Genomic DNA, 72,089 nt, shown 5'->3' with positions numbered 1-72,089 from the left:
TTTGCATTTTAGGGCCACACCTGTGGCATATGAAATTTCTTAGCCTAGGGGTCAAATCTGAGCTGTAGCCACTGGCCTATGCCACAGCCACAATGAGGAAGGATCCAATCTGCATCTGTGACCTACACTAGAGCTCCTGGCAACACTGTATCCTTAAACCACTGATAAAGGCCAGGGATTGAACCTGCATTCTCATAGATACTAGTCGGGTTTGTTACTGCTGAGCCACAATGTGAACGCCAGGTCTTTCTGTTCTTAAAAGTCATATTCTTTAAATGCTAGAGCTGCATTGGAGACTGTACAGGGCTGTGGGCTATCTCTTAGAACTGAAACTCTGTAAGAAATTTTGCCTCCTTACTGTTACCATTGCCCACTCTTTCCTTCCCATGTGGTTTGGCAACAAAAATATTTGGCATCAATCATTCTGAAAATAAAATAGAAATTCCATTTCAACTTTGAGGATGATGTTACCCATTATATTATAGCTTCTATAATATTAATGATAGGATATTTGACATTACATGAGAAATTAGTAGTAAGGCTGTCATATAAGTATTGTTTTCTGTTAATTTTTTTGTCTTTTATGATATTTAGGGCCACACCCAAAGCATATGGAGGTTCCTAGGCTAGGGGTCTAATTGGAGCTGCAGCTGCCAGCCTATGCCAGAGCCACAGCAACACAGGATCCAAGCCACTTCTGTGACCTACACCACAGCTCATGGCAACACCAGATCCTTAACCCACTGAGAGAGGATGGGAATCAAACCAACAACCTCATGGTTCCTAGTCAGATTTGTTTCCACTGTGCCATGATGGGAACTCATTGTTTTATTATTACATAGATTAAAACCTCATTCTCATTACCCTCCCTGTAATATCCTTTGAATTTTTGATCCAGGATTACTATTTCCTTCAGCAATAAAATATTTAGTCTTTGTCTATCCAACTAAGTATATTCTTTTCCTTTGCAGGTTGAGAAATGTTTCCTCAGATTTCAGACCTTTTCTCTCTTCTCAGTATTGCTCTGATGACATCTTTAAATGTCACAACCTTTCTACTCTTACTATTTCTGGAATTTAGAAAAAAAAATGCTTTCTAGGTTTATACCTATGTTCCTCCTTATGGATGCCTGAGACCTCTTTCCATCTGTTAGCTCATTCTAAGTGGGAGATGATCCACAATCACTAGCACTAAGGCAGTCCAGAACTTCAGCCATTTAAATATTCTGGAACAGTTAGAAGCAGAAATCAAATGCTATTTATAACAAGTACATATAGAAAAAAATTAAATGAACAAATTTAAAATCAAAAGACTATACTCTGTGACTTGAGCAAGAGACTTTTTCCTGTTTTTCATGTCCTTCTCTGGGTCATTCCTTAGCATTTTATTGTGGGAGTATTAAGTTCTATATTTACATATCAAATAACTCCCTAAATGATCAATAGCATTTGAATTACATTGCTCCTATATTGGTATTATTTATATAGCCTCAAAGATTCCACTTTTTTATCTAAAACACCAGGATGAAGGACAGATTTAGAGGATGAATGTTCAGTGAGAAAATACAAAGAATGAACAAATAAAATACTATTGACTAGCTATGACAAGACTATTCACTTTTATTTCACAGTTTTGTGTTGGAGAAAAATGACCCTGGCTGGGATCATCAAAAATGATGATTGGAAAATGAGACACATGAACACAGGGAGATCTTGACAAGGCTCTTTACTTCTGCAGAAGTGTGTGGGTACTCAAAAAGCACATCCCAAAGAGGGAAGACCACTCCCACTTATCCCTAATGGAGGTCATATACCTGTCCTCTTCCCATTGGTCAGGTCAGGACACATATTCTTGTCAGTTGGCTAATTTGAAACAATTTATTACAGGGAGACTAGGGAAAGAAGGGGATGGAGGAGGGTGTCTCAGATGAAGCAGGAACAAAATAAAGTAACCAAGACTGCCTTTGATAGAAAAGACATACATTAATTCTCACTATTTTCCCCCTTCATTTCTTTATCAAATATTCTTTTCTTCAAACTCTTTGAGCATAGTTTGACTTTTATGTACTATTGCATCTCTCAGAAGCATATTGGCTTGGTGGGTCCCAGTTGTTTTGTCAGGGTGGTTTTATTAATATTTGAATAAGTACCCTGGCACAAGGAATTATACAACATCCAACTAGGACAGGGACACTAACTACACAATTAGAGGGGTGAGGATTGAAGCTATTAGTCCCTTCCATTTCAAAACCAATTTTATAAGTGGTCTATGAAGGGGTCATTAATACCAGAATTTTCTGAAAGTTTATCTGCTAAGGTCACTAGTCTGTTGTAGGGTCGTGGTGATGGTGCCATCTAGGGCAGTGTTATTGGGAATGAATGTACAACACTGGATACCAATCATTACACAGATCCCACCCTCTTCTGTTGGCATCATGTCTAAAGCAAGTCTATTTTCCCAAGTCATTTTACAAGTTGGCCCTAGTTTTTGGCTATTCCTTTAATGGTATTTCTAGTGTAATTAACAAATCTTTGTTGATTTTAATAGATATATTTTACCCAATCAATGTTTTTGTTAATGGTTGACCACCAAAAGATAACAAATTAGAACCCAGCAGCTACCTGATTTCTAGCCATAAATTTGTTTGGAACACCCTGTGGAACACCTATTGAGTCAATATAGACCTGGGGGTCAAAGGATACCCCTCTGGGGATAATATCTCATTCCCTCATGATTGGCTGAGTTTGAGATTGGGGCCTAAATGCCAGGGTGAAAGGGATGGCCAGTTGCATGAAAGTATAGGTGTCACTATTTTTCTGGAATGGTACCCATTATTAGACTCCCACAATACCACCAGACATCTGTCTGGGACACTTGGAACTATGATATTTTGTAGGAGGTGATGTAGGACCAGCTTTCATTGCACCTAGTCAGGTTGCCTAATAAAGTCACCTTTTCCTCTTGTTGTTTTAGACACAAGGAGAAGTTGATGTTTTCATTTGGCTGCTAAAGAGTTTTCAGGGGCTGACCTGAAGAAATTTTTACCTGAGGGAATAATAGTGACAAAGTCCAACTGAACTCATCAATTCAAGTCATTTTGTCCTGGGAGAGGGTCCATCATACATTCAAAACCCTTTGGGTCTGACAACTATCTCAGAAGAAAGGGAACTACTTGGTCCTCTGGTTTCCCTGTGACACAAGCATAACAGCTGCCTTTGTGTAGTGTGACCACAGAATACTTTATCCATTTTAATCAGGTATTTGCGTCCCTGTACCCTGTTTTTATACTCACAGTCAGTCTTCCTCCAAAGGTGAGTTTTCTGTTTTCTTTAGTTAATAGGGCAGTGGCAGATACTGACTGTATGTGCTCAGGCCATACTCTGGTGACAGAGTCCAAGAGGCAGGAAAGGAAGGCCACCAACTGGTGGCCTCCCTATGTTCCTGTGTGAGGATGCCTAGAGCCATTCCCCAGCCCATGCTTACAAATAAATAAAAAGGTTTTTCAAAGGATGGTAGAAGCAGAAGAGGGCATCTGTCAGCACCCCTCTTAAATTCCTATATTGTGGTACCTCTTCCTGGCTCCATAGTAGGGGATTGGGGCATTTCTCTATAAGCTTGGAAATTGTCCTTTATATCATGTCTTTTTTAGTATGCATAGTCCCCTTGTTGCGGGTTCTGGGGCATCTGATCTTCATCCAAAAATAGATCACTGAGATAAACTTTAGAAACAAACTTAGATTTTTCTTTTAGAAGCTCAGTTAAACTTTGAAGCAATATAACATAATAAAAAAGATCTATCTAGGAAGTAAGTCTTAGTGACACTGACCACAATTAAAATAATTAGATTAACAGATTTAGCAAGTGTTCATTGAAACACATCTCTTCTTCTCTAAAATTACTCTCATTTTTATCAAATATTAGGCAAACCAAGACTAATTTATTTGCCAATTAAATATGGAGAACCTTGGCCTGATGATTTATGTAAATATAATTGATCATATATGGCTTTCTAAAAATTGGCTTTGTTAGAACTTTATAAGGAATCTCAGACCAAGCTTTTAAAAGGCATCTCAGGGCTAGGAAAGTCATGTCAAGGGCTTGTCTTGGAGATTTTTATTTTAAACTTCTTGGTGAATTCCTTCCCTTTTGAAAATCCAAATACCTTTAGGTTTCTACAGGCTACATAAAATGTGGCCTTCCTAATTTATCTGATAAAGTTTCTGGGAACCTGAGAGTTTCCATTTTCTGAAGAAATCAGGTAGCGAAGACAGAAATGTTTCAATACTGCTTACAAAGGTATAATTTACCAAATTGCTTGTTGGGGAGAATTTCTTTAAACCTGGAAAACACAGATGAAAAGTCAGTATTATTTTAAATATAAACCATAAAATTTTAACCATATTCACCAGTTCACACAGTTCAATGTAACCAATCATTTTTGTTTAAATGCTTATGAATACATCAGATTTTCTTTTAGAAATTTTAAATATCTTACCCAGCTCATCATTAAGGTCTCCAAGTCAGAAACTTGTATTTCTTTAAAAATTCTTTTTATAGATCTTTTTTTTCCACTGATGATGGGAATATTTATTTATTTATTTATTTTTATTTACCCAATACATTTTTTTTTCTACTGTATGGCATGGTGACACAGTAACACATACATGTATACATTATTTTTTTCTTATATTATCATGGTCTATCATAACAGACTAGACATAGTTTCCAGTGCTACACAGCAGGATCTCATTGCTAATCCATTCCAAAGGCAATAGTTTGCATCTATCAACCACAAGCTTCCAATCCAACCTACTTCCTCCCCTCCCCTTGGCAAGCACAATTCTATTCTCCAAGTCTATGATATTCTTTTCTGTGGAAATGTTCATTTGTGCCATATATTAGATTCCAGATATGTGAAATCATATTGTATTTGTCTTTCTCTTTCTGACATACTTTACTCAGTATGAACTGTCTAGTTCCATCCATGTTGCTGCAAATGGCATTACTTTGTTCTTTTTTATGGCTGAATAGTATTCCATTGTGTATATATACCACATCTTCCTAATCCAATCATCTGTCAATGGACATTTGGGTTGTTTTCATGTCTTGGCTTTTGTGAATAGGAGATTCAATGAGCATTCAGGTGCATGTGTATTTTTAAGGAAATATTTGTCTGGATATATGTCCAAGAGTGGGATCACTGGATCAGTTGGTAGTTCTATGTGTAGATTTCTAACGTATCTCCATACTGATCTCCATGGTTGTACCAGCTTATATTCACACCAAAAGTGTAGGAGGGTTCTCTTTTCTTCACACCCTTTCCATTAACTGTTATTTGTGGACTTAATAATATGGGCATTCTATCTGGTGTGAGGTGGTATCACATGGTAGTTTTGATTTGCATTTCTCTAATAATCAGGAATTTTGAATATTTTTTCTATTGCTTGTTGTCCATATGTATATCTTCCATGGAGAAATGACTATTCGTGTCTTTGGCCCATTTTTAATTGGGTTGTTGGCTTTTTTTGCTGTTGAGATGTATAAGCTGTTTGTGTATTTTAGAGTAAAGCCCTTGTCAGTTATCTTTGAAACTATTATCAAAACTCTTACCAAAGAGGTTATAGATGGAACAAAACTTCACATAATAAAAGCCATTTATGATAAAACCACAGCAAATATAACACTCAATGGAGAAAAGCTGAGAACCTTCCTACTAAAATCTGGAAAAATGCAGGGATGCCCACTGTCACTGCTGCTATTCAACATAGTATTGGAAGTCCTAGTCACAACAATCAGACAAACAAAAGAAATAAGGTCATCCAAACAGGAAGAGAAGAGAGAAAACTATCACTGTATGCAGATGACATGATACTCTACATAGAAAACCCCAAATACTCAACACAAAAACTGCTTGAAAGGATCAATAAATTCAGCAAAGTAGCAGGATATAAGATTAACATTCAGAAATCAGTTGCACTTCTGTATACTAACAATGAAACTTTAGAAAAGAAATACAAAAACACAATTACTTTTAAAATTGCACCCCAAAATATCAAATACCTGGGAATGCACCTGACTAAGGAGGTAAAGGACTTACATGCTGAGAACTATAAAACATTAATCAAGTCAATTAAAGAAGATGTAAAGAAATGCAAAGATATTACAGGATCCTGGTTTGGAAAAATTAATATTGTAGAAATGGAAATACTACCCAAAGCAATCTATAGATTCAATGCAATCCCTATCAAATCATCCATGACATTTTTCACAGAACTAGAACAAACAATCCAAAAAATTTATATGGAACCACAAAAGACCCAGAATTGCCACAGCAATCTTGAGGAACAAAACTCAAGCAGGAGGCATAACTCTCCCAGACTGCAGGCAATATTACAAAGCCACAGTCATCAAGACGTGTGGTACTGGTACCAAAACAGACATACAGACCAATGAAACAGAATGACAAACCAGAAACAAACCCAGACACCTATGGTCAGTTAATCTTAAACAAAGGAGGCAAGAATATAAAATGGGAAAAAGACAGTCTATTCAGCAAATATTGATGGGAAACCTGGACATCTACATGCCAATCAAAGAATCTAGAACACCCCCTCACACCATTAATGAAAATAAACTCTAAATGGCTTAAAGACTTAGATATAAGACAAGACAACATTAAACTCCAGGAAGAGAACATAGGCTAATCATTCTCTGACATCAACCTTACAAATGTTTTCTCAGGTCAGTCTCCCAAAGCAACAGAATTAAAAGCAAAAAATAAATAAATGGGACCTAATCAAACTGACAAGCTTTTGCACAGCAAAAGAAACCAAAAAGAAAAAAAACAAAATACGCCTTATTCAATGGGAGAATATATATCTTTTTGAAGAGGAAATTTTTTGCAAAGATATTGGAGTAAAGTCATTAACTTAACAGTGACAAAAGACTTAAAACACATTTTAAATCTGATCATAATGAAAATTGACAATGAAACTTGTTTACTGTTGTGACATATAACATTTTGAAATAACTAGAAAAAAAAAGAATTAGAACATTGTACCAGTACATCTCCAAATTTCAGAAACTGTAAAAGTTCTAGATTATCTATATTAAAAAAATCTATTTATCTGTATAATCTGAGATTTATCTCTCATTTGATAATGCTCTCTATGTATTTTAACATTCTAAATAATTTTAATAAATTTAATTTTTTTGAATGCCTCAACTGTCCCGTGAAACATTCTAAATTTGGCTGAGTTAAAAATACTTTAATTAGAATTTGTCAGTGTTTATAAATAAATCATTTTTGTTTAATTTGGTCAGATAGAATCATAGGTCGCTGTGGAGAATTCTTTTTCCTTAACCAAAGTTACAAGAGATCTCAAAAGCAAATACAGCAGATCACTTAAAAAACATTATATAATCTATTATCAAAGTAGCATTCCAAGGACAATTTGTTTTTTTTTTTCAAAGAAAAGCCAAGTTCAAGTTTTGCACCAGCTTATTTTAAAATCGATTTACTCCATTAAACTTATTCTAAACTTAGTTCTGACAATGTATACCCCTTCTCTCAATGTCTACTTCCCAAAAACCTTCCAGTACTTTCTGTATCCATTAGTTTGTCCTCTATTTTCCATTTAAAAGAAGTTAGAAGACTTACTCTTCTTTCCCCTTAATAAAATAGAATTCCATTCCTCACTCCTTCTCACATAAACACTTTCTCCCTCTTTTAGTAAGTTCTCTAATGATTTATCTTTCCAATCCTCTATATATTTTAAAAATTATTTTTGGAGAAATATTTGGCCAACTTTTAGTTACAAAATGAAGTTTGAGCATGCCCTTTCCTAAAGGGTTGGTGGAATCTATTTCACCATATATTTTCATCCAAGCTCTGAGTCTTCCCAAAAATTTAGTTGGTCCTTCCCCTTTACCTTGCTGTACTTCAAATGCCGTAGACATATTTTGGTCCAAGGTATGACACCTCTAATTCCCTGAATTATGAGATTTCTCAAGTCCATCATATGCCTGCAGTGGACAGCATTGTTATTTTCCCACCTGGTGTCCTCATAGGGAAATATAGTTTCCTCCCTAACTTCCCCTGGCTTTGGAAGGTAGGTTCACTCCCACGAGGCCATGGATGCCCTTTGAGTCATCCCTTCTTCCCCAGAAAATAGAATGCTCAAAATAGACATTAATTTGGAACATGTACAGACTTGTGGTCCAAGGAACTGATTCACTTGATCTGTTACCCCATATGGGTCCTCCAGAAATGACTTCAATTCCCTCTTGAAATTTCAGACCTCAATTCTGGTTAAAGGGACATTTACATATCCTATCCACCACCACCCCCCCCGACCTAAGGGAAACTCCCATAGTGGGAATAGCTGTTAAGCTCTTCTTGTCTGTCCCCAGGGGTAGCAATGTGAAACAGAAATTTTTGAATACCTCCCTGACATTATTTTAGTCCTCACCTAAGTCTGAAATAAGGCCCTGTCATATCTTTTGGTTTTATTGAGGTGGCGGGCTTTGACTTGTTGGGCCATGGCAGTGCACTTCTGCCTGCACAGTGAGCCCTGCATCCCTCCCTTTCCTATGCTGACTCTGCCAGTGTCACCTGTGCACTCCCACCTGCAGGGGGGCTCTACACTCCCCTCCTGTGCTTCCCTGGCTGCAACAGTGGCAACAACTGTGGTGGGAGGGGGCCAGCACCAATTTGGGGATTGCATGGTGAATGTTCTTCGTTTTCCTCCTCATTTTGAATGAGCAGCTGACAGACCTAATCCTTGTCCAATTTTTCCCACTGCTCCTCAAACACGATCTCCAATGTGATCTCAAGGAAAAAAATAAAGAAGCAAAATATTCCTCCTTGTCCTCAAATTGCTATTTAAGGTTATGAATCTGCAGAACTGCCTCTCAGTTCTCAGGGTTTAGAAATTTCTCATCATTACAATTTTCCAAAGCACAGTTATCAGTTGTTTCACTTGGTCAACTATTTGTAAAAATTTTACACCCACAAATATTTAGTTTTTTTTTTTTAACTTCTCCTGGGTTTCTGTTGGAAGATGCTCTTGTTACTTTTGTATTCATAAATAGAAACCTGTGTATACTGGGATAGAACACGGTGCCTTTGCAGAATTGGTGTGAAATACTTGTGTATTTATTAAATAAAAAAAAAAAGAGTTCTGGGATAAGGCATGGCATCAATCCATAAAGACGGGTACTGTTTGGGGACTAGAGCAACAGAACATGTTTATTAAAGTGTAACAAATTTTATGTATAAATATGCAAACATATATAATTAATACTCAATGTGCTTTTCTTCTCTCAGAACTTGAGCTTGATATGCCATAACTTTAAAATTAAAAGAACAATTTATATAGATTAAAGGATTTTTTCTATTTTCATTTTTGGAAAAGAAAGGATGGCAGGTCTCATTACTCTGAAGGAATGTAGCATTGGGAATGAAGCTTCGGGAAAATATGGAATTAGTTCATGAGGACCCTTCAGAGACAGTCTATAAAAAGTAGTTTGCCCCTCCATAAACTATTATATCCTACCTATTTTTGTGTGTAGTCACACCCCTTGGAAAGAAGTTGATTGAAATCAGACTAAGATCAGTGTCATAGTCTCTCTAGTGAGAGACTAAACAACCTAGTGATAAAATAAACATCCTTTGTATTTAGAAACCAAACTCAAGGCTGTAACAACAAGAAGTTTTATCCTGGAGTTACTGCTTTAGTACAGTGGATTAAGGATCCTGAATTGTCTCTGAAATGAATTAAGTCACTGCTGAGTTTCAGCGGCTTCCATTCCTGCATCCCTGGCACTTGACATCCATATTGCCCAGGTGGAGCCAAAAAACAAAAAAGAATCTTTATCCCAGAGTTAATCATAGGTAAAAAAAAAAAAAAAAAAAAAAAAAAGGTCTACAAAGTTTCTATTTTCTCAAAAGGGGTATAAATATAGATGCTCTATCTACATATAGACAGAGACATTAAATTATAAAGTATGTTAACTCCAGCATGAGTTATATTCATTCTGTTTCTCTTAACAAGGAAAAATGGTAGTAGAGGATTTTGTACTGTTATCTTCCATATTAAATATTCAACTATTAATCTGAGATTATACTTGCTTCCAAAAAGTATATTTGGAAACATGCAAACTGGAAAATTCGAACCCCTCTCTTATTTATATTTATTTTTCTCTCAATGTTTTTATATGATATATGAATTTGCAAAAATAAAAAAAATCTAAGTTAGCTTTATACTTAGTGTCACTCAATAATATTTATTAAGCATCTACTAGGTGACTGACAGAGGTCTACCTCAAACACAAACAAATAAACATAATACATGACCTTAAAGGAACTACAAACTTGTGGGGGAACACAGAGAAAATAAGAGTCAAGACATAAATTTTAAGATCTAGCTTGTGATCATTGATGTTAAGTATATAACCTGATTGAGAATTAGAGAATAACTGAGGGAATGAGTAAAGAAAGTCATAAGAGAAAACATGTCTAAGGAGGTGGGAATTCTTCTGAAAGTGGATAAAATGAGATGATCCATCCAAGTTAAAAATCTGGAAAAGAGGATTCCAAGAGCGAGCAGAAGAAGATAAATTTAAAAACCTGAACAGTGAAAGGCTCAAATTATTCAAAAGATTGGTTAAATAGGAGAGAGAGGTAGAGACAGAGAAATATAGAGAGAGGCCATAGCCCTGTGAAAAGAGGAATGGGGCAAGAAATGTACTGGTGACATAGGCAGTAACAGCACTGTTTTGACTAATCCTGATTCCATAATTAAAAGAGGTCATTGGCTGCTGTTTCCTCAAAAGACTTGAATGAATCTGGATGGTAAGAACTCATGGTCCTTGTAAGAAAGAATTGCTCAAAGCATATAAGTTAATATCAGAGGAGGATTTCTCTTCATCCAGTTTCCTCATGGTGTATTTCACCTCTATTTCTAAGGGTATAGATAAAGGGATTTAACATAGGTGAGTTGATGGGCTCAGAAACAGCCATTGCCTTGTCTATGGGGTACATGGCCGCAGACCTGAGGTACAAGAATATGCATGGCACAAAGAACATGACAATCACTGTGAGGTGGGAGCCACAGGTGGAGAGGGCTATATACCACCCTTCAGATCTTCAGGACTTCAGAGAGCAGAGGATGATCATATAGGAGGTGATGAGGATAAGAAAGATGGCCACATATATCAACCCAATATTGAGGATGACTAAGAAGCACAGGAGGTGAATGTCCATGCAGGTCAGTTTCAAAAGTGCAAACAGATCACATATAAAGTCCTCTATGATATTGGGACCACAGAAAAGTATTTCACACATGAAGAGAAACTGTATTATTGTGTGTATACCTACCTCCCCCACACACAGCCCTGAAGCCCTTGCCAGCAAAAGGCAGAACACCCAAGGCCTCATGATGGGCATATAGTACAGGGGCTTAGAGATGACCACCTAGTGGTCTTAAGCCATCAAGATGACAAAGATAATCCTCATGCCACCAAAATTGCTCAGTGCAAATCTGGGCCATGCACCCTTTCAAGATAGATGCAGTGCTCTCAGACAGGTAATCCACAATGATCATGGAGGAAATTACATAAGAGAAAGTGATATCCAAAAGGGACAAGGAGGGAAGCTCCCATTGTGGCTCAGCATGTTAAGAACCCAACTAGTATACATGAGGATTTGGGTTCAATCCCTTGCCTCACCCTGTTGGCTAAGGGAGGGAAATTTGGTGTACATAACTAACATGTATGGATTTTGACATCAGAACACCTGGATTTCATCATTTACCTTTCAGGGATATAATTAACTAGAAGTTGTTTATTCTATCTAAATCACAGTTGCTTTTTTTAGAGTCATTGTACTAAACATATTAAGTTCCTAGCATTATAGTTTAAATTTTAATAATCAACTTTATATATATTAAAATGTGATTTAAAATGTGAACTTATAGTTAAAATTCTTATTAAATAATATAATATCCTGACATATTCTTTATGTCTCATGAAAATTGGCCACATACACCCCCTTTTAATTCCAGATATGAGGTCCCTTGAGTACACATACCTAGCAAGATTGAAGTTAAATTGAGAATAGGTAATAAAAGCTATCCCCTTAAAGAGACCTAGATAAATTTTTTATTTTTCACATTACAATTACTTCTTCTGAGCACCTATAGTCTGCCAGACGAGCTCTCTGTGCCTCAGTTTCATAGTCCATAAATTGGGAAATTAATATTATATACCTGAAAGTATTGTTGTAAAGATTGAATGATTTTATAAATGTAAAGGCTTAGATAAGCATCCTTATTTCTTTGTCTGGCATAAGGAGAACACTACTTACAACAAACTATTTTAAAACAGATCTCCTGCCTTTGGATCATGTGATTACATGTGCATCTATTAAATGCTTAGTTGGGTCACAAGATATCAGTTTAATAAGTCCTCAAAACTTGAATTGACTTTAAAAGAAAAATCTTCCAAACTTATTTTCTAATTTACAATTCTAACCAAAAGTAGAACAGTTAAAATAAAAATAATTTATTTTTATAAATTATAAAAATAAAACATGGCCCTTGGAAAATTGTTTATATACATAGAGTGATGCTAAGTTTAAAATCAAATTAAGTATTTTGTAATGAGTATGGAGTTTGGTTGAGGAATATGACAAATTTTCAAATATAGACAGTTGTAGTGGTTATAAAACACTGAATGTATTGTCACTGAATCATACTTAAAAATGGTCAAAATTATGAGTGTTATGTTGTATTTTTTTACCACAGAAAAATAATCTGAAGCCAAAACTAATAATAGTGAAATAATGTCAAACAACCTCTCCCAACCATAACCACTGATTCTCAATGACCCTTTATTAACAGTCTATAAATGTTACTTAGATATGGATGTATGTAGGTATATGTACAATCATTTATGGCTATGGATATGTAGAGTCAATTTACTCTATGTAAAATTATGTAACATATAATAATGCTCTTGAAATTCTAATTACAGTTTCTGTGGACACTATTTGTCAGTATATATGAATTTTCCTTTATTTTAATTGCTGCATATCATTCTATATTAAGGTTAAAACATAATTCCTTTTACCAATGCATTTTTTTTTGTGTGTGTCTTTTTTTTGTTGTTGTTCTTGCTATTTCTTGGGCTGCTCCCACGGCATATGGAGGTTCCCAGGCTAGGGGTTGAATCGGAGCTGTAGCCACCGGCCCACGCCAGAGCCACAGCAACGCGGGATCCGAGCCGCGTCTGCAACCTACACCACAGCTCACGGCAACGCCTGATCGTTAACCCACTGAGCAAGAGCAGGGACCGAACCCGCAACCTCATGGTTCCCAGTTGGATTCGTTAACCACTGCGCCACGACGGGAACTCCAAATTCTTTTCTTTTTTTTTTTTTTTTTTTTTTTTTTTTTTTTTGGTCTTTTTGCCTTTTCTAGGGCCGCTCCTGCGGCATATGGAGGTTCCCAGGCTAGGGGTCCAATCGGAGCTATAGTCACCGGCCTACACCAGAGCCATAGCAACGCAGGATCCGAGCTGCGTCTGCTCACAGCAATGCTCGATCCTTAACCCACTGAGCAAGGGCAGGGATCAAACCCGCAACCTCATGGTTCCTAGTCAGATTCGTTAACCACTGCGCCATGACGGGAACTCCAACCAATGCATTTTTGCTTGAAATTTCTTTTATTTCTAATACTATGCTTTACACACAGGATCACAATGAACATCAGTCTCAGACTTCTTCACTTATTTCTATGGGAGAAATACATATCATTACCAAGATAAAATATACATGTATGTTTAAATTTGACAGATTCTATGGCTTGCTCTCAAAATCCTGAAGCATCTTTTATTCCCATAAATAGTATATTAAAGAGTACTTTTCTCAAAAGCCTTACCAACAATAAATACTCTCGACCTTAAATATATATATATATATATATACACACATATATATATATATATTTTTGCCATTTCTTGGGCCACTCCCATGGCATATGGAGGTTCCCAGGCTAGGGGTCTAATCGGAGCTGCAGCTGCCTGCCTACACCAGAGCCACAGCAACACAGGATCCGAACCGTGTCTGCAACCTACACCATAGCTCACGGCAATGCCGGATCATTAACCCACTGAGCAAGGGGAGGGATTGAACCCGCAACCTCATGGTTCCTAGTCGGATTCGTTAACCACTGCACCACGACGGGAACTCCCCTAAATATATTTTTCAAAAATGAGTTGAAGAATCATCTCATTTTAATTTGCATTCACTCAATCATTCATTCATAGAATTTCATTGATAACATAAATAATGAAGTTTGGCTTCCAGAGTTGAGTTAAAGCAATGGAATATCTATATAGAGATATATGATCTGTACACATATACCAATCTAACAATAATAATAAAGATTTAGTATAGACTATATACCAGATATTTCGCTAATACATTAAACATGTTTCTCATTTACTCCTCATAATTAGCTATGCTGAAACACATTTTATGGTTGAAATTAATTTGCAAGAATATACAGTTAGGAAATGATAAAGCCTGGATATGAATCCAAGGAGCCAACTCTACAGATGATACGTGTTTCTAGTGTCTGAATTTCTTATGGAGCTAAGTGACTTATTCAGGAAATATCTGGATAACTTGAAGTTGAGAGTAGTGTATTTAAGGAGAGTGTCTTTATTATCATTTGTAAGGAGCATCAGTGCCCTATATTCCTCCAAAATATGTTACCAGAGCAAGGCATAATTGACAGACAATGTGCCTAAATAGGGGCCTCTTTTTTTCTTCCTTATTTTTTTTTCTCCAATAAATTATTTTTTTTCTACTGCACAGCAGTATCTGGACAAAAATTTCCTGATAATGAAGGGCTTTTAAAGGGTTGTTTCTGTCTGTAAGTCTTCCCAAATCACTGTGCTTTCCTTGAAAGCTGAGTAGGAATGGAGTTATCTATAGTAGCACATTTTTTAGGATGGAAATTGCTATACCATTGTAGGTAAAATAATAATGCTTTCTAGGGATGCTTCCAGAGGGAAGGGCTTAATTCCTGAATAACTTTTCTTATCACTTAAGCAAGAACACCAATACCACCCTTGTAGGTAGAACTGCTCCCACAAATAAATGTCTGCATTTTTATATATCTACATAATGTATATTTAATCCAAATTTTTAGTTTCATTAATTAGAATTATTAACTTATCAAGACAAAACACCACATAATATTTCTTAAAGGTGATTAATAAAAACGACAATTAAATGTAGTTCATACATGAGGCATTCAGAAATATATATATAATAGACATACTATTAAACAATTATATATCTTACTAATATAATATATACACAGAAAATTGCTTGAAAAAAGGAAAACATAAAATCTGTCTTAAACTATTCTATATATACAAGCTACTCCTATTACCCCTTTTCCTAAGACATGTACTGAAACACTATTTTTATATGCTAATTCCATGATATGATAGAGATCAAAGGTATAAACTTAAGTTTTGATAATGCTAAAAGAGATTAAAGTAAATTAAGCTAAAACTGTTGATAGGTCAAGGTTCTCCATTCTGAGGCTAAAATTTGTTTATCAGACAAAACAGATGAATTACTGACAGTTTTGAAATATATTTGTGCATGAATAGTGATTCAATGATTTCAAAATAGTAACTTAAATTAATAAGACCATGTTTAATAATCAAATAAGTTCTTAAAATCACCTCCAAAACTCAGTCTCATATTATCTCTGTGACTTCTAATAATCTAATGTTCCCTGTAAGTAGAAGGCAGAGATAATGCCTTCTAGGATCCTGTCAGTTGTATCCAAAGATCTGGCTCCAACCAGGGTTTACTAATAAAACTTTTATCTACAAAAGAGCTAAGAATCAAGACACATTAGAATTTCAACTTCACAAACCCAAGCATGGAGGCAAGTAAATCAGGACCTGCACTGACAGCAAATCACCCAATCATTTAAGGGGGAACTATTTTTTGATAGGACTGGACTTTCTAATGATTTTGAAGAAAGATTTGAATCAAATGTTCTAAGTGTTCAAGCATTGTAGATGACAGAGGAATTCAAATTTCATCTAAATAAAATGCTTGCCAAAATGGCAGACTTTACAAACTATTTATAAAAACCATTCAAGGAACTGTGTCTGTCCTTTAGCTGTATTTGCATTTTATTTGCAAACACTTTCTAATTCACATCTTATAAGAGCCATCATTACTTACATTGTTGTCCTCTGGAAAATAGACCTGGAATAAAATCAGGCGGAGTGCCATTTTCAAATGGCACAGGATTTCAAAATTCGTAGACTTGCAGCATTTCAGCTGAATCCCTTTAAGGCTGTGTATCTACTGACTGAGACATGAATCACTACCAGATAATTTCCATACAACCCTGCAATGATCTACTTCTCCCAGGAGCAGAGCTTAACTGGAGCCAGATCAAGATGATGCTTCACAAACACACAAAAAAATGGTATTAACAACTCAATTATTTGCTCCACAACTAAGCTCTTCTCCTCAATGGAAGCATGGCCACGAAATGATTCATCTGCCTGAAGATACAAATGAAGAAAAGTCAATATAACTTGTTCTTGGACACCTACCTAGTATCAGTACTGAATTTTTCTATCACCTAATCTAGTGTCTCTACATGTTTTAAGATTAGTATTCAAACTTTGTAATACCTAACAGCTGGATAGTTGCCATTATAAAGGATTTAAAAATGACCCTTAGCTAGAAAAACATAAGATTGAAAATTTTCCTCAGAGCATAATAATTAATATTCTCAAATGATATGTTTTAAATTTTGAAATATTCAAAATTATAGTCTTCATTCTTTTTCTACAATTAATAGTTAAAAATCAATACCCTTTACTTACAATACACTTCATAAATTATAATTGGTTCATTAACCCATTTGTCCATATACTCTGGGAAGTTTCCTGAGAAGGAAGAACCTCTCAATTTCACTGAAAATTATCCTTACAGGTTATGGGCCAAGCTCTGTGCTTGGATTAGCTCTACTAATATTCTAATAATATAATATTTAGACATATAAATATAATATTTAGACATATAAATATAATATTTAGACATGAGTAAGGATAGTGTTCCTCAATATTTTTTAACTATTGCCCCTCAAAAGTGCTTTTTTAGACATTTTGTTCCCTTAATCACTTGCATCTCTAAAACAGTAATACTATAAATTTACTATTTGATTTTATATATATATATATTCTGTGCATTATACAGCAAACAGTAATAAACATTCATCTCCCAAGAAACATTCATCTTCCATGTTTAGTTACTTTTCAGAAATATTTTCCCATCAAATATATATATTTAATAAAACTAAATATTAAAAATAATAATATTGAAAGTGGATAATGTGATTACATTTTGAACAAACTGAAATTCTAGCTGTACTTCAAGCAACTACACAAATCTATATCAAACACTTCTCTCCTGCATCACCTTCTTCTAAATTGTTTTTCCTCATACTCATTAATAACAAATTTATATTTTTCTATTATTTGTTTACTTGCTTATTAGCCATCCATTCCTCATTTGAATTTAATTTCCACAAAAATACAACCTTTTTTATATAATTTAATGTTTTACACTCAGGTTCCATTGCTTTGTTTCCACTGTAAAGACTGAACAGTATTTTTTGGATAAGTTCAATAAGTAAAAAATTTCCTTAAGTAAATTGACCATGGAGCCATTTTTTAATTTTTTTTAGTAGTAAGTATTAACACTTCTAGACAATAATGGGAAAAACCATATGTAAATAGGATCTCTTTATGTCTCAAGGTGATAGTCGCATGCTCAGAATATCAATCTCTTCAGTGACTGAGTTGCTTATTTTTCCTCCAACTCCCTCTTTCATCTAAGTATCACTTCCTTTGAAATTCAGCCATTTGAATTTCACTACTTGAGCCAAATTACATTTCACTTTTCCTAAGGCCTATGAAGGGTACTACATCTGCACAAATGAGATCATTAAATTGTTTTTCCATGACACAAGAGGAATCAAGAGACTGCAAATGGCCTGGGAAATGGAGATCAAGGAAGAGCTGAAGAGAAGAAAGGCCTCCCCCTTAAAAAAAAAGAAAAAAAAAAAGAAAAAATAAGGGAAGAATGCCTAAGTAACAATCTTTACAATGTGGCCAATAGTCAGATCTGGGTTTTGGTGTGTTCACATCATACTATCAAGGAGTATTTTGAAGTGGAAAGAGTAGAGGAAATAAGAATCTAAGAGATTGGATAATATTACTTAATTTCATTGAGTCTTATTTTCTTTTTCTATGAAATTGAGTTAAAAACCTATATATATATAGCTACATTAAGAGAGTTAAAGAATGTAAAGAACCTACCAAAATATATGCATCATAATTGACCTTCAACCATAGTTATTTTATTCCCCTCATCTAATGCCTACTTTTTCACTAAATTAAACATGCAGATTAAATAAATGTATCCTTATTCAACATCAAAACATTATATATTTTATTGATTTTAGGAGAAATACTCTTACTCCCCCTATATGTTTTTGTTTTTTAAGAATCAGAAATAATAAGATGGCAATTTTTCCTCAGGAGACATTCTTATCGATGAGTGCAAAGGAACATCTTAACAAGCTTTAACTTTACTCACAAACTAGCAAACTTCATCCACTTAAAATGCCATATGGCCTTACATTTTTTCTTCTTCAGCTCTTATAGTTTTTAATTTTGCTATTGACTATTTATAATCTATGCCTCATTAATTTTCTCACCCCTCCACTGAGCCCTTGGTACAGCCCCTGAAACACAATCATTGACTGTAGTTGCCCATTTAAAATCCTTCACTTGGTATTAGAGTAGAAATAACATTTACACAATACTCTTCTTATTGCTAACCCTGATTTATTCTAATCTTCTATTGAATGGTCATAAAACAAAACAATCCCTATATCATTCTGCCCTGAGTCTGTTGAAATGTTTAGTTCTCATATGCAGTTGCAAACTTCATATTTTTAAAGGATGAAGTTTAGATTATATCATCTTCCAGGCTTTAAATGTGTGGGGAAGCTTCTTATTCTTATGAACTGCAGAGAGCCATGCACAACTCAGTAAATAGGGTCGCCACAGTGCCATGCTTGAAAAGTACTGTATATTCAAATTATAGAAGAAATAGTGACAGATTAACAGTGAGTTTTATAAAGGGACATCTGTGAGACATAATAAGATTTGGAGTACAGTTGTGAGAGATTTGTTATATAAAGAAAGATGTAATAATGTAGAATGACTTGATGTTCTCCATGTGCATACAGGAGCATTGAAGATATCACCCAGTTTCTGAAAGTTTACTTTATCCACTTCACATTTAAAAAAAGCAAGTACTTGTTTTCACTAATGAAAAGAAAATCCAAAGGGGATTTTTGCATATATATATATATGTATATACACTAATGTTAGTCTTTTGCAAAAGTGAGGTGACATAACTCAAACATTCAAAGAGAGGAACAAAATTTTAGTGCTAAAATATATTTCTATATGTGAAAGAATGGTGCAACAAATTTAATACCATCTTCTACAAAGATAAAGTGAATTATTAAGATAGTAGATAATATTCTTATGTCTAGATATAAAAATAAAAAACTATGTTTCCTTTGAAAGAAAGTAAGACTGTACTTTAAAAAACTGAGTAGGAAGTTTATAGCTGAAACTTTTGAAAGGAATCTGCATTCTAGTTTTACTCAAAAACTTTATGGAAGAAGCACATATGATGTAAGGCAAGTAAGTTAGTGAAACTGTCTTGACTTAAGAACATTTTTCTGTAAAATAAGAATAATAACAGCAGGAAACTTCTACCAAACATACAAAGAGGAATTATACCCACACACCTTAAACCTTTCCAAAAGGTTGAAGAACGAACACTCCTAAAGATATCCTATGATGACACCATCACCATAGTACTAAAACCATACAAAGATACCACCAAAAAAGAAAACTATAGGCCAATAACTTTGATGAATAGAGACACAAAAATTGTCAACAAAATTTTAGCCAACTGAATGCAACAACATACAAAAACATCATACGCCACAACCAAGTGGGATTTACCCCAGGTGTACCAGATAGGTTAAACATAAGCAAATCAATCAACATCATACACCACATTAACAAAAAAAGTCAAAAACCACATGATCATCTCAATAGATGCAGAAAAAGCATTTAACAAAGTACAAAATCCATTCATGATAAATATTCTTACCAAAGTGTATATAGAAGGAACATATCTTAATATAATAAAAGCCTTTTAGGAAAAAATCAGCACCAACTATAATACTCTATAAAAAGCTGAAAGCCTTCCACTAATATCTGAAATAAGAAAGGATGCCCACTCTCACCACTGTTATTCAACACAGTATTGGAAGTCCTAGCCACAGGAATCAGACAAACAAAAGAAATAAAAACTATCCAAATAGGAAGAGAAGAGGTAAAACTGTCACTGTATGCAGATGACATGATAATATATATATAGAAAATCCTAAAGACTCAACCTAAAAATTAATTGAACTGATCAATAAATTCAGCAATGCAGCAGGATATAAGATTAACATTCAGAAATCAGTCACATTTCTGTATACTAACAATGAAATATTAGAAAAGGAATACAGAAATTCAATACCCTTTAAAACTATGCCCTGAAAAAAATCAAATACATGGGAATACACCTGAACAAGGAGGTAAAAGACTTGTATGCAGAGAACTATAAAACACTAATCAAGGCAATTAAAGTGAATTCAAAGGATTGGAAAGATATTCCATGCTGCTAGGTTAGAACAATTAATACTGAAAAAAATGGTCATTTTTCTACCCAAAGCAATCTACATATTCAATGCAATCCCTATCAAATTACCCATGACATTTTTCGCAGAACTAGAACAAACAATCCAAAATTGATATGGACCACAAGAGACCCAGAATTCCCAAAGTAATTCTGAGGAACAAAAACCAAGCAGGAGGCATAATTCTCCCAGACTTCAGGCAAAATTACAAAGCCACATCATCAAAACAGTGTGGTAGTGGTACCAAGACAGACATAAAGACCAATAGAACAGCATAGAGAAGGCATAAAAAAAAACCAGACAACTATGGGCAATTAATCATTGACAGAGGAGGCAACATCTAGGAACATTTTCTTAAGTTGCAATATAATGTGGAGAAAATTGCAGATACAAATTTGAATTGTATAATTATTTGACCTAATTGTGTGTATGCATGTATCTGACAAAAATATTCCAAGTAATTTTTCATCTAAATTCATAGTATTTTACATGACTCTATCTTTCTTATGTTTTGCTTGTTGGATAAATGATTTAAATCTCAGATTGGTGAGGATGAGAAGTGATCTTATAAATTTGTAAGATCCATTTAAACTTCTGGTCTATGAATATGTTTTCCTGGAGAAACAGATTCTCACCTATGAATTTGTCTGACGCAGCTATGGATAGGGCCCCAGGCATCTGTTAGTTCACCAAGAATGAAGTTGTAAATCAAAAATGCCAAGTAGTTCAGCTGCAATAAATGTCTTTTTTGATTTATAAATAGGACCTTTGCATAAGGCTCTTCACTTGAGCCTTAAAAATGCTACCACATATTCTGTTTATAGGCAAATTCCTTGAAGTTATTTTTTTTGTCTTTTTGTCTTTTTAGGGCTGCACCCATGGCATATGGATGTTCCCAGGCTAGGGGTCTAAACGGAGCTACCCTACTGGCCTATGCCAGAGCCACAGCAACACCAGATCTGAGCTGCATCTGCAACTTACACCGCAGCTCACAGAAACACTGGATCCATAACGCACTGACCAAGACCAAGGATTGAACATGGAACCTCATGGTTCCTAGTTGGATTCATCTCCACTGCACCACAATAGGAACTCCATAATTCCTTGAAGTTTCTTAACTGTGGTTAATTGGACCTCCGGGCTATTTAACCACCATTAGCAGATCATGCCAGCAATCCAATTATTTCACATAACTGAAAAGAAAATGCAAACTTTTTCTATTCATATTTAATCTTGAATTCTACCTTAGGCCTACATGAGGACAACATACTATGATGAGGAAAAAAAACACATCACATTGACCACATCTGAAATCTGGTATTTGATAACAAATGAGCATAATATGGAGTTTATTGACTATTGTGTAAATTAAACACTTAGGTAGGTAACAATCTGATTTAAATTTTTGGCTCTCTCTCTCTCCATATATATATATATATATATATATATATATATATATATATATATAATTTTAAGGCTGCACTTTAAGCATGTAGAATTTCCCATCCATGGGTCAAATCAGAGCCAAGGCTGCCAGTCTATTCCATAGCTACAGCAATTCCACATCATGGTGGTTTATGCCACAGCTTGAAGCAATGCCAAATCTTTAACTCACTACTTAAGGCCAGGGATCAAACCTTTATCTTCACAGACACTCTATTGGGTTCTTAAACCACTGAGCCACCACAGGAGTTCCAATATTTTTTTTTTAATTGATCTACCCTTCATGCTCATCATAACATTGAAATATCATTTTCTGATGTACAGTAGGTTCACATTATAAACTCTATTATAATATTGGCACTGCACACCAAGTTAAAATTACAGTATATCTTCAAAGTAGTTGGTTGTTTCCTTTGCCAATTGTGGAATTAGATGACAAGATAATGATGGAAATAATTCAATGCTTTAATCATCTTCAAAATGGTAAAATGCATTTATTTGTCATTTAAATTTAATCTCAAAATATACCTAAGGAAAAAGAATTAGGAAATAATATTCTCATTTTAAAGTAGAAAATACAACATGGGCAATAGAGCATCATTTTCCAAGGGGAAATAAGAAACTAAATCACTAAATCCTGGGCCGAGTTTCTTATCTTCAAATTGTTGTTTTACAACTCAAGTGTCATGACATTCATACTGCCACCAATTGTAAGGCCTGAAATAATTTTATACTAAAGAACTACTAAAATAATTTTATATTAAAGAAATGAATACCAGTATTTGAAATTACTTTGTAAATAAATAAATTCAATTCAACTGAGGAATATTCCTGTACAGGAACTCATTCACTCACCGTATTCAAATGTGCTTGCATTAATAATAAAAATAAATAAATTGTACATAACTCTGAATTACTCCAGAGAATGCAGTCACTGCAGCAGCATGTGTTATGAAGGAAAACAGTTTAAGAAAGCTGAAGCCACAAGACTGAATGTAGTGTGTTTAAATACTCTAGTATTATAGTGCCAAAATAATATTTGTGATGGTAGATGACAAAGACAGTTTGAATAAGGATTTGAGATTATCTAATAAATTTTAAGTAATGTGGATTTAACTGTCATCCTGTAAATATCTCAAACTTTTTCTCAACCTTGGAATAAAAGCCAGATTTCATAGAATTAGCATGAACTGAAAAGTAAATCATTCTCAAGCTCAAGAAAGATTGAAATCCATTAATTAAGTGGGATCCAATCTCTACTTAAACAGCTGCAGTGCTGGGTATATTTGTTGTTTTGGAGTACTTACACCTATCTAGTCTATCCCTAAGCCCTAGAGTAGCATGGAATGGAAAACTATTCAAGTTTAGATATAAATCAATGACAGCTGTCCATGAAAATAATATTTTTAAGTGGAGATTCAGGAGAAATACCAGAAAAAGACTTTTTCCAGACTATAAATCCAAGGATGGAGTTGTTTATAACCTTATAGTGACAGCAACAGAGGATATCAAACTTGAAGGCTAAACCAGAAAGAAAGCAATGGAAATTGTATGTGGATCTTATCACATTTGATTAGAAACTAATTGAGGTATGGATTGATATTTGATGGCTTCAGAAACTAACAAAAAACAGGTAGCTGCTACATTATTCTTATGGGCACTTTCATGAATTTCAATAGGTAGAGAAACAGTCTCAAAATAACAAAACACTAAACAGCAGAGCTCAGGTGCCAGATTAAGATGGCAGAATAGGACTGGAGCTCAACTTCTTTCCTGAAAACAACAAAATTCACAACAAAAGACTGAGCACTCTTCACCAAAATGGACTGGAAACCTTAAAAAAAAATCTGACTCCAAAAGACAAAGAGGGGCCACATCAAGAGGTAGGAGGGGTGATTACATGATATAAACAACCCCATACCTCCCGGGTGGGAAGCCCCACAGACTGGAAACTAACTGGTTTACAGAGACTCACCTGTAGGAGTTAGAGTTCTGAGCCCCACATCAAACTCCCACGTGTGGGGATCTGGCACTGGGAGAAAGAGCCCCTGGAGCATCTGACATTGAAGGCTAGCAGGGCTTGTGCACTGGAGCTCCATGGGACTGGAGGAAACGGAGACCCCATTCTTAAAGGGCACACACAGACTTTCATGTGCACTGGGTCCCAGGGCAAAGCAAAGTGTCCATAGGAATCTGGATCAAACCTGACTGCAGCTCTTGGAGGACATCCTGGGAAAACATGGGTGAATAGGGTTTGTTGTGAGGGAAGAACATTGGAAGCAAAGCTCTCAGGAATATTCAGCAGCTGTGCCTTTCTCTGGTGGTGGCCATTTTGGGAAAATCTGGCCCCACCCGTCAGCCAGTGCTGAGAAGCCCCAGGGCAAACAACAATCCAGGTGGGATCACAGCCCTGCCCATCAGTAAACAGGCTGCCTAAAGATACCTAAGGCCCACAGCCATCTCTAACCCCATCCAGGGACAAAGCCCCACCCACCAGAGGGATTAGAATCAGCTCCACCTACCAGTGGGCAAACATCAGTCCTTCCCATCAGGAAGCCTACAGCAAGCCCTTGTACCAACTTCAGCCACAAAGGGGGCAGACACCAGAAGTAAGAGAGGCTACAACTCTATTATCTATAAAAAGTCAACACATCAAAAAACTATAAAAATGAAAAGACAGAGAATATAACTCAGATGAGGGAGAAAGGAAAAACCCCAGAAAATTACCTAAGTGATGAGGAGATTCTCAGCCTCTAAGAAAAAGACTTTAGACTGTTGATGCTGAAGATGATGTAAGACATTGGAAATAAACTGGAGGCAAAGATGGATAACTTACAGGAAACAGTGAGCAAACAGATACAAGATATAAAACTTAAACAAGAAGAGATGAAAAATACAATAACTGAAATAAAAATTCACTAGAAGCAGCTAACAGCAGAATACAGGAGGCGGAAGAACAAATAAGTGAGGTGGAGGACAGATTAGATGAAATTACCAATGTGGAAGAGAAAAGAGAAAAAAGATTGAAAATAAATGAAGAGAGTCTCAGAGAACTTTGGGACAACATTAAATTCACCAACATCCGTATTATAGGGGTGCCAGCAGGAGAAGAGAGAGAGAAGGGGACAGAAAAAAACATTCCAAGAGATAGCCAAAAATTTCCCTAACATGGGAAAGGAACCACACACTCAAATCCAGCAAGCACAACTAGTACCATATAAAATAAACCCAAGGAGGAACACCCCAAGACATATATTAATCAAACTAACCAAAATTAAAGTCAAAGAGAAAATCTTGAAAGCAGCTAGGGAGAAGAAACAAATAACAAACAAGGGAACCCCAATAAGGTTATCAGCAGATTTTTCAGCAGAAACTCTGCAGGCCAGAAGGAAATGGCATGATATACTTAACGTGATGAAAGGAAAAAACCTCCAACCTCTTGGAATGAGAGCCTTTACCCAGGAAGGCTCTCATTCCGATTTAAAGGAGAAATCAAAACCTTCACAGGTAAGCAAAAGCTGAGAGAATTCAGCAACACTAAACCAACCTTACAACAAATACTAAAGTATCTTTTCTAGGCAGAAAAGAAAAGACAGTAACAAGAAATACAAATGCCACAAATGACAAGGTTCACCAGTAAAGGTATATATACAACAAAAATACAAAATCATCCATGCACAGTTATGCCACCAAAATCAGAAATCATGAGAAGAGGTGGGTACAAGTTCAGGACACTGTAGATGAACTTGCAATTAAGAGGCAAACAACTTAAACCAATCTCATATTTATATAGACTCTTATATCAAAACTTCAGTATAACTGCAAACCAAAAATCTACAATTGATACACAAACAAAGAAAAATCAACTCAAATACAACATTAAAGATAGTCATCAAACCAGAAGAGGAGGGAACAAGGGAAGAAGGGAAGAAAAAAGAGCAACAAAAACAAATCCAAAGCAATTAATAAAATGGCAATAAGAACATACATATCAACAATTAAAATGTTTATTTTTAATTCAGTAATACAGTGTAGAAAAAGTTTATTCTGATCATGGTCTTATACTTAACATCTTAGTGCTAAAAACATCTCGGGTGAATTATTTACATTTTTCTATATTTAAAAATTAAAAACCCCACCACTGAATTATTTGAGCAATTTTGAATTCTATAAATTGCATTCCTACCTGATATATTTAAAAAATAAAAGCATTAACACATAATATATACATTAGAACTTATTTATATGTCTACTTATTTATTTTTTGGCTTAAGTCCTACTTCCTATTTGTTCGAGGCTTGACCACAGTTCTTTAAAGGTGATTTAGAGAAGCATGGTAAAGGGACAAAAATAAATGCATGGATTTATTCGCATTGTATGTCAACCCCATTAAGCTAGGTTAAAGTTTCATAAAGCAGTTTGGCAGAAGTATAATTTTTTTTCCAACACTGAGAATACATTTAGTGAGAGAGGTGATAATTCCTCTACTGCCCCAACAAGGCTGGTCCTATCCACCCATATTTAATGCTTTCATTAGGAAGTGCTTTTCTTTCTGAGCACTTACTATTATTGCATTCAACTATTTCCATACTTATTTATCATCTTCCCAAAAAGACATGAAACCTGAAGAGAAAAGGGACCTACTCTTATTTGATCATGGCTGTGTTTTAATGTAGAGCAATAAAAATTTTAAAGCAATTGTTTGAGTGATTCAAGAGATGGACCTGTTCTTCAGTATCAGAAAACAAACATGTGGCTGAAGAGAGTTGTTAACTGGAGTTTAGGTAACTGGCCACACATTGTGGATGTTTTTATTTCCCAGGAGATAGTTCTGATGAATAAATGTCAGTCAGCAAATTTATTTTTGAATCATAAAGACTTTATTAACCTTTCTCATTTTTATTTTCTTCAACCACTGTACATCTGAGATCTTGTTAACTTTGTTGGTGTTGATAATTATAAAATGACACAGGAATAAAACAGTCAAAATGATTCTGGCTAAAAAAGCACACCATACCATTCTTTGAGTAAAGATAGTAAACCCATAGGTAAAACAGCATTTTCAATACCACTTATATGCATTGTAACTAACCCAAAATTGTCCTCCATGATGATTATCTGATTTGTGATTTATGAAATAAAACAATGTGAATTCTGATGCTTATAATTAGCAATTAAAGTTGGATAATTAGTTCTACTATAACAGAATTTTTCTGTGGAGAAAGGGTAATGATGTTACTTAGTGTGATTAAAGATTAAAATTTAATCTAACTTAAGACATTTTTGCCATTCCATTTTGAGGCTAGTGAATACAGCATGTTTCATTTAGTTATATTCATGTCTGCAACAAAAGATAAGTTTTAGAGAATATATAACATCCATGTACAAATACATGTATAGACATATACATATATATACACAGGGAACACACATACGTACACATACACATTAAACATATATATGGGAGGAGAGCAGAAACTATCAATTCACTAAATTACTGTGTAGCTGGTGACAAGGTCTGTGACAATCTCCAAGTTCTGTTTCCAAAGGCTTAATCATACTTCTTCCCGAAATTTTACCCCTCCAGTGTGGAAACGAGAACAAGGGTACTTATCAGGCCATGCTCCCTTGACGTCTGTTAATTCATCTGATTCTCACAACAGTCCTGTGAAGTACATATTACTGTTATCCCTACAGATAAATGAAGTCTGTTATTTTCAACTTCCCAAGCTCATTCTTAGACTTTCTTTCCTGGAAAAATATATATACATCATGTATATACAATATATACATATATGTATACAAATATATACACATAAGTGAATATGTGTGGGTAAATGTATGTGTATAAATGCATTAAATATGTGTCTGTGTATATATATTGTTTGGTATATTCTATCAATCATTGTGCATTGCAGTTTTTAAACCAATATCATATATTTATTTATTCATTTAAAAATTGTTTTTGCTTTTTATGGCCACACCTGTGGCATATGGAAGTTCCCAGGCTAGGGGTTGAATCTGAGCTGCAGCTGTTGGCCTATACCAAAGCCATAGCAACAACAGATCCTTAATACACTGAGCAAGGCCAGGGATCAAACACACATCCTCATGGATACTAGTCAGGTTCATAACCCTCTAAGCCACAGTGGGAACTCCATAAACCAATGTCACATTTAAAATTTTTTTTGAGGTAAAACACAGAGAAAGTGCACAGATATTAGTTGTGAGGTTAGATGAATTTTTGCCAAATGGATGAGACCTTGGAATCCTTGTTCATTCACCATACTGAACACAACCCACACAGGAGGCTGCTCTGAAGTCCTCATTCAGCCATAATGCCCCCAAACAATCAGTGTCTGGCTTCTGTAACCATGGATTATGTTTGTTGTTGTTATAACTCTAAATCAATGAAATAATAGAACATAAACTCTCATGTTAAGCATCTTTCACTTACGTTATGCCTGTGAGATTTATCTCTTTAATTTGGAGCAGTAGTTCTTTCAATTTCTTTACTCATAGCATTTTATTTTATGAAGTTACTATGATTTATTATTGTTGTTGATATTTGGGTTATTTCTAGTTTTTTTTTTGCTACTGGTGAGAATGTAAATTGGCATAACCACTTTGAAAGCCATTGAAACTTAACATGATCCACATTGACCTAATCTGCTAAGGTAAAACATATACCCTCTAAAAGAGCAATTTCAGGAGTTTCCCTTGTGGCTTAGCAGTAATAAACCCAACTAGTATCCATGAGGACGCAGGTTTGATTCCTGGCCTCACTCAGGCATTGCCATAGGCTGTGGTATAGGTCACAGATGCAGCTGGGATCCTGCATTGCCATGGCTGTGATGTAGGCCAGCAGCTGCAGATCCATTTCGACCCCTAGTCTGGGAACTTCCGTGTGCTGCAGGTGTGGCCCTAAAAAAATACAATAAATAAATAAATAAAATAGCAATTTCATTTTGATGTGAATATATGAAAAAAATATGTACACAAAAAATGCATGCACAGAATGTTCAATAGACTATTATTTATACTAACCATCATTGTGTTTTTTTCAATTCTAGCTTGTTGATATACAGATATATTTCTGTCACTTTCAGTGCTTTAGGCTTTTTCTCTGTGTAAATATTAATAATTTTGTATTTTTTTATGTAAACAATATTGTAATTCCTTACACCACATTTTCACAGAATTTCTCCAAGGCACACATATACCCAAGTGAAATGGCTTCATGTTTCTAGAATTGATGTATTTTATCATTACTATATATTTACAGCTCATGCTGCAAGACAATTATGCTAGCTCACTCTCACTAGAAACTGTGAGAATTCTCATATTTCAATTGTTTAACACACATGGGAATTGTCATTAATTTTTATGAATTTTGGGGAAAATGAAGTTACCTGTTTGGTTTTGACGTGGGTTTCATTAGTGAAGAGGGAGATCCTGTTCATATTTAGGTGAGGGCATTTGTGATACTTCTATTAGAAATTACTTAGAATTAAGTTGTCTCTTTTCTTTTGGATATAAAGTAATACAAATATCCTGTGTGTGTATGTGTGTGTGTATGTGTGTATGTGTATGTGTGTGTGTATATATATACACAAACAAATCCTGTGTCTGTTATATGTATTATAGAAATATTTCTAAGATGATATTTTACTTTACTTTTAGTTTGTGGAGTTTTTTGGGAGATAGAAAAAAATTATTTTTTGTAGTCATATGTATAATTATTTTTTCTTTTATGAGATTTGCTTTTATATCATTCTAAAATATCCTTTCTATCCCAACAGGAAATCTCTAGGAAGAATTGTCCTATATTATTTCTGATAGTTTTAAAGTTTAACTTTCCAAATTTATGTCTTTTTCAATCTGTATTTTATTTTTTACCTGTGTAGTGAATGAAATCAATTATTTAAAAACTATTCAGAATATCATTTGTTCCAGGATTTATTGAACTGTTGACTTACAAGTAACCTCAGTCATATACCAAGATAGTACACACACTATATAAATTTTGCCCCCTTTATCTGGAAAATGGACAATTCTTCTGAGAAGTTTTACTGTGAAATTAAGCAAAAGAATGTAATGATAGCTGGATAGAGATATAAATTCAAGTCATATCCATTCTAGCACCCCCAACATCTTGACAATTACAACTTCTCCATAACCACAGCTCTAAGACATCATAGACATAACTCCAAGATATATCTCTGTCATCACGACACTATTGTCTCCTACCTGGACCACTAGCAACCTACTTGCCGGTCTTTCATTTTGCTCTCTGGCTTTCCCATGACTACCCTCCATTCTATTAAGCTTAATATTTTACTATATTTTATCACATAATAGTAAGAAAATGATATTTCAAGATTCAGTTTTGTTGGTTTAGTCACTCATTGATGCACCAAGCCCCCAGATTTGTCCTCTACTGCTGCTCTGAAATCCACCGGCTGGTGTCATTTTGAGTCTGATTTCTCTTAGGGTGAAAGATGCCTGCCTGTGGTAATCAGGAGGAATGCTCCCATAAAAGAGGGAGGAAAACTATCCTTCACCTAGAAGCCAGATAATTTTTAATTGTTTAAGCTAGCTGTTTTTTTGAGCAGGATGATTTTGCCTTTAAATCACAGAGTATATCTGGTAAAGTCTGGAGACATTTTTCGTCATTTCTGAGGGAGATGTTGCTGGCACCTGTTGGACAGAGGCCAGAGATACTATCACACATCCTGTAGCACAAAGGACAATCTTCCAAAATAGGGAGTTCTCTCACCCAAAATAATAGTGCTGAAACTAAATAGCCAAATCACATCAGTCTCTGCAGCAAGCTCTCTGGTGTTTTCCTATGTTCATCAAAGTAAACTGATATGCTTACAATGGACTGCAGGATGCTCCATAAACTGGTCTCTGTGGAGCTCTCCATCTTCAACTTATTTCACTCTCCACTTTGCCCATTATTCTAGATACACTGCCTTTTAAATTCTTCTCCTCAGGGACTTCACCCCTAATGACTCCATCACCTGCTTCTCTTCTCCTATATTTTAGCCCCCTATAAATTTCTTTCATGGAAAACCACAATATATATGTATTTTCACTCTTCCAGACCATATCTAATTACCTTTAGAGGTCCCATAGCACAACTGCTGCCTTTACAATATAATACATCCATTTCACTATGACTAAAACATAGCATGCCTATGATACATACACAAGCACATAAATACATACTTGCACATACACTATTTTCATATACATGCATAATCAAGTAATGTCATAAATATGTAAATAATATTATTTCTGGATAGTGAGAGTGTTAGCAGGTTTTATTTTCTTACAGGTATATTCTAATGTTTTTTCTTATAGGTATGTTCTAATTTTTCTACAACATACATGGTGTTTTTGTATTATGAAAAAGATAGATGGTGTAAAAAAGACAATAAAAGAACACATTCTCCAAACATGTTGACATAAAATTTTAAAGCTTAAAGTGCATAATGACTTTTTAGGTCCATAAAGCTTGATGATGCCCTCTGATAGCTTGACTATCTCAAGTAGTTTATCATGGAAACATCTGTGATTGTTCAGTCCTCAAAAGGAATAGTTTTTCCTTTGGCAACTGCTATTTTATTATTAGTGGTGTTTTCATGAAATTACATGCAAGTACTTGTCAGCTCATATTTCATAATAATAACTATTTTTTCAAGCCACAAAGAAGAGAGCATTTTACTGTTCACATGGTTAATCTTGTCATTAACAAGTTCAGCACTTCAGTGTATATTAAAATAGATTTTTAAAACATCTCATATTTACTTTTATCAGATAATAGTGTTATCAGAAAATATTCATTGGGGGCAATTTTATATGTTCTCTTAAGTGCTGCTTATTTTTTTCAAAATACAATTCATGAAATATAGGAATGAAAATTGTATGGAGTTGAGTGTTAAGAACCATGAGGGAACAAAAAGAACAGTCTTACTGACTGTAATAGTAAAGGAAATTCCAGAGAGCCTTAAACACTGGACCAGATTCTCACTGAATGATCAGGACAAGAGTGGGGTAAGAGTAACACAAACCTTATATCAGCAAGGCAGTGATATGTGAAGCAAACATAGCCTATTTGATGGTGTATATTTAAATAATAATAATATAAAATCATACAATAATTATAATCCAAGCCCATGATTTCTTATAAAAAACCCTTGGGTTCCAACGCATTTCAGAATTTAGAGTTTATTAGTGTTGAGAGACATAATCTAGAGTTATTGTATACTCTATAATTCCCAGTAGGGTCTGGTACAACAACTTGTAATCAAACTGATGAATTTCTTCATCGACTATTGCTGTACTAAGTGAAATATATATGTATAGACTAGACATAGTCTCACATCAGTTCAAGTTGGGTTTTGCTGTCAGATGAGTTCAGGTCAGGTCAGGGTTTGCTACAAAAGAACTACATAAAAACCTATAGTTCAGACTTGTAGAATTGCCAACAAAGTGTTGGCAACCTTAGGTAACATTTATTGATAAATTATTATGTGCTAGGCAATGGCTTTACATGTAACAACTCAACTAACTCTGCTTATTACTCTCTCTTTCTCTCTTATTTTTTTTCCTAATGAGCAAATAACAGAATAACAGAGCCAACACTGCTAGAAAGTCCACACAGCTACAAAGTAATGAAGCAAGAATGTGAATGGAGGCAATTGTTGACATGTTGCCTCTCTCATAATATTCTCTAGCCACTTATATGCTGCTTTTATGCAGAATGTTGAGTGAAGAAGAGTGAAGTCAAAGAGATAGGATGCAGAGAAACTTTAAGGGAGTGGGGTGGGACACTGGGAATTAAATATCTAATGGTTATCCTCAAGGAGATTTTTCTAATCCTATGGATTATCAACTCTTTTCCAACTATTCTTATCTGTTATGTGCAATGAAAAGATTTTCTGGGAGTTATATCTGCAGAAATAAATAAATAAGCAAGAAGTATTTGGAGGTTAATTCTCATTATTTTTAAAAGAATTTCACTTATTGTTTTCAAATCTTAATCCTTTCATGCCCAGAGGAAGCAGTTTAAACTACCTTTATGGAACTAAAACTTTCTAGCATCCAGGGACAGCTTTTTAAAATATGAAGTGCCCTTGGAAAGTCCATGTACTTTTGTCAAGAAGGATGCACCTCTTGGGCTCTTTTCTAAACTTGAAAATGCATCTCAAGCTACCATGGGTGGAGTAGGGCGGCTGCTTCATTTCCCAGGCTACTTGTAAAGCAATGCAAAAACAATCAATGCCAGCCTCTGGAAAGCTGTCTACAGCTACTTTCATAGTTCAGAGAGGCAAGATGCCTGACTCTTCAGGCGTAGCTGTGGTGTGATGCAAAGAGGACAGAGGACAGAGAATGCCTGATTTCTACCCACAGAGCAGTCCTTACAGTGTGAGAAAACAGCTAAATCACTTCTTTTCTCTGGTCACCATGTCCTCAGCTTTAGAATGAAGAACCCAGATAAGTGGTGCCTTTTGGGATTTTGCTTTGTAGTGCTTTTTTTTTTATTTTTTTTTATTTTTTTTTTCCTTCTTCTTCTCCTTATGGCCGCACTTGTGGCCAAATGGAAGCTCTGGGGCTAGAGGTCAAATCAGAGCTACACCTTCTGCCTATACCACAGCCATTCCAGATCTGAGCTGTTCTTAACCTGCTGAGTCACAATATGAACTCCTGTGGTTTTTACTATGCTTATTTTATCATCATGTCTTCTATATTGTGAATACACAAGATGTCAAAAATCAAGGTCTTATTGTTGTTGGAGATATGATACTATTCATTCATTCATTTACATAAAAAAATGCCTATTGGGTAGTTACTTCCAGTCAAAGCTAGGTGTTACCAAAAACAGTGAAAACATATACAGAATTTCTTTGCTCACGAAAATCTCAGTCTAGTGGGAGACAAAGGCCATTAAATAGATCATGACAGTACAGTGGAATCTGTGTCTTGATAACTCCTATGGGGATGAGATGAGCTTCCTAACTCAGATTCAAAGCAGGGATTTGCAATAAAGTGAAAAATTATTTAAAACTCAGTGTGGATTTAATTACAAATGTCTTCCATTTGGGAACAGCATTGTCTGTATTTGTGAGAAAATAAGTCACTTTAGGATACATTCTCATCTAGTCTGCAGCAGAGATTGAGTAGTACAGGATAGAGGAAAAATCACGATTTGGGGGTAGGTTTTCCATGCTAGTAAGTCCAGAGTGAGTAGTACTTCATTTTTAACATGCAAACTTGAGTGAGCAGGGGAGAGGGAATTAGATGTTCTGTGTAATAATGTGAAGGGTATTGAGATTTTACAGCTGAAAGATTTTTGCACAATCTGGCAGGAAATAGCAACCATAACTTTTAGAGAAAGATGGTCAAAGTTTTAAAGCCCGGTATTTTCTTTTTTTCTTTTTTTTTATTTCCCCAATATATTATTTTTTTCTATGTACAGCATGGTGACCCAGTTACACATACATGTATACATTGTTTTTTCTCACATTATCATGCTCTACCATAAGTTATTAGGCATAGTTCCCAGTGCTACAAAGCCTAGTATTTTCAAAGCTCACCCCTTTCTTCAAGACTTCTAATGGGATCTTCTACGCATAAGATTGGTAGAAATGGAGTTGCCTTGGGAGATAGCAAAGAAAATAATCAGGCATAGAAATGTTGGGTGAACATGAAAGAGAAGATGATAAACAGCAGTAGGAGTTGACAATGAATGAAATCAAGTGTTCGGCAAAGGTAGTAATTCAGAGACAGAAGGGATGAGGTAAGTGTCACAGAAATATCAGGAAGGTCATTGGACTTGCCCTTGAGTGTGGGACAGGAATTGGACTAATACAATTTCAATCCTCTAAAGAAGGGCAGCCCTTGCTGGAGTCAAGATTACAGTATGATGGAGAAAGGGGAAGACAAAGCATTGTTACATTGTCAGTAAGATGCAAGACCCCCAAGGGAGCCTGGAGTCTGTCTAATGCCCATCTTGCTCTTCTTTGCCTCAAAATGATTCACAGAGTAGGGCAGGATGACAGAAAAAAAATTCTAAGAAGAACTACATTTTTTTCTTTTCCATAAAGTTATAAGACTCCAAATATTAAGGGCTGTATATGCACAGAGCTAAGAAATGAGAGAGGATGTGTTATGTGAAGCTCACAGGTAGCCGCTATATATAGACCCCTCAAAAGTCTCCTCTTTGGTGACTGTGATGGCAATGAGGGGCAGCCAGATATTGGGGCTTGAAGATGGTGGGACCTGGCACATTGTAACCCTGTACACACAGCTGACTTCATGTTTATTATGTGTTGCTTTATATTAAATTGCTTTTCTTTCAGTCTGTATTCTAGAGCTTTTTTTCCTCATAAGGCAAGAAATCATACATTAAGTAATTTCTTGAAGTAGTTTGTTGCAAGCTGAACATAGATGGCTTGGTATTTGATGCCACCCAATTCTAAGGTCCTAGGTTGATGCTAAGGTCCATTATATTTCCCTATTGGATTGGATGGTGCAAGTAGGAAGCCAAGCATCTATACTGCTTTCCAGCAATAGTACCCTCAACCCAAGCACAGTACCCTCAACTCCAGAACAATACCTATAGATAATAGGTATTGTTTAATATCTATATACAATTGAGATATACATTCATGTAATAATGATTATGAATTCACACACCTATAATTGTGGTTATGGATTCTCTGAAGATAGCCTTATCATAAGATCAGTTTGTCTCCTATAAGTTACACTGATATAACTGATATACATTCTTTATTACACTGACTTGTTAATAGATTATAAGAGTGATACTGATGTGTTAGACACGCTAAAGGTCAGGAACCCGAACAAGGCTAACTAGCCCTTCTGGGACAGGAAGCAAGTAAGCTTAGCAGTCACATACTGAAGTATTTCGAATTATAAATCAAGTTGAGTGACAAAACACTAAAATTCAGTGATAAGGCTTGAAGAATGAAGTTTCCCCAGTTCCTCATCATTTTCTTTGATAGTCTTCTACTATCTCATACTCCAAATTTAGGTTCATAGGAAAGTACACATGAAGCCTGAAACTCCCAGCAACTTCAGCTCTAGTTGTAGAGAGAAATTTTACCAATTAATGTACACCTTAAAGTTAGGATCCTTAACAAGAAGAGGCTAATCTTGCTAGTTTTATCTTAAACCAGTTGAACATCATGGTGATGAATTTTATTTCAATCTTTGATAATATTTTCCTCAAGATCTGAATAGGCATTTACATAATTTACAAATATAAATTATTAAGCTGTTGCTGGATTGAGTGTCCTGCCATACATCAATGTGTTTGTATTTGTCCTCCTGGAGCAGAGAAAATCTGTGTCTTTTTATGCTGTAGGATGAGGTTATAAAGCAGCACAGCTCCAAATAAGGCCATAATGTAAAGGCATTTTGGTAAATTCAGGTGATGCTTTTGAAGTGAACTTCACAAACATGAATATTTCATGGTTAACTGCATACAGCATGATCTGACTACCAAAGATAAATATATTCTTAGGAAAACCACTAGTCAGAAAGAAAAGACAAAAGGAATAAAATGTAAAGAGATTTATAATCAGATCCAAACACTTTAGGTTACTCTTATTGTCCCTGAAAAAGGATACACACATGCTAAAATACACATGGGAAATGAAGAACTGCCTGGATTATACTGTTTAATATGACTCCCAAATGATCATCAACTATATTATACCATTTTCATTTAGCAAGTAAACATATTATTATCAAATAACTCACCTACTTGAATATATGGTACTGTAGAGACATAAACTGTGTACATATAAATTTATGTAAATAAATTAATATTGATTACAATGTTAGAAATTATAATTGATGTGAATAGGGTACCTGCTGTTTCTAAAGGCACCTAGGCAATTGTTACCTTATTTCTCTGACTCCTTTTCTCCTGCATCTGCTGGAATTTCTTGGAGGCTGGTGGATAAAAGGGTGATACACTGATGGCTTTTTCATTCCCTCTGTCTGTCTGTTTCCAGACTTAGCTCCTAACACAAGCTGTTTTCCTCAGTAGATTCACAATTGATTTCTATTATGGGTCAAGACCTTTTTTTCCAGTAGATAGGGAGAAGAGAGAAGTGTGTTTGGTCTAACTGAGAACTATCTGAAACTTTAGAGAAAATAATTTTTCAGAAATACCAAAAAGTAAAAGAGCAACAAAAATTGCAACTTCTGTTTTGAAAACTCTCAAAACCTATCTTAAATTCTGTTATAAGTGATAAATTTTCCAATGACACAGATTCTTTTTAAGAACAAAACCCTTATTTCATTCCATTTTCCATTATTATTGTCTATGAAAGGGGTTGCTTCACAGTAAGAGGTCCATAATGTTAAATGAATGGATTGGTGGAGTGATGAGTAGATGTTTTGGAAGAACAAATGGATATAAAGTTGGGAGAATAAATGAATGAGTGGATGGGCACATTGATGTATGGAATGTTGTCTTCATAGATAGTAAACAAACCCAAGTTTCCACAGAGCAGTGTGAGGATTTTATGGGTCTTGTCTTTAGTCTTAGTTGTCCTCAGTTAAATAATTATATTCATTTAAAAAAATTTCTTGTCATGCTATTAGCAAATGTAACCTAACAATATCTATAGTAAAAATGTACAGGCACATCTCATTTTATTGTGCCTGGCAGATATTGGTTTCTTTATAAATTGAAAGTTTTGCTCACTTTGTGTCTCTGTATCATATTTTGGTAGTTTATGCACTATTTCAAGCTTTTCAATTGCTATTCTTGTGTGTGTGTGTGTGTGTGCTTTTTAGGGCCTCACTAGTGGCATGTGAAGGTTCCCAGGCTAGAGGTCAAATCAGAGCTACAGCTGCCAGCCTATTCCACAGCCACAGCAATGTGGGATCCAAACCTCATCTGCAACCTGCACCACAGTGCACGGCCATGCTGGATCCTTAATCCACTGAGCGAGGCCAGGAATTCAACCTGCATCTTCATTGTTCCTAGTTAGGTTCGGTAACACTGAGATACGAAAGGAACTCCCCTAAATTATTATTCTATTTGATATGGTGATTTGTAATCCATGATCTTTGATGTTACTATTATAATTGATTGAGGACACCACATCCCTTGTCCATAGAAGATGATGAACTTGACAAATAAAATTTATGTCTGTTCTGAGTGTCCTGATGGTTGACCATATCCCTGTCATCCTCTCTCCCCTTGGGCCTTCCTTTTCCATGAGACTCAATAATGCTGAAGTTAATGCTTAGAGGTACCCTACCATGGCCTCTAAGTATTCAAGAAAAAGGAAGAAACATATTTCCCTCATTTGAAATCAAAGGTGGAAATAAGTAAGCTTATTGATGAAGACATGTTAAAAGCTGACATGGACCAACAGCTTGGCCTCTAGTTGTGAATGCAAAGAAAAAGTTCTTGAAGGAAATTTATAGCACTACTCCAGTGAACACATGAATGATAAGAAAGTGAAACAGGCTTATTGCTGATATGGAGAAAGTTTGAGTGGTCTAGAGAGAAGATCAAACCGGCTACAACATTCCCTTAAGTCAAAGCCTCATGCAGAGCAAGACCCTAATTCTCTTTAATTCTAAGAAGACTGAGAGAGGTGAGGAAGCTGCAGAAGTAAAGTTTGAAGCTAGTAGACCTTAGTTCAGAAGGTTTAAGTAAAAAAGCTCCCTGTACAATGCAAAGAAGCAGACACTAATGTAGAAGTTACAGCAAGTTATCCAGATCTAGCTAAGATAATGAATAAAGGTGGCTACACTGGTGCAGATTTTCAATGTAGGAAAAACAGCCTTCTTTTAGAAGCAGATGCCATCTGGGACTTTCATAGCTAGAGAAGAAAAGTCAATGTCTAGCTTCAAATCTTTAAAAAATAGACTGATTTTCTTGTTATGGGCTAATGCAGCTAAAATTACTTAAAATGTGATTTTAAGTTGAAGCCAATACTCATTTACCATTGTGAAAATCTTAGGGCCTTAAGAATTAGGTTAAATCTACTCTACCTTTGCTTTTTAAATGGAACAACAGAGTCTGGATGACAACGCACCTGTTTATAGTATGGTTACTGGATATTTTAAGCCCAATCTTGAGACCTACTGCTCAGGAAAAAAAAAAGAAAAGAAAAATATTCCTTTAAAAATATGACTGTTCATTTTCCATGCATCTGATCTGATGAAAATATGCAACAAGATTAATGTTGCTCTCACACCTGCTAACATAATATCCAGTCTGCAGCCTATGGATATTAGGAATGATTTTCACTTTCAAGTCTTATTATTTAAAAAAATACATTACATAAGACTAGCTGCCACAAATAGTGATTTTTTTTTCTGATGGATGTGGTCAACCTAATTGAAATCCTTCTGAACAATTCACCATTTTAAATTCCATTAAGAATATTTCTGATTCATGGGAAGAAGTGGAAATATTAACATCAACAGGAGTTTGAAGTTGATTTCAACCCTCAGGGATGATTTTGAGGGGTTAGAGACTTCAGGGGAGAAATAACTGAAGATGTAGTGAAAACAGCAAGAGAATGAGGATAAAAAGTGGATCCTGAAGATGTGACTGAATCACAACAATTTCATGATAAAACTTGAATGGATGAGAAGTTGCTTCTTATAGATGAACAAAGAAAGTGGTTTCTTGAGATGGAATCTACTCCCAGTGAAGATGCTGTGAAGACTGTTGAAATGACAAGAAAGGATTTAGAATATTAAATAAACTTAGTTGATAAAGCAGTGGCAGGACTTACTCTGATTTTGAAAGAAGTATTGTGGATAAAATGTTTCAAAAGGTATTACAGACTACAGAGAAATAATTCATAAAAGGAAGAGTCAATTGATAGAGCAAATTTTATTGTTGTCTCATTCTAAGAAATTGCTACAACCACTCCAACCTTCAGCAACCCCAATCCTGATCAATCAGCAGCCATCAACATCAAAACCCTCCAGCAGCAAAATACTTCTGACTTGCTAAAGGTTCAAATCATGGTTAGCATTTTTTGCAATATGGTATTTTTAATTAATGTATGTACATTTCTGTAAGGTATAGTGCTCTTGAACACAGTAGAATACAGTACAATGTAAATATAACTTTTACATGCATTGGGAAAACAAAAAAAATTGCATGACTCACTCTATTGCAATATTTGCTTTATTGCAGTGGTCTGTAACTGAGCCTGCAATATATCAGAGGTATGCCTATCGTCATTGTTGCAGTTATCCATTGCTATATAACAAACTAACTTAAAACTTAGTGGCATAGGTATAGTAGTTATACATTTAGTTTTCTGAGGAATCTCCATACTGTTTTCCATAATAGTTGTACAATTTTACATTCCCACCAATAGTCAAGGAGGATTATTTCCCTTTCTCTACATCCAGCATTTGTTATTTGTTGAATTAGTAATGATGTCACTTATATGTGGAATCTAAAATATGGCACAAATGAACCTATCTACAAAACAGAGACATCATGGACATGTAGATCAGACTTGTGTTTGCCGGGGGGGGAGGGAGTGGGATGGATGGGAGTTTGTGTTTGGCAGATGCAAACTACTACATTTAGAATGGATAAGCAATGAGGTCCTATTGTACAGCACAGGGAACTATGTCCAATCTCTTGGGTTAGAACATGATGAGAGATAGTATGAAAGAGAATGTATATACATATGTATGACTAGGTCACTTTGTTGTACAGCAGAAATTGAAGGAATATTGTAAGTCAAATAAGCTTTAAGAAATATTTTTTTAAAAACTCAGTGGCTTACAAAAATGTCTTATTGTTTCTTCTAGATCTTTAAGTTCAACCAGGTTCGACTTTTCAACCAGAGATCCTTTGGGATCTCTCCTACAGTCCCAAGCAGATGGTGGCTGAGGTTGAAGTTATCTGAAGTCTTGGCTCTTCTAGGATATCCAAGAGAATTTAATCACATGGCTTATCCTTGGGCTGGAACACTTACATGTGGATTCTTCATAAGGATTACCTGTCTCACTACATAGCAAGTAGGTTCTGAAGTGAGTCAGGAAGCAGAAGCTGCTAGATCAATTAAGAGCTTCTGCCTAGAACCAGATTCAGAGCTCACCCAGTTTTGAGGGAATGACTGATCCTTGTAACTTATCCCCATTGGGGCACACATAGTCTGTATTGACCCTTTACTTATCAATAGTCTGTATGAAACTATAAATACTGTTATGAAACTATAAATCTTTGCTCACTGTTGATTCCCCAGCTCTTTACCTATCATAAAAATAATATGTAGTAGAAGCAAAGCTAGACATGGGATACCCTAATTTTTCCTTTATTTCCCCAACTCCCATTTTTCTGCATGTATTGGCATTTCTTGGAGAGTGTCTAAAAGGCATAATGAAAAAGACAGGTAAAAACACTTTCTTCCCGGAATTTTCCCTCCCATACTGGAGACAGACAATAAAAATATACAAATTAATATAGAATTTGGAATTGTTATAATTGAGATATGCAGGATCAAATATACATAGAGTAATAGGGGAAGGGAGTGCATTGCTTCAGAGATGGCAAGTTCAGAGGAAGCCTCACTGAGAAAGAGAGACTTAAGCTGAGAGGTGAGGAAGGAGAAGGAACTAGCCATGAAAAGAAATATAAATGTACACATTCTAATTTCAAAGAAATTGGAAGAAGCCAAGGCAAGATTGATGGATATAAGACATGAAAGAAGCCAATGTGACTAAAAACAGTTTATCAAGGCATGCTTAGCAGAATGCTTTAGATCATGGCATGTTTGCAAGAATAATGGGAAATATATGTTTTATTCCAAATATGATTAGAAGCCAATTAACTAATTCTTTAAAGTGAGATATGATATATTTTACACTTTTAAAATTCTACTCTGGCTGATTTGTGGAGAATCATTTGGAAGAAGCAAGAGAGGAAGTAATGAGAAAAGTTGCAGTACTTCTGTGCTTGCCTGGGGGAGAGGTAGGTGAAGATAGACGGGATGGCAGAAAAGAGAACCTGGATCTATTTTGGAGGTATATTAGAAAGGACCTGAGAAGGAATTAGAGGGAAGCAAGACAATTTCTATGCTTTTTTTTCCCCCCATTGCATCAAGTTGGATGTAGTGCTTTTTTCTAAAGTAGGAAAAATTGAGTGAAGAATGCATGGAGAAAACCAAGGGCTCCATTTTGACATGCTGAATTTGAGATATATACGCTTTTATTTTATTTTATTATTTTTTAATGGCTACACCCACAGTATATGGAAGTTCTCAGGATGGGGATTGAATCCGAGCCACAGCTGTGATTTATACCAGAGCCATGGTAACACCAAATATTTTAACCCATTGTGCAAGGCTGAGGATTGAATTTATACCTCCACAGTGACCTGAGCCATTGCTGTCAAATTCTTAACACCCTGCATCACAGTAGGAACCCTTTGAATAACCAAGAATATATGTCCATAGAAACAGAGACTAGAAAAGTGGTTGTCAGGGGGTAAATGCTGGGAGAAATAGGAAAAAGTTGTAAAAGGGTATAAAATTTAACTTATAAGATAAATGAGGTCTGAGGATTTGAGGTATAACATGGTGAATATAGTTGACAACATTGTAATTTTATAATCTAAACTGTACAATTTACTAAGAGAGTGGAACTTAAATGTTCTCACCAGAGAGAGAGAGAGAAAGAAGGATGGGTGGTTAATTTCAAAAGTAGGTGTTGAGTTCCTAGCTGGAATAAGAACCTGGAACTTGCAAAAGAAGAGATACAGGAAACCCACACTGAGTTAATGATGATCTCAACCATGTGGGTGCATGAGATTTCCAAGGCACTAAGGTTCTACATGGAAAGTGTAGAGCACTTGGGGTTAAGCTTTGAGGCATACACTCTTTTGAAGTTGTAACAAAAAGGACAAATAAACCAATAAGCAAACCAGAACACTGTGGTGTCCTTGATGCTGGGAGACACTCAAGAGAGAAAATGTTCCTATCTGGAAAATAGTTGCTGAGACAGAGCTCTTGGAGGATGCAGAGATAGAAGTGTATGAGGATGTTGCTGGAACAGGGTGTCTAATGAGAAGTTTCAATGATGTGTTAGGGAGTAAGAGAATCCAGTTTGGAATGGACTTGTGGTAGGGAAGGGGGGACATGAAGACTTATATGTAAACATTGTTTTTCTTACTACTAGCTTCCTTTTTTTTTTTTACTACCAAAGATTTATGCACATACAAAAACATACTCAAATATACAATCCAGTTTTCCTTCTTTTATACTAAAGGCCCCCAAGTCATGATTATTTTATACTTAGCACTGTATCTTGGGAAGTGCTCCATATCAGTTTATACAGAGTTCCTTGTTCTTTTTACAGCAACATTGCACAGCATTCCATACTTTATTTAGCCACTAGAATTATGCCTTATCTTCTTATTATACATAATGCTGTGTATACAGATAACTGTAAACTCTCTATTAGTCATAATTTGCCTTTCTAGCTGAAATGTATATAGATGACCAGTTTTTCAGTTTAGTCAACTTTACGCATTATCAAAATTTTGTATTTTTTCTGATCTAAGTTTGAAAAGATATCTCAGAATAGTTTTAAAATATATATATATATTTTTGAAATAAGTATAACATATAACATAAAACTGAACACTTTAAGGCACATACGATCCAGCGAAATCTAGCATCCTCACAATGTTGGGAAACAACCATCTCTATCAAGTTCCTAACAGTTTTATCACCTGAAAGAAAATGAAACTAAGTACCTCTAAGGCTTTCCTGGGGACAGACCCCCATGTTCCCTGTCTGCTTGCTTGTAGAACAACTTTAACCTCCTAGGCCTTCCCCGAGTTCCCAAAGGAAAATTTCATCAGAGAGATGAGAAAATGAATAAACAAAGGAAAACAGTCAAGTAGAATAAGATAATTACACTGTAGCCATAAAACAAATTCAAAGATCCTTAGTTCCTTCTCAAGGGTGATAATATTTAATAGATATTATATAATAATAATAGTTTGAGTTGTATCCCTGAGTTGTTTTGCAGACACTAAAACCCTACCAGGTGGAATAAGTTAACTACATTCTGACCACAAGCACATAGACCCAAAACTGGTTGGAACCAGAAAGTAGATAATGCTAACTCATGAAATACTACCCTGTTATCTTATCACAAACCAATCATAAGAATGTCCGTGAGCTAATCAAGCATCCTGTAACACTCTCCCTTCCTTGCCTCTAAAAACCATTTCCTCAACCCATTATGGACTTTGGGTTTTTTGAGCATGAGCTGCCCATTCTGCTTGCTTGGCCCCATGTTGGTTGCCTTGCAATAAACACTGTACTTTCCTTCACCAAAACCCATTGGTGGTAGATTGGCATTGTTGTCCATTGGGTAAGTGGACCTAAGTTGGTTTGGTAACAAAAATCCCATCCCCATTCATTAGCCCCTTCTTATTCTCCAGCCCCCACAAGGCCCTGACACCGATCTTCTTTCTGTTTCTATGGATTTTCTATTCTAAATATTTCCTATGAATAGAATCTTATACCACTTTTTGTGTCTTATTATACTTAGTATAATGTTTTTGAGGTTCATGCACTTTGTAGCAAGCATCAGTACTTCATTCCTTCTCATGATTGATTAGTATTCCATTCTATGCATATACCACAATTTGTTTACCCACTGGTCCATGATGGACAATCGCAGTTTTGGCTGTTGTGAATAGTGCTGCTAATATTATTCATAAGTATTGAGTTTCTGCTTTCAATTGGGGTGGTGTGCATATATAGAAGTGGAAATTCTGGGTCATATGGTAATTCAAATGTTTATCTTTTTGAGGAAATACAAAATATTGTTTACAATGACTATACCATTTTAACAGCAATTTTACCATTTTACCATTCTCACCAGGAATATATCAGGGTACCAAATTATCTACCTCTTGACAACTTTTGTTATTTTCCTTTCCTTTTCTTTATTTTTTTTTAAATCAGCCATCCTGATGTGTGTTATATGTTACCTCATTGTGATTGTCTGATCTGTTTATGGTTACATATTCATTTTGTGATAATTTATCAAGCTGCCAATTAAGATGGATGTTCTTTTCTGTACGCAGTTTATTCCAGTAAAATTTTTACATGACTTTAATATAAGTGTTTGTTGAAGAACAAAGTAATATCTATTATTGAAACAATGTTTATTAAATTGGCTCCCTTAACAAAATGCATTTCCACTATTTGTACAAGCCACTTGGCTTGGATGGCTATAGAAACTATTCCTTCTTCCAGCAGGACACACTTGGCCATCTCTTCCTATTTGTATTTTATTTTTATACTTGGCATTGTGTGCCCAGTGACACCTAGAATTTTTCACTTTTTCATTCACTCCTATTGTCACTTGCTTATATTCCACTATGCCAATATATCCAACTACACACCTCACCTGAGGGAGTTCATCCTACTTTCAAATCAGAATGCTTATACTCAAATATGAATATCTGAGGGCTGGTGAAAAATATTACCATGGGCCTCTTGAAAGCTTCAGGCCCTAGTTTGAAACATGAAAACATGTGGTTTTAATGCAAATACAATTAATCTATGTGGTCACATAACACAAATAATATTGTGACTCAAATATGAGAAAGTATTTGGCTACCCCAAACGAGGTTGGAATATGCTTCAGAATCACAAAAAAATCATTAGTATGTTCACAGCTTCTTCTCTTTCTTACTGCCTGTGACTCATGACCTAAGATTCTTTCATTTTTCTCTTAGTGGTTCTTATACGGAGTATAAGGGTTTCTTTGTCATATTAAAATTGTCTTTGGTTAAAGTGGAGAGGTGGACAAGAAATAACTAGCTAGATAAAGAAGTGTTAAGTTATCTGAGAAAAAAAAAAAGAATGGGAAAGAAAGAAAAGGGGGAAGGGAAAAATGAAAAGATCCCTTATATGGGTAGGGGCTTAAAAGAGGGTTAATAGGAGGATTTCATTTGAGGGAGAGGCTGAAGGATGTAAGGGATACCAGAGGCTGGAGGAATGGGAGAGAGAACTTCCAGGGAGCATTATTTTGGATTATAAATTGGATTGATTTAGATGTCCTCTCGACATGTCAATATAAAAATAAAACTTATTTTAGATTCCTTTGGTTGCTGTCTATGTCATGGTAGCTATAACCCACAATGGAAAATGTTTGTGAAACACCCTAGTTTATTTTAAGCTTATTTTTCTTTTTTCATTATTACTGAAATAATTTTTTTTTATTTAAAAAACCTGCTATACTGGCTGACTATTGAAAAAAAAAATCTGCTGAAAGTTCCCATGTGGCAGAGCAGGTTAAGCATCTGGTGTTGCCCCAGTTGTGGTGCAGGTGGCAATGGTGGCACAGGTTTTTTCCCTGACCTGGAACCTACACATGCTGTGGGGGTGCCCATAAAAAATTTGTGATTTAACTTGAAAATCTGGAAAATATGTCTGCTAAGCCCCAATTTGAGAAATACGAGGACTCACAAAGTTAACAGCCATGACACTAAGTTCAGTCAGGCCTTCTTTGCAAAACATGAAAATCATAGAAGAAAAAAAAATCAGTTTTCCCATGAAATGCTACTGTATTTTATTTCAATTTTTTACTCTGTTACAAGAAATCTAATATATATCTACAAGGTCTAAATGAAAAATAGAAGAGGTAAGGAAGGTGCCTTCCATAGCCGGGCAGGGCTCTTGGAGGCCTAATAGCACTGGATTCAGGAAAAGTGGAGGTATGGTTATAATAAAAGGACTTTAGAAATAAAGTCAATTTATAATTTGCTCTCCCTTCCTCGTAATGCTATACATGCATTTTTATTTATTGTGTATCTCCTGTGTCCTATTATTTTAAATATAAAAAAGCTACAAAGTAGAATATTTTAAAAATCACAATTTTAAATGGTTTGTCTTTTTTCTTGCAGTCATTTCAATTTTGTCTGATGCGTGTGTGTTCGTGTATGCATATATAAAATTTTAGTTAAAAAAACAAATAACAATAAATTATCAAAGAAATAAATTAACTAAAGATGAAAAATCCCTGCCCTAAACTGGCAAAGCTCCACCTCTCAATAGAAAATTATTTCTCAGTAACTTCCTTGCCCTTCAAATTGAGTTATAGAATGCCCATTTATAAGTTTATTTCTAGTAGGGAAAAAGAACATAGATAATGTTTGCCAATTAAAGTGTATGTTGGTTTCCCCATTGTGGAGCACTGGAAATAAATCCAATTAGGAACCATGATGTTTTGGTTTCGATCCCTGGCCTTGCTCAGTGGGTTAAGAATCTGGCATTGACATGAGCTGTGGTGTAGGTCTCAGACACGACTCAGATCCTGTGTTGCTGTGGCTGTGGTATAGGCTGGAAGCTGTGGCTCTGATTTGACCCCTAGCCTGGGAATCTCCACATGCTGGGCATGTGGCTTTAAAAAAAAAAAAAAAAAAAAGGCAAAAAAAAGTGTATGTTGAATACAACTTTTCTTGAATAGCCACGTGTAACTATTCTATTTCTTTCTTTCTCATTCAACCTCTCCTTATAGAAGAAATATTATTTTGGAGTTCCTGTCATGGCTCAGTAGTTAATGAATCTGACTAGCATCCATGAGGACACAGGTTTGATTCCTGGCCTCACTCAATGGGTTAAGGATCTGGCGTTGCCATTAGCTGTTGGTGTAGGTTGCAGACATGGCTTGGATCTTGTGTTGCTATGGCTGTAGTATAGGCCAGCAGCTATAGCTCTGATTCAACCCCTAGCCTGCCTGGGAACATCCATATGCTGTGAATGTGGCACCCCCTCCCCCACAAAAAAAAGAAAGAAAGAGACATTATTTCAAATTATTTTTCCAATTTGCAAAAGTGTGTTTGTTGCCAAGACTTCTGGGTAAATGACTGATTTTAATCCATCAAAAATACAATGTCTAGTAGCAAATCATATTCTTCATAGTATTTAATGAATCTTCCTGACATGCATAAGAGTTCTGTGTTCCCAGCATCAGGCACATCTGGGATTACCCACATGAAACGACTGTAGGGCTGCACAATGTTAACTCAGTTTGAGAGTGCTCTAAAGGTCACCCTCTTCCCTCACTTTTTTGTTCACATTTTTAAAGCTTACATTTATTGAATTCTCTCTTTGTACTCTACTTGACAGTGAAAAGGATACATTTTAATTTGCTGACTACTTTCTACAGAAAAGTTTTGGAACATGCAAAGTTTAACACGGATATAAAAGTCAAATAACAAAAATGAGATGGTTATATAATAATTTTTTCAACTGTCAAATAAATGGATTCTGGAGTTATCTAAGAGGATTGCAAACAAGGCTGGTCAAGGAATCCTTCAAGTTGAAGGTAGCACTGAAAATCAAATTCGTAAGAGGTGCAAGAGATTAGTCCTGAGAGTAGAAAAGAAAACATTCCAAGAAAGGGGTCAGAGCAAAATAACTGTGGTGGGTGAAAAAAGAGCCTTCCCAAAGGATCTAAGTGTGTAACGGCGTGAATTCAGGAGAGTGCTGTGAGGGATACTTACATGGAAGTGGCATTAGAGAGATAAAAAAGGCAAGATAAAAGCTTCACCTGCAGAGTTTTGATTTACGAAGTGATCAAAGAACCTGATTTAGAGCATTCTACATATTTTGTCCATTCCTCAATTAACTGAACTAAAGAGATTATTCTAGATTATTCAAAATGGTGAATTATTTACTTCCCTTTGGAAGGTTTTTTGTTTTGAAATTCAAATGAAATTGTATTTGATGAGACATTGCACAGCTTAGAATATGGAAGCGCTACAGAGCTTTTTCTTAGTTCATCTCCATCCAAACTATGAACAATACCTTCCAGAGATGTGAACTGCAAATCCCTAAGAGAGCTGTTCTTCTCCTTTTCTGAAAAATTCTAGGGTAGACTTTTTTTTTCTGAAGCTCAAATAAATTAAGCATACTCTAAGATGACTATGTATTAAAAATTAAGTCAACAGTTATTTTTTGATTGCATTGGATGAAAATACGTTGGGCAATAGGTTTAAAAAACTTTTCTAAAATAAAAATTTGGCATAAAAATTGGACCTAAATAAGCCATGGTATAATTTGCATTAACTTTAGGTAGTAATTTTGTGACAAAACTTTGCCTGTTTTATGAGTTCTTTTGACACCTTTCTATTTACATCTGCAGTAACCTTAAAATAAACTCAGACTACTAGCAGCATGCTAATTGAGAGTCACACAATTATTGATATCAGCCCATAAAAAGCACAATAGCTTTAAGCCAAATCTAGCTTTAAATTTTTAAATTAATAAAGATGAGATTAAACTTATTTCCTTTATGAAACTATTGGATCATTAACTGGATATTAAAAGAAGTCTAATCTTCACAGTTATTTTTAAATTACTGTCCATTCGCTGCCATTTGGATTATATCTTGTACAAATTTTTTCCCTTCAAAATTATTACAGTTCAACAAATTCAAATATAAACTTGAAAAAAAAATTTCATATCTTGATTTTCTTTTCAAATGCATTTAGGCTAATTGTGCAGTATACTGATAATGATATTTCCTTTTTAAAAAGCAATGAGAATAAGATATTAAAATAGACTTCATAAAATCTATCACCATCAAAACACATTGAGAATCTATCTGCATAACATGCTTTCTTAGTAGCTGTGCACACCATAAATTAGACAACATAATCTGTCTCTTGGGAATTTTCAATCCAAGGCTGAGAATGCCAAACAGGATGCTACTGATGTTGTTTAGGTAAAGAGGTTAGCATTAAAAAGATTGAAATCTTGAATAGGCATTTTTTTAAAAAATTGCTAATAACGAATAACTTCGATTAAACAATTATTTGTACCTGGACACCTCTAATGTTCTTATATTTCAAAGAATATATCAGTCTCTCAAGATTGTACCTCTGGTTCACACATGAAGTCACCACAGCCAAATGGAGACTGATAAATAAGTTGCATTAATGACTAGATGGAAAACGAATCATGGGCAGAGAGGCTGTAAATCCCAAGGAAGAAAAGGAATTGGCTAAATGTGTCTTAGTGATTAAAACTGGATTAAGAATGTAAATTTGGTCTTTGGATCCAAATAGAAGAAAAAATTAAATTCCTTATTGAACATCTCTTGGTTTACTCCCAAGTCTCATATATTTGAAATGATTCACTGAAGTAAAAATAAAATAAAAACAGAAACCTTCATTAATTGAAGGTAAAGTGATGAATTACTCCAGCAGCCTGATCCACAGACACTGGCCTCTGTGCCTGGGATCAGGAAAATTGACAGTGATCCTGGAATAAAAAAAGTTCCATCATGTTTTCTTTGTTCTCTGTGGAAAATAGTTCTCAGAATAAAATAGCAGAAACAAGTATTCTGCCCTCTTTTTCACTGAGCCATATATGCTTCCAAAAAAACATAACCCCACGTGGTTAAGTAGAACAAATACTTGTTCTGCTAACTACTTGTACAAATATGGGGCACACTTTGGCATGATAGACAAAATTTAAGGAGACTGAAACATAATGGTCATGGAGAGCTATGGAATCTGCTGGACTGTCTTATTTTCTTCATGGAACCCAAATTTGATTTTAGAAGGGAGAAAATGAAGCAAGGTTGGAAATCCTGCAGAAATGTGGTAGCTGATTTTTCTTCACTTAGGTTAAGAGAAAAAGCAAAAAGTTCTTTCATGACTTTTTAATAACTACAGCAAAAGATTATCTTTAAAAATGTGGAAAAGATCAGACTAAGAAATATTCTTAGTATCATTAGTAAAGTTATTTTTGGAATATGAAATTGAGATAACGGTAAGTTAAATGCTTAAAATATTTAGCAAAAGTTTCATCCTTCAAAAACAAAATCAGGTTAATATTCATTTGCATTTGTATATATAACTAGTTTCCTGTGTTAATCATAGACAATAAATTTGAAAGAAGAGATACAAAAGGAAAAAATAGGCAAAAAGTAATGAAGTTCATGGCAAGTTCTAAACTTAGTACAGAAAAAAGAAATCATTGGGAAAGAAAAATTAATCAATCAAAAATGACAAGAAAGAAATTTTTACTTTTTTTCTTTTTGCTTTTAGGGCCATGTGTGCAACACATGGAAGTTGCCAGGATAGGGGTCAAATCGGAGTTGCAGCCACGAGCCTACACCACAGCATCAGCAATGAGGGATCCAAGCTGCTTCTGTGACGTATGCCAAAGCTCAGGGCAACGTTGGATCCTTAACCCACTGAGTTAGGCCAGGGATTGAACCAGTGTCCTCATGGATGATAGTTAGGTTTGTTACCACTGAGCCACAACAGGAACGCCCAAGAAATAAATTTTTAAACAAAAATTAATTTGGAATTCTGGTTTTCTCCACCAAGTTAGTAATCTTAAAGAGCAGAACTAATAGGACAGTACTTCAAGTTCACAATTCTCTGACTGGATCTCCTAACCTAAAACAAAAACAAAAACAAAAAACAGAACTTTTTTTTAATTAAAAGGAAAACTTTTTTTTTTTTTTCTTTCTGAGTGATATTGGGAACCCACTCCTCTACTAAATAGAAATAAATCATTGATTGAAGGGATTTCTTCTAAAATAAAATCAAGGAAATGGAGACCTCCATAGACAGAGTAGATGGCATCAGAGGATTATAACTATGATTACTTTAAGAGATTAAGAGGAAGTTAAAGATAGACACACCTAGAAGTTTAAAAGAAAATGTTTCTGAAACAAATTGGTGGCTTAGAAAAGTGAGAAAATCTTCCAAATCAAAAGAGATCCAAAACACATGCAAAATAAAAAAAGTAATAATAATAATAATAATAGTAATAAGAGTAATGTACAGATTTTTAGGGATCCCAGATTCAGACAAACCAAACAGGAAGAAGAGTTTTTGAAAAATCTGAGGAATATGATTATGTACTTGATAATAGTTTAGATAAAGGAACTATTGCTTATCTTATGATGTATGAAAAAGATGTTGTCTATACCCAGGAAATTGTTCACATTTTCTGAAGTTATGTGCTGAAATATATAGAGGTAAAATAATATGGTAGCTGGGTTTTTTTTTTAATAATTTAACTGGAGATGGGATCAACACGGTGGAGGAATAAGATCTAGCACCCACCTTATCCCACAAACACATCTACATGTAGAACAATTCACACATCTACATGTAGAACAATTCACACAGAGCAACTACTGAATGCTGACAGAAAACCTTAAACATTCAAAAAAGTGCAGGAAACCCTCTACAAACTGGGTAGAATGAAAGGGAAAAAAAGAGAAAGAAAAAAATAGGATCAGGAGGGAACCAGCACACCTAAGAGGGAGCTGTGAAAAAGGAAAAGAACCCATACCCTGGGAAGCCACTTAACAGAATGGGAGATCAGCCAAGACAGAGGAATATCAAACCCTTGGAATAAAGCACAGCATCCAGACTGGGGAGGGCAAAGCAAAAAGAGGGCTGCACAAACCATAGGTACCACCACTCTGGGACACCATGCCTTGAGACACTTGGGGGGCCTGGGCTCTGAAACTCATGTTCCAGAGGTCAGTTCCAGGAAGACTAGGATTGGCTGCGTGGGGACACCCTGAGGGGATAGGGAATGGTGCACCATGGGCTGGGGAGCAGAACACCACAGCCAAGGCAACTGAGGAGGAGGTCTGGGGCACAGAAGAAGCAAGGTGTCATTGCTGGGGAGGGTGAGAGATAGGAATATCTTTCTCTGTGCTACCTCAGGCTCTTGAGCAGCAGGTCACCTCTTCCATGGACTAAGGGTCTTGTGTGGGATATGGGTGATGACAAACCACCATGGCCATCTCAGACTCCAGAGGTAGGCATGGCATGCCAACACTAGGGGTCTGTGACAGACATCCCTGCAGCCCTGGCCACCTAAGAGGTCAGCACAGAGGAAGGCACTGCAACTGAGCACCACCCATTGTTGCTCTCACTTTCCTGGGAGTGCACACACCCTGCTGCTGCCACTGCCAAACACTCTGGGAACTGCCAACACCTGCCTGAGAGTCACTGCCACTTCCCAAGGACTTGAAAGCAGTAGCAACCGGTGCCACATCCCCTTGGGTGATGTTAAAGGTCCAGCAATCAGACACTGGCTAGTAGCCCTGCCCATTGCCTCATTCTCCCTGGAAGTATGTGCAGTCCATACACTAATACAGGGATAACAGCCTAGACACACTGAAGGAAGATACAGCAAGCAGCCAAACTAAAAGCAGTCCACACACACACACACACACACACACACACACACACACAAAACATAGTAAGACCTCACAAAATACCCAGGGGTGCTCTCACATATAAATAGCTATAAATAGCCCTCCAAGACTACAGTAGATTCTTTCCCTTCACTCACAGAATAAGAAAAGTATAAGCAAAATGAAGAAGCACAGGAACTATTCCTGGTTAGAAGAATAGGAGAATTCCCTTGAAGGAGCAAATAATGAAACAGACCTCTGCAGTCTAACTGACACCAAGTTCAAAAAGGACATAGTGAAAATTCTGAAAGTATTAAGATCAAATATCAAAGAATTAAGAGCAGATATGAACAGTAATGCAGGTTATTTTGGAAAGGAACTAAAAATATAAGGAGGAGCCAAGAAAATCAGAAAATTCATTTGCAGAGAAGCAGGATGAATTAAAGGCACTGAAGAATAGAATGAACAATGCAGAAGAATGAATACAGGACTTGGAAAATAGAATAATTGAAATCACCCAGTGAGGACAGCAGACAGAAACCAAATGAAAAACCATGAAAGCAATATTAGATCTATGGGATAATATAAAGCAGGACAATCTACACATAATTAGGGATTCCAGAAGGAAAAGACAAAAGGGTATTGAGAATACATTTGAAGAAATTATGGCTGAAAACTTCCCAAATAAAAAGGAAACAGATATCAAGATTCATGAATTACAGAGGACCACAAACAAGTTGAACCCAAGCAGACCCACACCAAGGCATATTATAATAAGAATGGCAAAAGTTTATAAGGAGAGGATTCTAAAGGCAGCAAGAGAAAAACAAAAGGTTAATTATAAGGGAATCCCCATAAGGCTATCAGCTGATTTCTCTACAGAAACACTACAGGCCAGAAGAAAGTGGCAAGATATATTCAAAGTTCTAAAACAGAAGAATTTGCAGCCTAGAATACTCTACCCAGCAAGGATATCATTTAAACTAGAAGGAGAAATAAAGAGTTTCTCAAAAAAAAAAAAAAAAAAAAAAAAAAAAAAAACACAAACCGAAAGAGTACAGTAATACTAAACCCATTCTAAAAGAAATGCTGAAAGGGCTTCTCTAAAAAAAAGATAGAAGAAATAGGATCGAGGAAATCTCAATTGAAAAATAATCACTTAAATAAGCCAGTATACAGAACTAAATGGGGAAAAAAATACTTGTAAAAGAATGATAAACACAAGGAATAGCAAAAGGATAAACATGAAGATGTTAAAAAAATGACATGAAAATCATAAAATGTGGGGAAGGAAAGTAAGAAAATTTAGGCTCTTTTTTTTTTTAATGATGTGTTTCAGTATGGTTCACTCAAGAAATTGGGTGTGTGGAAATTGATTAAAGCTTTGCATAATAGAAATGTTATCATTTTATAATAATAAAAATAATGTGTATGTCAGAAATTTTGGAAAATAAATGAATTATAAACAAAAAAATCAGCTGTGAGCTTAGTTTAACAGTTTGGGTAATTTACTTTCTAGATGTTATTGATAGAATTTTTATGTGATTACTATTTCTATTTCTTCTTCATGAACTATATGAAGATGTCTTGATCCCTCTGTTTTCCTTTTGCATTTTAGTAACTTTTATTTTTTCTTTGGCATGTAGAATTTCCCAATCTAGAGATGGGGAAATAGAGAAAATATTACCACTATGCAACACAGCTCTTTCCCATCAAAGTTAAAGCAAGGAGCACAGGGAATCAGTTATAAAAATGGGATAGAGATTGTTTGCAAGAACAGAAGACTGGCATTGATTTGCCTATTGACCAGGAAACACTGTGACCATTCCTTGTGCTACTGGATGCTGATTAAATGGGAGACACTCTGCCTACAGAATGGGGACCAGAACATTTCCCTGGTAAGTTATAGAATGTTGAGAGGAATAGGAGGTGACCCCTTTACCTTCCCATAAGCTGAACATCTGACTGTCAAGCTTGGATGAGATTTGAGGTTACAATCCCACCAACACTGCAAGCACAAGGCTGCCAAAGAGACTTGTACACCAGAGAAATGAGGTATTTTGCAACCAGTTTAAGGCCAAGGGAACATGCAGTACTTGAAGGACCTACAAGAGAATGACTCTTTTTCTCACCAGGACTAGTTGGCCATCACATGTCCACCACAAAGACAAGAATAGGAATGCTACTTTATAGGAAACATTTACTTCCTAATACTTCAACTCCCTTTTAAGCCTTCAGGCACAGCATATTCATTCCATCTCCTATTGACATTAGCTCCTCAGCTGACCTTTTTTTGTCCATCAGTCCATTCTGCATTTTAGCGGCCTGCATTTTGCTTTATCTTATTCCCAGCAAAAGTTTTCATGCCCCTTCTTTTCAAGGCAGCAGCATCTCCTATGAATCCAGAGAACACACCTTTTTGTAAATTATTTCAAAAGTCATTCCTTCCAGTTGAAAGCAGTACCACTCCCTTATGGCCAGAGAATCAGAGAATGGGCTGAATTTCAACACTCCCCTCCCACTTCCTGAGATCTCTGATATAGTCAAAATTCTGCAAAACTGTTATGTGGCAAGTAAGTTTAAAATGATATGAGATAAGAAAAAACAAAATCATTCACATAATCTTCATAAAAATCTTCAGGGAGTTTCCCTTGTGGCTCAGTGGTAATGGATCTGACTAGTATCTATGAGGATGCAGGTTTGATCCCTGGCCTCACTCATTGAGTTGGGGATTTGGCATTGCTGTGAGCTGTGGTGTTGGTTGCAGATGGTGGCTCAGATTTGGCATTGCTGTGGCCGTGATATAGGCCAGTAGCTACACCTCCAATTCAACTCCTAGCCTGGGAACGTCCACATGCTGTGTGTGCAGCCCTTAAGGAAAAAAGAAAAAAAGAAAAAAAAAGAAAAGAAAAACATGTAAAAACTTAGTATTCAGTATGAATTGCTGTGAAAGTTATATAGAGTTTAAAGAAGCAAATAGGTTATTCGCTCAATTAACTCTTTGTCAACTGATCATTGGGAGAATTGGTTTTTGGTGAACTGATTTTAGCAAACTAATTTTCCTGGAATTGACCTTGAGTACTGTATCAACTTCAGAGGATAAATTAGAGAAGGAGCAGGAAGAAATGCATGAGAAGCATATGTCTTTGTTACTCCCTTCCAAGATGGTATGATCTAAATTTCAGGGAGGGACTAGAAAAAATTTCAGACATGACACTGATGAGGAGGACCAAATTTCATCAACTAAATGAGTTCACATAAATACTGAAAAAGATGGAAAAGCTAGGAAATCTATCTAAGACACCATGAAAAAACAAAAACAAACAAACAAAACAGTAGCTGCTTTGTGAGGCTGGCAGGACACAATTAAAAGTGATGATTGGAAAATAAATTAAAATTTAAATTTTGTATCTACAAAAAAAGATCCCCTTGGAGTTCTCACTATGACTGAGCAAGTTAAGGAATCAGTGTTGCTTCTGTAGTGGCTGTGATCACTGTTGAGGCACAGGTTTATTCTCTGGACCTGCTCAGTAGGTTAATGATCTGATGTTGCCATAGCTGTGGCATAGATCACAGCTGAGACTTGGATTCAACCCCTGACCTGGGAACTTCTATATGCAGTGAGTGTGACCAAAAAAAAAAAAAAAAAAAATCCCTTGTAATCAAGAGGAATCATTTGGGAATAGAGGCAAATGTGATTTGACAAATTTTTTTTTTTTTTTTTTTTTTTTTTTTTTTGTCTTTTTGCCTTTTCTAGGGCCGCTTCCCATGGCATATGGAGGTTCCCAGGCTAGGGGTGATTTGCTCAATTTTAATAGAGCAAAAATTATGGTTTGTTTAAAAAAGTATGTTACATTACTTAACTATATTTTATTTACTAAACTTCCCTACTGTAAAGTGTTTCCTTTCATCGCAACTTGAGAATTGTTGAAATGTACTTGTGAATTCAACAGATTAGTTACAAAGTTAGGATGTTTTCAGTTCTTTCCACCTAGAGTTGATGCATAACAATCACTTTTTCCTGTTGCACCCACTCTTTTGCAGGGCCACTCCTCTGGCCGTTCTACTAGTTTAGCAAGATAAAAAGTTATTTTCAGAAATGTCCTCACCACAGAGGTACATGATGCCCAAGTTGATGTCAGTTTTCACTGGTGCCATCCATTTCTACCTCACTAAATGAACACAATTGTGATGAGAGAATTGTCTATGTATTCATGTCTCCTTTTGTCTGCATTGTAAAATCCAAGTGGATGAGCACAGTGTCATTTTGTATTATTGTCTCATCTCTGACAACTAACAAATGTGTGTATTAAACTTAATGTTATTTGACAGCTGCCCCAGATATTTAAAGTTTTTAAATGTTGTACTTTGCCCTCATTATCTTAGTACAAGTAATTCAGCCAAGTGACATCTCCTTTATGTTTTAGAATTTCTTTCTTTTTTTCCCTTTTTATGACCGCACCTGTACAATATGGAAGTTCCCAGGCTAAGGGTCAGCTAATGTCACAGCCTCAGCAATGCTAGAACTTAAACCCACTGAGCGAGGCCAGGAATTGAATCTGCATCCTCATGAACACAATTCTTAACCCACTAAGCCACAATGCGAACTCCAGGTTTTAGAATTTCTTATCTTGGGTACATTTGGAAATGTACCCAAGGCTGTGGGCTTGGTTTTGGTATGGTCCTTGTAACTAACTCTCCTGTTTTGTTTGTTTGTTTTTTATTTTGTTTTGTTTTGTTTTTATATATGCATAGGAATATCAAGGATCTGGAGGGAGAAATTTATGACTCTTTATCTATAGCATTTTTATCACTCTTCCTCCGTTAAAAAGGTCTCCACCCTGATACTGCCTGCAAAGGTTAATAGGAAACACAACTCCCCATTTAGCAGTTATTACCTCAATGCCTCTAATAAATATTCACATACATACATTTATTTCAAAGAAGTTTTAAGCATCTGTTTATTTAGGGCTTCCTATAATAAAATTAAAATTGTACTCCATGAAGGAACTCAGGTATAGCCTAGTATTGGATAATCACTCTAGTCATTAATCTATAAATGATTACATAACTTCACTCATCACATTTTCTAGATGTAACACATAGATATTTTCTAGGCCAGTGAGTGAGGGTGTCAGAACTCAACAATTCTCTCTCATGATTGTTTCTCTCCACCCACCCAGCAGCCCTTCTTTGTGGTTGACTTTTAAAAAATTAATTTATGTATCTTTTTATTAAATTATAGTTGATTTATAGTATTGTGTTAATTTCTTCTGTATAGAATAGTGACCTAGTCATATATATACATGCATATATACATACATATATACGTATATACATTCTTTATCTCATACTACTTCCATCATTCACCCCTATGTTCATTGCAGCACTATCCACAATAGCCAAGACATGGAAACAACCTCAATGTCTATCTACAGATGAATAGACTAAGAAGATTGGTACATATAAACAATGGGATACTGCTCAGCCATAAAAAAGAACAAAATAATGCCATTTGCAGCAACATGGATGAAACTAGAGATTCTCATACTAAGTGAAGTAAACTATTGGCTTTTGACTTCCTCTCACCTCACCAAATCCCCTACTTCTCAGGCTCAGTACTTGTCTAGTTAGAAATTAACACTACCCAAGCCTCCACCTGTAATCCAAAATTTATAATGTGCAGCCTCCAGCTTGGGTTGTCAGCAAGAGTTTTTCTCTCTTCCACTACCTGTACTCCCGAGAGAAAGAACTCATGGCAAACTTTAATGGCCAGGAAAGGAAGCAGAGAAAAAGAACAGTTGTAATCCTGCTCCATGAACTGCATTTTATATTCTGCTTTTTCATTTTTATCCAACCTATGGTTGCTTGAATGTCTAGATGGATCAAAAACTTTGTTACACAGAACAAGTTAGTATTTTTTACATTATAGCCCCCACATTTAGGACCTTACATAAAAGATTCATAGTCTTTACATATGACTCATGATCCTCCTGCCAGTAATTGATCTTATTAGGTTCAAAGTGTATTCATGTCCTTCCTGACCTTGAGTTCTCTTTGAAAACTTTTTTATTAACTTAATTTTAGAAGGTACTCTGCCCAAATCCTAAGTCCCTTTTCTGCCGCTGCCCATTATGAAGAGAGAAGGCATGAATTGCCTCCTTTTCTTAGATAATTAGCTGAAAGTGCTACATTTAAAGTTATGCAATACTTTTTTCAAGTTACTTACATGACTGCAACGTGCATTAGAGGTCATTCGGAAAGAAATGACAGGATGATCTAATTCTTTCTCCTTCCTGCTCCTGGCAATAGCTACAGCAGAGGCGCATGAAGCTATGCTAGTCAATTCCCAGGAAGGCTCCTTTTTGGTGTAATTCTTTCTCTTATTAATCTCAATTACTTCCTCTATATAAAGGTCCTAACGCCTGAAGAATGGCAATCTATTCTTTGTTGTTATGATATGTTTTACCATGTTCTTATTTTGAAATATCATCACCCCTAAAAATAATACGTTCAGATTTTTCTGATTGAGATTATTTTGTGAGCACAAATGCCTAATTTTCCTCCTCCCAAATTCCCAAGGATATTTCAAGCAAAATATGAATACATGGATAATATACTTAATTACAGGAAATACAAAAAAGTTAAAAATATTTATCTCCATATGGTGAGATTATAGTGGGTTTTATTTTCTTTGCATTTTGTTTACAAGTTTCCTATTTTCACAGTCAGAAAACAAATGTTATCTTAAAACCAAAACACACATTTTAAAGTCATTACATTGCAGAGAAAATTGTTGCAACTAATTTTATACACATGGTATTCATGTTCCCAATAAATAAAAATATTGAAATAAATGAATAAAAAATGAATATCTTATAGCAAAAATGTGCATAAAAAATGAAGAAAGAAGGACTATGAATGGGGGCATTTTCAATCTCAGTTACAATAAAAATGTTAATTAAAACAAAATTATGTATTTTATTTCTCAAAAATAATAATAAATATTTTAATATATGGTAGCCTGCACTAGAAAATACTTTCCATTGAATTGTCATACTCAAACAGCTGTATAAATGGATCACAGTTTTAAGGAGGGAAACTTAGCAAGAACATTAAATATGTTCATAAACATTCAGCCTAGTTGATGGAGTCCTAAGTGCTTATTCCAAGGAAGTAATTAGAAAAGCAGACAAGAATGAACCTTAACACATTATTTCCATTTACTATAAAAATGTAACAACTTTCTTGACTATAAGATTGTGAATGATTAAAATTTGATAAGCTTTTGATGCAGTAATTTACACAGTCAATAAAAATCTCATTTTTAAAGGCTGTATAATGATATGAAAATATTCCTAAGAAAATAAAAAATGAAAAAAGGAAATGCAAAAATAAACATTCCTATATGCAGGATGATTTCTTTTTCATAACATTCATACATAGGGACAAAAAATGATTGAAATGTTAAAAGTGGTTTTGTTTGAGTGATATGGGGTTACATATAATTTTTATAAGTTATTGAGAAAATACAAAAAGTTGATTGTCAAATCAGATGAAGATAAAATCAGAGATTTTACTCAATAACAGTCTTTACTAATAATTTCAAGGATTCAGGTACTGTGAGGCACAAAATGTGGAGTCTAAGACTGTGAACACAGCTTCCTAGGTCCTATCTTGTACTCTGATTTATATAGAGGATCTGTAAGGAATGCATATGGCCGCCACTTACATAAAAGGGAGCTGATTTCCTCATGAAAATATTTCCATTTTGTACTCTATTTAAAAACCTTACGTGACGTTTTCCAAGGAACAATGTTTCATAAATCTGTACCTTCTTGGTTTCTTTTCCATAAACATCCCTAGACAAATCTCACACATTTTGCCAAAACCTTTCCTTAGATAGGGACAATCCTGCCAGTAAATTTGTGTTTACCAGGAGGGCTTTCATTAACATGTCCACAAGGATATTTGGCTGGTTTATTTATTTTTTTCTTTTATGAAACATTCCTCAGTAAAGGGGATATATGAATTACAAGCTTGCTACTAACTTTCCACATTAAAAATCATTGCTTAAAAAAAAAGTCAGAGTGACAAGAACTGGAATAAGTGCTTCAGTTGCAAACTCAGTTATTCCGCATAATCTTTTGTTTTGGGAATAGTCCTAATCTGTCTACTGGGGATGATAAAACTGGATACTTGTAATGATTCATTGCTTTTCACATGGTCACAAAGCTGACATGTGTTGAAGCTGAAAATCAAACAGTCTGATCCTGAATTGACATCCTTGGCCATTGTGGTCACTGTGCAATTTATTTACTTAAAAAACATTCCATGGCAGACTTCTGCTTTGTGAACATAAGGTACATGTACTTCTTGATTGTTTCAGTGAAGTACAACTGAAAATCATGGGCATTGTATTTAAAATAAACATAAGAATACACGGAAAGATAAAAAGAAGAAGGGACACTGATTGAGGAGATCTAGACCCAAAGAACAAAACAGTGACATATTCCTTGGGTCTTATTTTTGCTGTGTATATCCCAAATGATATGGGGGGAAAAAAAGAAAAAAACAACCTGAAAGGGTCAAAATTATAGGCAAAAAAAAAAAGAAGTAAGAAAGAAGGAAAGAGAAAAGAAAAAAAGCCTGTTTTCTCTAGCTGAGGACCAAAGCTTAAAGAAAGTAACTGTTCTATGGCAGCCAAATGTCACTGAAAACCTGCAGCCTCACTACCAAATACACCAGCCAAAGCTGTGTGAAGAACCAGAGATCCACCTTCATCAGGCTAAAGTGAGGTAAAGCCTAAATGGGGTGCCTGGATTTCTACCCTCAACAGGCAGTAACACCCCCTCCACCACCCTGGATAAGTGTCAGAGGAGGAGGCCAGGTGGAGAGTCAGAACTTTGACCACATTCAGCAATAATGAGTAACTACCCCACACACCACCACCTGCCTGTCAGTATTAGCAGAGCCTACGGGAGGAGCAGTGACAAGATCCTCCAGCCCACGTCAGTCAGGAGGCATTGTGGAGGTCCAAGAAGGAGCTATTACCCTCTTCCCGCAGCACTAATTTAGACCCTTCATTTTGGGTGTCAACAGAGGTCAAATGGGGAATCTCGAAATCTGAGCCCACATGGCAATAACAAAAGGCACTGCTACTTCCCCTGCCAAAATGATGCCAATAAAAGACAATTATTAGTTACCCTCTATTTTTTTTTTTTTTTTAATGGCCACACCTGAGGCATACGCAGGTTCCCAAGCTAGGGGTCAAATTGGAGCTGCAGATGAGGCCTATGCCACAGCTACAGCAACACTGAATCTGAGCCACATCTGTGATCTATGCCACAGCTTTTGACAATGACGGATCGTTAACCCACCGAGTGAGACCAGGGATAGAACCTGCATCCTCACAAAGACTATGTCAGGTCCTTAACCCGCTGAGCCACAATGGGAACTCCAATTACTATCTTTAGTGTAAAACTTTATGCCAGATAATTTTTTTTCATGACAAGAGTAACAGATTTGCATTTCAGTATTAGGATCTTGAAAAGTCGGAAGAGATGCTGTGAAGCTGATTGGAAAAACCAGAATTTGACATATGATTTTACTTTTATTTTTTATTTTTAATTATTTATTTTTTGGTCTTTTTGTATTTTTAGCACCGCACCCACAGCCTATGGAGGTTCCCAGGCTAAGTGTCCAATCAGAGCTGTAGCTGCCAGCCTACACAACAGCTTACAGCAATGTCAGATCCTTAAACCACTGAGTGAGGCCAGGGATCAAACCCTCATCCTCATGGATGCTAGTTGGGTTCATTAACTGCTGAGCCACAATGGGAACTCCTTTATTTTTATTTCTAATATGGATATACAGATCAGAGTTATATCTTCTGATGTATCATTCTAGGTTCATCCAGAAGATAAAAACCCTGCAGTAGATTAAACAGGGTAAGTTTAATATAAATAATTATTTAAGTATCGTACAGGGAGTTCCTGTTGTGATGTAGCAGAAATGAATCCAACTAGTATCCATGAGGATGTGGGTTTGATCCATGGCCTCGCTCAGTGAGTCAGGGATCTGGTGTTGCCCTGAGCTGTGGTGTAGGCCACAGACAAGGCTGGAATCCCATATTGCCATGGCTGTGGTGTAGGCTGGAAGCTGCAGCTCCAATTTAACCCCTACCTTGGGAACTCCCATATGCTGTGGGTACACCCCTAAAAAGCAAAAAAAAAAAAAAAAAAAAAAAAAAAAGTAATCTTAAGAGATAAGATAACTCAATATGATATCTTACCAATGAGGAAAATTATCCAAAGGAAGATACACTTGAAAGGTGTTCAGAGCTTATGGCAGAAAATTTGCTTCCATTCCAGAGGAGCAAAGAAGATTGCTGGTTTGGCTAGGCTAGAGTTGGTATAGTTACTGGGCAAGAAAAAAGATGACCCTGAGCACAGGCAGGGAGCAGGGTGGTAGAAAGGCAGGGATCAGGGTGATCAGAACTTTTCCATGTTCCAGATAAGTGTGTACAGTTTCAGTTGGAGTGAAGTTAAGAAAGGCATGCTCTGAGTAGACTTGCCTTGGGAATATGGGTGCAGCAACTCTTAAGATGATTTGGAGTGTTAATGGGTAGGGTGGAGTGGGTTTGAGCAACAGTTTGCATGGAAATCCTTTGGGGTGCTGGTTTCTGAAGTGAGTGGCCTGCTGAAAAGTTATTGCCAAACCAAGTTTACCATTTTGCTCACTGTAAAAGAGAGATGCTTAAAGAAGTATCATTATCATAGGGAATATTTAAAGGGAAAGTTGGGGTTGGAGATGCTATATATTTATAACTGTCAAAGCTGGATTCTTGTTGTATTTTCAGATAAAAAATACACTCTTTCAGACTAAAAAAAGTGAGATTTATAGACTTGAAAGGTAATGTCGTGGCTACATTTTAAATAATGTGGCCTACATTTATTCACCAACCTGAAAGCTCTTCATATTTCAGATTTCTATTGTAGATTAAATTATAACATCTGATCTTTTTTAGTCTTTGTTTAGACAGCAACTATAAATTTATAGCCTAGGATTTTCTCAAATGATTTTATTTGAAAGTAGATGTTAAGGAGTTCCTGTCGTGGCGCAGTGGATAACGAATCTGACTAGGAACCATGAGGTGGGTTTGATCCTTGGCCTTTTTCAGTGGGTTAAGGATCTGGCATTGCTGTGAGCTGTGGTGTAGGTCGCAGAACAGGGCTCAGATCCCACATTGCTGTGTCTCTGGCGAAGACTGGTGGCTACAGCTCCGATTAGACCCGTAGCCTGGGAACCTCCATATGCTGCAGGAAGCGGCCCTAGAAAAGGCAAAAAGACAAAAAAAAAAAAAAAAAGTAGATGTTAATATTTTTCCTTTTTTTGTATTATTTCAAGTGTTATTTCCCTTTATAGGTTGAAAAAATTTTCTCATTATAATAGACAAATCCCCCATTTCTAAAATCTTTATACAATTAATCCCATAATTATATCTGTGGACACCCAAATTAATTTGCTTGTCCTAAACCAAAAATAGGGGACTGAGAAAAGGGAATTTCTTTTCCATTTTGGTATTTCAAATTGAATCTTCACCTGAAAGACAATAAAGTTGAATTCATGGCAGGAACAGAATGATGTGCTCAAGTTTGAAACATATTATATTAAGAATCAAGAACTGCTATGAATAGAAAACAATGCTTCATGCATCAACCAGATGAAATAGATTTTTTTTTAAAAGGCATTGTTCAGTACATCTAAACCATGAAGAACCGTTTTCATTTAAATTTCAACATCTTCAGTATTAAAGCAAATTTAATTTGATCTTTTGTGTAAAATTACATGAAACACTTATCTTTTTCATTTCTCATTTTTTAAAGCTGTGTCCTTGGTGCATTATTTCTACCAAAGATTTTATTCAATGTGCTAAAGCTCACCTTTGATATCTACTATAACCATTAGTCAGAGAGTATAATTTTCACCAATCTAAAAAAAAATCACACTTAATAGCACAAAAACTGTCATTTCAGACAGGGTTTCTCTTGCCCTCTCTTATGGCAGTTGCATTCCTCACTTTGCAAAGTAAATCTCTAATTCCTTTAGGCAGGTCATTATCTTCAACACAGGTAGCAGCATTAGGATAATTTACCAACCATCCAAGCCAAAGAGAAGTGAAAATCTCTAAGAAGTGGAGCAGATTTAGGAATGAAAGGCAACTGCCAAAAAATTTATTTGGGAAATGAGAAACTACCAGATTTTAATTTTTCAAATTTCAATTAGATTTGAAAGCCTTGCTTAAATTGACAGAATAGGAAAATAAAAGAGAATCACTGGCATTACTAAGGGTAACTAGGATCACTCATAGTCATAAAATGGAAGTTTCTTAGTATTAGCTGACTGCCTAAGGCACATTTCTTTAAATGCAAATGTTCACTGGGGAGAATAAAATTTTTCATTAGAACAGTTTGAATCTAAACCCAGTAATTCTTCAGGAAACTTAATGAGAAATTGCTTTTCTCTCATGATAAATAGTTTTTATTTGTTTATTTGTATATGTTTGTGTGTGTGCATGTGTGTGAGAGAGAGAGAAAGAGAGGGAAACATTTGGTCTTATTTGTGACATCCTGCTGCTGTATACCATGGACTTGAGCCGTGGCCTTGTGTGGACTTGGGCTATGAAACCTTAGTAAGCCCCTCCCAAATGTGCACTCCCTTAGGCATTCAGTGCCTATTGGGCACTGCAATCAAGTTGGACCCCAGTAAAAATTTAACCATGTAGATAACAAAATAATGCAGATAATAAATATGCTTCTTCAAGCTTCTGCTTGTCTCTCATTTACTTACATCACTTCGGATCTGACTATTCAGAAGGACTTCATTGTGTAATATGGAATCAATTTGCTTTTACCAAAAGAAATAAAATACTAAGGGGTACATGGGGACAACATATGATGTTCTTGCATACGGAAATATATAATTTAAGTAAAGATGTAAGTTGAGTCTTGTTTGTTCATTTTATCCCAGAGTTCTCAAAGGAAACAGTAACTTTGTAGCCTACCAGCTTTCATTACCTTTTCATTAATTGGTAAATATGTGTGGGCTACAAATAGATTAATGAATAAATAATGTTTATCTAGTGATAGTTTGAGTTCTTGCTCCCTAGCAGTAGGGATAGTTTGTACTGATTCATCTACAATGTCATATAGTTCTTATAGCCAATTGTTTTTAATACGTAAATGCACAGTCGAATCTGAAGTTTATTATATTAATTGGATTATAATAAATTCAACACCTTGGGGTCATTCAGCCTCAGTAACACTCTAATACTAAAACAAGTTTTTTAAATGCATATTTTATGCACATATCTAGGTATTTCACCAGTAAAAAATTATTTAATCCTTACAAAAAAAAAAAAAAGGATGATGTAAGTAATATTATCATTGCATATGTGAAAACAGATGTAGAAAATGAAGAAGATTTGCCTAACCACACAGATGCTATTGTGCTGAACCCTGTCCCTGAATCCAATCTGATTCCAGTGTCTGTCTCCAAACACCCTGCCAGCAACTGCTTCACAGCAAAGGCTGTGGAAAATCCTCTGAAAAGAATTACCTTGTGAAGTGCCACATGTCAGTCTTTGTGGGTCCTAACTATAATTAGGCGGGTCAGCACTTAGTCTTCCCTTTAAAACTGTGGCTTCCAGAAATTACAGAAATCTAAGACATTCTCCTGAAACTTTAGAAACTTAGGGTGTGGTGTGAAGTAGACATTTGAATCTGTCCATTCTTGAAGTTCCTGTCATGGTTCAGTGGAAATGAATCTGACTAGCTTCCATGAGGATGCAGGTTCGATCCCTGGCCTCATTCAGTGGGTTAAGGATCCAGCATGACCATGACCTGTGGTGTAGGTTGCAGACACAGCTCGTATCCTGCATTGCTGTGGCCATGGTGTCGGCCAGGCCAGTGGCCATAGCTCTGATTCAACCTTAGCCTGGGAACCTCCATATTTCTCGGGTACAGCCCTAAAAATTAAAAAAAAAAAAATCTGTCCATTCATCTGCCTAGGTAGATGGGTGGAATTGTTGTGACTGGGTCAGAAGAGGAAACGGTTTTAAGCAGTGTCCTGGCTCTGTAATTCAGGAAACGGTTTTAAGCAGTGTCCTGGCTCTGTAATTCATTCCTCTGTAAAAAGGAATGCTGGAAATCTTCTTACGCTAAACATGACGAAGAAAGAAAATATTGGAGACAGGAGCAGTGACCTACACTGACATAGAAAATACAAAGATAGATTGATAATGTGGAGGAAGGAGGAGGAAAGAAGATCAAAATCTAATGGAAGTTTAGACAAAAGAAAGAGAATATAGAGAAGATCGAGAGGAAATTAACAGCAGCCAAAAAAATTTTTTTTAAAGTATGTAAATTCTACAGTGATTTTTGTCTCCAGATTGAGGATTTGTTTTTGGTCTTTATTCATAAATAATATAATTCCTGGAGACTTTAAAGATGGTAATGTCTAATCCTCAGCAAGAGAAGGCACATAGGTTCTATTTCTGGTGGGGAACCTGAGGAAATTATATCATCTAGCAGTATTTCTGTGTGAAACACTGTAGTGATTTAGAAACACTCTGAAAACCTCAGCAAGAGTCATCAGAATCACACTAATTGCCAGATTGACCCTTCTTCTTTTCTTTTCACAAAAGTGCTAATTTATTGAAGTAGAATTCCCTCCTACTCCCAACTCCAGGGAGGACACTTGTTCCTAAAACTTTGAGTGTAGCATTTCTATGCACAGCAGCTCTCCACATGGCCTGTGATATGCTGAGAGAAATTACCAGGCTCAATATTGAAAGGAAGTTAAAAACGCTCTTTAATCAACTCACTTTCCAGGGCTAGCCTCTGTCCTCAGCCAATGCTTGGCTCTCTTCCTTGCTTCTCAGCCCAGGGAGGCCTTTCTTTGTTTGGAAGTGTTCTGATTTGTTAGAGAGATTTCTTCCCAATCAACAGAAATCTGCATTCCCATACCTTTCGCCCTTGCACTGGTCCCGATTCTAGTTCCCATCCACTTAGTGTCATCTTAATTCTTCTTCTATCCACCAAGTGTTTCAACATTGAAGAGAAGGTATTGGTATCATTTGATAAACATTATTGGAGCACCTTCTATGTGCCAAGAACTGTGCTAAGAACTAAGAGCCTCCAGATAAAGAAGACACAATGCTTCCTTCCCTGAAGGTCTCATGGAGTAAGCTAGTAGGAGGAAATCCAGGCACACCAAAAACACAGCATGGTATCACTGGAGCCAGTGGTGCTTAGCTATTAAGGAATGTTAGAAGGGCTTAGAGAAAAATGGATACTTGAACTGAAATGCAGAAAAAGGACTTGTTTAGGCCAAGAAGATGGGCCAAAGTGTTAAAATCAGAGGACGTAATCTGTTCAAGAACATGGAATCATTGGAACACTGGGTTCAAAGTGGTTCACTGCAATTTTCCTCACTGAGAGGTAATGAGTTTAAGGTGAGATTAGATTATAAAGGAAGGAGCTTACTCTGAATTGTCAAACATTTGGCCTGGAGGCATGATTGGCCTTTAGATGACTAAAAGCAGAGTAATGAAATGATAAAACCCGCCTTCAGATTTTATTTAATTTGATCATAGGGTCAAGACTGAGCTTTCTTAAGTTAGACTTGCCCAGTTCATTCTCAGGTGATGTAGTTTATTCCTTCACCATCTGGCCAGTCCTTTTTTTTTTGTGAGGGCTGCTCCTACAGCATATGGAAGGTCCCAGGCTAGGAGTCTAATCAGAGCTAGAGCTACGGGCCACCACCACAGCCACAACAACATGGGATCTGAGCCGTGTCTGTAAGCTACACTATAGCTCACAGCAACACCAGATCCCCAACCCACTGAGCGAGGCCAGCAATTGAACCTTCATCCTCATGGATCCTGGTCAGATGCATTACTGCTGAGCCACAACAGGAACTCCCTGACCAGTACTTTTGAAAAATTCTTTAGTTTATTCATATTAGAAGATTGGAAATTCAAATTATTACAAGGACTAGAGAAGAAGAATAAATGTGTACAATTGCTGGCAATGAGACACTAGCAAGTGATAAAGCCCATGGAAAGTTGGACAAGTTCTGTACTGCTTAAAGGCATGCATATTTCAAGTTTCTAAACTTTTTCTTAACTTGAAGTATTATTGATTTACAATGTTTCAGTTATCTATCTATCTATCTGTCTATCTAGCTATATCTATATATATATATAAAAAAACTGTGTTGCCTTAGTTGTGGCATAGGTCACAGATACAGCCAGTATTCCATCCTTGGCCTAGGAATTTCCATGTACCACAGGTGATGGCCAAAAAAAAGTCCTTTTGGCAAGTACATATAATGGTGTGATTTTTCTAATCAAAATGATTATGTTAGCTTTTTTATGGAATATGTAGCTATTGCTTTAGGGAATAAGTTTTAATAACTAACTGTTGCATAAACTTATTTCCAATATCTTAAAGGTGAGTTTCTTGTTCCTATTATACTTTAAAGAGAAATTCATTAAAGGAATCTGGAATAAACAGTCTATTTCCTGAGAGCATATTCTATTTTATTGAGTTTTCTTTCCTTAAAGTTTTGTTTCATGCTTCAATAAAATGGGAATTTATCAAGTGGGATTATCATAGAGGTTTTTTGACAATGAAAATAATACAACTCAGTGAAGGGGAAAATATGTATTTGATTACTGCTGTTAGTATTTTTATGTGTTCCCTTGTTATCTTTTATATCGTCTTAATGTTATAATGCCCTATGGGGAATATTACAAAGCTGAATTACAAACAATTATATGCATTAAGCATGCAATGTCTTAATTCAAGTAAATTTGAGGTGTTAAAAACTTAAATCATATAAATGGCTTAAAACAAATGTTGTTCTTTAGTTTAAATTCTTGAAATTGTAAGTATGCAAGTTCCTGGGGCCTGAATGGAGGAAGGAATTCCTAGCCACCTGCCATCCTGACAGTGTTCCATTTGTCCTCCTAATTAGAAGAAAGATTGGCTACACACCATTGATCATCCACAGGCCTATTATATCCCACACTTGTTACACATTTAAAGTAAAAAGTGGAGTTCCCACTGTGGCTCAGCAGAAACAAATCTGACTAGGAAGCATGAGGTTTCAGGTCCAATACCTGGCCTCACTTGGTTAAGGATCCGGCATTGCCATGAGCTGTGGTGTATTGTTGCAGACACAGCTTGGATCTGGTGTGGCTGTGTCTGTGGCCTAGGTCAGCAAGCTATAGCTCCAATTAGACCCTTAGCCTGGGAACCTTCATTTGCTGCAGGTGCAGCCCTAAACAAAGTGAAAATAAATAAATAAATAAATAGAGTAAAAAGTAAAAAAAGGATTACTATGCAATTTCCCCCCTTTTAGTATGCGTGCATAATGCCTTTCAATTATTCACTTCAGAATTTATTCAACAGGAAATTATCAAAGGGCTATTATATGTCAGGGATGTGGTAGGCACTGGAGATAGTTCCATGAAAGAGATATACACTGTTCATTTCCTCAGGAGTTTATTTTCTACCTGTCAGGGAGACTAACTTCAAACAACTCATTCTTAACATAGCACCATAAAAGAGAAGCACAGAGCATTACATACGTATAGATTAGGCAGATTTGACCTTTTCTGAACATTAGAAAGGCTTCATAAGAAAGAGATCTCTATGCTGAAATTGATTCCAGAGAGAGAGCGAGAGAGAGCAGTGAGTGATGGCTTGAAGTGAGATCTTAATTCTCTGCTAAGGAATTGAACCTGGGCAGCCTGGGTGAAAACCAGGACTCTTAGCTATTAGACCATATGGAGGATAAAAGAATTACCCTGGTTCTTGCCCCCTGTTGAAAGTGACAATGTTTCAAGGAGGCAAACCTGTAAAGACAGGTACAAAGTTTATTGTTAGAGATACAACACAACATGTGGAACAGCACACAGAGAAATAGTCTATTTATCTTAGGGAGAAGAAAAGCAGTAGAGACAGGATTAACATGGAGGAGTAGAAGGACCGGAACTCACCTTCTCTTATAAAAACAACAAAATTACAACCATCTGCTGAACAACCATCAGCAAAATAGACTGGAAACTGCCAAAGAAGAGAGCCTGCACCAAAAGAAAAATAAGAAGCCACATGGAGATGGTAGGAGGGGTGATTATGCCATATAAGCAACCCCATCCCTGCTGGGCAGTGACCCACAGACTAAAGAAACTTTATCGCAGAGGCTCAACACCAAGAGTGAGAGTTCTGAGCCCCATGTTAGGTTCCCATGCCTGGGGATCTGGTATTGGGAGAGGAGCCCCAAGAGCGTTTTGTGTTGAGGACCAGTGAAGATTGTATGCAGGAGCTCCATGGGACTGGTGGAAACAGAGACTCCACTCCCTGGCTTTAGTGTGCACTTTGGTCCAGGGCAAAGCAAAGACTTCATAGGAATCTGGGTCAGACCTGCCTGCAGTTC

Source organism: Sus scrofa, chromosome 1, assembly GCF_054392235.1.
Source record: "Sus scrofa isolate SSC_HxYL_T2T_F1_AM1 chromosome 1, Sscrofa_HxYL_maternal_Yorkshire_Landrace_v2.0, whole genome shotgun sequence".
Classification (NCBI taxonomy): domain Eukaryota; kingdom Metazoa; phylum Chordata; class Mammalia; order Artiodactyla; family Suidae; genus Sus; species Sus scrofa.
The sequence above is the reverse complement of the archived record's forward strand: the minus strand, read 5'-3'. Positions refer to the sequence as shown.